Genomic DNA, 72089 nt, shown 5'->3' with positions numbered 1-72089 from the left:
TGTATATTATTCTTTCAAAGACATACGATGGTTACACATCTTTTAATCCAGACATTTTCCAGTTTCTGTGTGACTGAACTAGAGCCCATATCTGTTCGCTATATATTCAACACATCGCTTCATTCTAATATTTATTGAAAGTTGAACTGCTCCCTGGGGCTTGATATCCCTTTCACAATGACAGTGTCTTCGTCATAGTGAAACGCCTGCCATAATCATATTAATTTCACTACATTTGCCATCATGCCACGTTCCCTTCTTTGTCTCAACACCCGCTAATATCCGTCACTGAAATGGCTCTTCACTGAGGGAGATGCCCTGGGGGGTCTAATAACTGGTCTCCAGCCTCTCTCTGCCATGCTAGAGCAGGCCCATGGCTATACCAGTATTGCTGTTGTCAGCGTTCATTAATATCCTCCGCTAGTATGTGCCTAGCAAAGCGCAAAGGGACACCCGTCTCCTGTCTCTCGCTGATGCTGCATGAAAGGGTGTGAAGGAAACATGTCCTGGTTGCAGACCGTTTGACAGTCATATCGAGATATATAAAGGACATGTGATACTTGACCAGGGTGTCACTTCCAAAGACAAAGGCGATCTGGGCGCTTCGGGACTGGAGATGGGGATTCTTCCAGACTCAGAGGGCTAACTGGAGTTGGTTTACGTTTGATGTGTTCTAAATAACTGAATATGTTAATGAGTTGCATTAGTATGCTCCGGCAGAATTGCAGGGAGAGTTCAAAGATGAAATAACCTCAAACCATCAGAAGGCATTATCTACTGTTTCCAATTCCAACACAGTTGGCTGGCAGAAACAACATCTAGTTCAGTTGGGGATTCAGCATGAATGTTTCATTGCTCCATAATACCATGAATATAATCTGGAGGGACTTTAACCGCATGATCAAATCAAATCAAATGTATTTATATAGCCYTTCTTACATCAGCTGATATCTCAAAGTGCTGTACAGAAACCCAGCCTAAAACCCCAAACAGCAAGCAATGCAGGTGTAGAAGCACGGTGGCTAGGAAAAACTCCCTAGAAAGGCCAAAACCTAGGAAGAAACCTAGAGAGGAACCAGGCTATGAGGGGTGGCCAGTCCTCTTCTGGCTGTGCCGGGTGGAGATTATAACAGAACATGGCCAAGACGTTCAAATGTTCATAAATGACCAGCATGGTCAAATAATAATAAGCACAGTAGTTGTCGAGGGTGCAACAAGTCAGAACCTCAGGAGTAAATGTCAGTTGGCTTTTCATAGCCGATCAGAACAAAGGCTCAGCTGTGTCAATATGAACACTGAAGGTCAATTAGTATTTAGCACCAATTTATAATTAAGTAGTTCTTACTTAGAAATGCACGTTCTGATTTGTTTGTCCCTGACCATCCCTGATGAAGTGTCTAAGGGAAATGGATTGAGGTTGATTGTTTCAATAGTTTGACAAAGTTGTTTGCATATGAAGGTAGACTTGATAACATATCAGGATTATTAAAGTTAAAGACCTGACATTTAGTCCACTTATATGAACTCGTGTAGAAACCCTGGTGATGCAACCCTGACATATATTGCGTCTCCCTCATAAATTAATGTAATCCAATTTGGGTGCCTTAATCTAAATCCCAATAGAAATGTATTGGCTGACTTTCCCAGGACTTATTTCTCTCTCTCGTGTGAATGGCCCATTTCCCCCTATACTTTGCCAAATGGGGGAATAGGATACCCTCACTGCACTTTTTATCCAGTTTATCCAGTAGCTTGTTGAGAAATAGAGATATAATCACGCTGCCGCTATTGGCTGTGATTGCTTCCCTGTAATTCCATATCTTCCTGGTGGTGCTGTACATATTCAGGTGATAGTGTTGCATTTGTTTATGATGCTTCTCCAGCCTCATAAACAAAGTCTTCCTTCGGTGGAGGGCTCCACATTGCCTTGTGGATTGGACCAGTGCCATGTGATAATGGACAAGAAGAGTCAAAGACTACATTGGCCGTCTGCAAGGTCTTTATGCCTGCCTTTGTCATCAAATGACGGGGGCCGACCTAGGTAGTAAGGGTGTGACATTGTGACAATCCATTGAATGATGATGGGTTTTTCCTATCAGAGCATTGTCAAAAGGAACATCACCTGGTGACATAGGCCTAGCATAGCCTACTAATTTTATTTTCAGTTCATATTCATTTTGTATGATGCATTGCAGGGTTAGGCTAAGAGAATGTTGGTTTTTAGAGAGGGAATTTTGTACGTAATAACAAGAACTCTGAATACACTACAGACTTGACATCTGTAATACCTCTATTTACATATGAAGACGGGTCAAGTAACATTCCTTCAGAACCACTTATTGGAGAGACACATCACTTCTTTCATCTCTAGCCTTCTGTTTGGTTCACGGAAACACAGAGACTTTCTCCTCAACCTCCCTCCCTTTGTTGTCACACACATTACCATGTCAACCGCCGCAGCCACATGACAGCTCCCTGCCACAATGGAATTCAATTATTCATTTATTCCGACTGTCTTACATCCAATTACATGGCAGCTGCCTGTCCCCAGGAGCATAGCATCCAGGCAGAGCACCACGTTTAAAGCTTCAGCAGCAGTAGCCTCGCCCACTATGCCCCCTTGCCAGGAGGAACATACACCGTGAAGCACCCCCCCCCCCCCNNCCCCCCCCCCTTACAGATTCCGGTCAGAGGCCTTATCCACAGCTCCGCACTGTCTGGAATGGAATGCTTTTCATGGAGATTTACGCATGCCGAACTTCCTCTTAGCTGTATGTCTGTGAGTGTGGGTGTCTTTGTGCCTCGTTAACTAGAATCAGTCTAGCCAGAGAATGTCAGTATGGTTATTTTATGCAGAATTCCCCCGCAACAACACAAACAAAACCGCTTTAAATGTACAGTATGTATGACCAGCTATTGCTGCTGACCCAATAAGCATAATGAAATAAAATGGATGTTGAATGGTCTCATTTAGGTTATCTGTGTTCTATTGTCTGGATACAGGCCTTATTGGTGGCATTAGTGCCAGTTTCAGACAAAAAGAGAAGAACATTCTTAGCATAATTGCAAACTTCCCCAAGTTTATTAGGTTTTCCCTTGTGCAGACGCAAACACTGTGAAGCAATCTGTGATGTTTATAAACCAACCAAGGAAATGTTTTCACCAAACTATTGCCTTAGGTCAAGCGAGAACTACAGATCAATTTGTTTTAACAACTTTCAATGCTATCATAAGCAATATTGGCGTATTCAAAACCATCTACACTGGTTTTATTTAATACTGTCTATTCAATGAACAGCATGCTTGGGCTTTGCTCACCGTAGTGTTCAAACAATGAGCAAGGGAAAAACCAAAGACACTACTAGGTCATGCAAACTTATGGACCAATATCTTGAGACAAATATTTTAATAGAAGACAATAGAGCTTTGGAAAACATCATGAGTGCAATTGAGATATGAAGATTTAAACCTCCGAGCTGTAACGGAATTAGTGTGAAATGTCTGTCCAAGCAGTGCCGGGCAACAGAGGAAAAGAGAAGGGAAAATTAACTGCAAAATAATGTCACCCTGAGTTTAAATCGGAGCGCATGGCATTTTCTGAAATGAAACAGGGAAAAGGAAATGCAATTACATATATGGATAAATGTGTCAATGGGGTTGAGAGTGCTCTTGCCATGCCGATTCATTCCTTGGTAATGAATAGTTCCTGTTGCCAGCGGCGCCGGGGGCTCGAATCACAAAAGGTGTGAAACGAGGTGGAGGGATTTGAGTGCTCGGAGTTATATGGGTAGCGCCTTTATTGTACTCTTCTGTAGGAGCATTTGCCATCTGTAGGTACAAAGACAACATCAGTAAAGAAAAATGAATCAACCTCATCAAGCTGAAGTCCTTATGCTAATAAGAGTTAAATGAATGTAAACATATCATTAGGCCRGTGATGAGATATTAATAGGCCAGTCAAAGGGATTTAGATCATAGATGGCCTTAGCCGTCTACAAATTGCATTTCAATAGCCCTTTGTAGGCATTGGATAATTGTCTTTTATCGTCAAATGGCATGTAGCATGCTGGGCTAATGGCTGCTGTCACTCAGAACAGCTTGAACACAGACATCAGCTTGATGAATGAACAGATTCAACAATGACACTGGTACTATTAGTGTCTACCTTGCAGCAATGGACTAACGTTATTTGTCCTCTCTAGAGCTACAATGTAAACACAATGTAGCACAATGATGAATGTCAGTTAGTTCAGTTGAAGTGGGTTCGCAGTGACGCCATTCCATTTATGCAGATGGTAGCTCAAGTGAGACGTAAATCAAAGTCCTCGATTGATCACATGACATAGTCTTTACCTGAACTATAGCATGGCAATCAGTCAACACATGGCCTTGTCAGTTGGCACTAAGCTGCTACAGAACCTGTTTATCTTACATTCTCCCAAATGAGCTGGATTCTGTGTCAAGGCCTGTGGGTGATTCACAGTTTGTAATATAGATTGTAATCGCTGCTCAGCGGAATTTACAGGTTTCCCCAGGGCCACGTCTCTAGAGTTACCCCTCCGAACGCCCCACTCTCTCCCCCCCGCTCCCAGCAGTGGGGCTGAAGGGGAACCTCTGGAATTGCCATCCTCCACCGGTCCAGTGCTAGCCAAGGCATAGGAACTGGCTGCCATTTTACAAACGTTACTTGAGAAAAACCTGAGTCGCCTGGTTCTGTCTGGGCCACCTTGTAGTGCTTTCATCACAGGTCTGACGCTACAGCCTCGGACGGTTCAAGCCAGGATGGTTAAAATGACCCGGAGGAGTTACAGTATATGTGAATATAGCCCAGGAGAAGACGGGCTACACATATGCCTCCATATGCTTGGTTTTCTGACATTTATTTGAGCTCAAATACAGTACACCTACAGAAAGTAGCATACAGTGCATTTGGAAAGTATTCAGACCCCTTGACTTCTTCAACATTGTGTTACGTTACAGCCTTATTCTAAAAATTGATTAAATAAAAACTATTAAAAACATCAATCTACACACACATTACTTCATAATGACAAGGCAAAAACACGTTTTTTTTTAAATGTTTGCAAATTTATTACAAATAAAAAACTGAAAAAGCTTATTTACATAAGTATTCAGACCCTTTGCAATGAGACTTGAAATTGAGCTCAGGTGCATGCTGTTTCCATTGATCATCCTTGAGATGTTTAATGAACTTGACTGGAGTCCACGTATGGTACATTCAATTGATTGGACATGATTTGGAAAGGCACACACCTGTCTATATAAAATGTCCCACAGTTGACAATGTATGTCAGAGAAAAAACAAAGCCATGAGGTCGAAGGAATTGTCTGTAGAGCTCCGAGACAGGATTGTGTCGAGGCACAGATCTGGGGAAGGGTACCAAACATTTATGCAGCATTGATGGTCCCCAGAACACAGTGGCCTCCATCATTCTTAAATGAAAGAAGTTTGGAACCAACAAGACTCTTCCTAGAGCTGGCCGCCGGGCCAAAATGAGCAATCGAAGGAGAAGGGCCTTGGTCAGGGAGGTGACCAAGAACCCAGTGGTCACTCTGACAGAGCTCTAGAGTTCCTCTGTGGAGATGGGAGAACCTTCCAGAAGGACAACCATCTCTGCAGCACTCCACCAATCAGGCCTTTGTGGTAGAGTGGCCAGATGGAAGCCACTCCTCAGTAAAAGGCACATGACAGCCTGCTTGGAGTTTGCCAAAAGGCACCTAAAGACTCTCAGACCATGAGAAAGAAGATTCTGTGGTCTGATGAAACCAATATTGAACTCTTTGGCCTGAATGCCAAGCGTCACGTCTGGAGGAAACCTGGCACCATCATGCTGTGGGGATGTTTTTCAGCGGCAGGGACTGGGAGACTAGTCAGGATCGAGGCAAAGGTGAACGGAGCAACGTACAGAGAGATCCTTGATAAAAACCTGCTCCAGGGTGCTCAGGACCTCAGACTGGGGTGAAGATTCACCTTCCAATAGGACAAAGACCCTTAGCACACAGCCAAGACAACACAGGAGTGGCTTCGGGACAAGTCTCTGAATGTCCTTGAGGGGCTCAGCCAGAGCCCGGACTTGAACCCGATCGAACATCTCTGGAGAGACCTGAAAATAACTGTGCAGCGATGCTCCCCATCCAACTTGACAGAGCTTGAGAGGATCTGCAGAGAAGAATGGGAGAAACTCCCCAAATACAGGTGTGCCAAGCTTGTAGCTTCATACCCAAGAAGATTTTGTAATCGTTGCCAAAGGTGCTTCTACAAAGTACTCAGTAATGTTTTTTCTCACATTTTTTATTTATTTCACCTTTATTTAACTAGGCAAGTGTTAAGAACAAATTCTTATTTTCAATGACGGCCTAGGAACAGTGGGTTAAATGCCTTGTTCAAGGGCAGAACAACAGATTTTTACCTTGTCAGCTTGGGGATTCGATCTAGCAACCTTTCGGTTACTGGCCCAACGCGCTAACCCTGATATTTGCAAAAGTCTGAAACCTGTTTTTGCTTTGTCTTTATGAGGTATTGTGTGTAGATTGATGAGGGAAATGAACTATTTTATCAATTTTAGAATAAGGCTGTAACGTAACAAATTGTGGATTTTTAAAAACATTTGTATACTTTCTGAATGCACTGTATTTTTACTTTCTGGATGCACTGTATTTCTACTCCTACATCATTATGGAGACTGTATTCATGTGAAACTATATACTGTATGAACTTCTACCTGTTCCTTTTCAGAAAACTATTAAAGAGCTATATTCTTGTTGGCCACCTGCGTTATTTGAACCTGTATCCTAAAGAGACTAGATGTTCCCCTTGCTTAGCTGTTTTTTTGCCACTTCATTTTAAAGTTAGCGGTGAGTAAGCTGTGTCGACAGCAATATTGGTTTTACTGGTATTGAATTTGTCCTCCGTAACATAATGACGTGGTCTTTTATTGGTTATTTGGTCTTTGGAGGACTGTTCCCAACATATTACAAGTGTAGCTCTGTTCTGACTACTTACTGTCAGTTGAATGGCACACAGGGAATCAAGCACAACAACAGAATGAGTCATCCTTGTGTTGCGGTCTCCAGTGTGGTGTATATTGTGTATTACCAATTATGTCTCCAGTTTCTGGTTACGTTTTGTTCAGAAAACATATAATTTTGTTTACACATGTGACAAGGCAGAATTCAAAGGCTGCAGATAGACGATTCAAGCTAGAGAGACTCGGGTATAATGCGAAACAGGTTATCAATATATTATTAACATTGATACATTTCTACTTGAGTAACAATCATCATAAAAAATATATCAAATATGAACAACCAGTATCCAGTATCCATTTCCATGAAGAGTTATCTCAATGATGCTAAGTTAAGCTGATTAGTATTCTTCTGACTGGCACATCATTTTGCTTCCACATTGCACTGTGGCCTCAAGAAATAAAAGTGTAACACAAGTCATCAATTCCAGAGGAGGKGTCCCCAGTCGCTCAAGTGGTAACGGGTCACTCCTTTGTCCTACACAGTATTGATGGTTTGACAGTGTGCAGAGTCTGTCTAATCTACTGCTGGGCCTGAGCCTGTGACTGGGTCAGTAAATCATTCTCCTCAGGGGACACTGTGATCGCCTGCAAGGGCTGTGGAGCCCTGATCCTCTGCTCCAGCAGTGCAGTGCTACTGCTCGTTCTCCTTTTTTCCCCTCTGAGTCTCTTTCTTTCTATCTTTGTAACTACTTCAAACTCTGCCTCTATCTCTGTCTACCTCTCTATCTTTCACTCTCTCTCCCTCTCTGTTCTGTGTCTTTCTCTCTCTCTTTCTTTGTCTCTCTCTCTCATTTTCTCTGGCCCTAACTCTGGTCTCAACAAGCAGCTTTTCTTCCCCACGATAAAGCTGCATTAAAGAGACGCCCGCAGCAAATTCACTCTCAGTCCCGGCGTTAGCGGCACTGTAGGGAAATTTCACTGCAACACAACTAAGTGACTAAGTAAGACTTTCAGGAGATTAGAACTTTCAGTCGGTTCCCTGAGGCACATTGCCTGACAGATAATGATATACTAAAGTGGCCAAAAGACCAACGAAGTTCACCTCTGTTGCCTAATGGAAATGGACAGAAGCCACCATGCCCATTTTTGTACCTTTTATAACCTGGAGCACTTCCATCATCAGATGTGCTGGTGCTGGATCATTTACATAATCAGATGTACTGGTGCTGGATCATTTACATCATCAGATGTACTGGTGCTGGATCATTTACATCATCAGATGTGCTGGTGCTGGATCATTTATATCATCAGATGTGCTGGTGCTGGATCATTTACATCATCCCCGATGTGCGGTTGATATTTATATCATCAGATGTGCTGGTGCTGATCTTTATAATCAATGTCTGTGACTGAACCATTTACATCATCAGATGTGCTGGTGCTGGATCATTTACCATCATCAGATGTACTGTGCTGGATATTTACATCAAGATGTGCTGGTGCTGGATCATTTACATCATCAGATGTACTGGTGTGGATCATTACATCATCAGATGTGCTGTGCTGGTCATTTACATCATCAGTGTGCTGGTGCTGGATCATTAACATCATCAGATGTACTGGTGCTGGATCATTTATCATCAGTGTACTTGGTGCTGTCATTTACATCATCAGATGTGCTGGTGTGGATCTTTTACTATCATCAGATGTGCTGGTGCATTTACATCATCAGATGTGCTGGTGCTGATCATTTATCATCAGATGTGCTGGTGCTGGATCATTTACATCATCAGATGTGCTGGTGCATTTACATCATCAGATGTGCTGGTGCTGGATCATTTACATCATCAGATTGTACTGGTGCTGGTATCTAATCATCAGATGGCTGGCTGGATCATTTACATCATAAGATGTGCTGGTGCTATTTACTCATCAGATGTGCTGGTGCTGAATCATTTACATCATAGATGACTGTGCTGGATCATTTACATCATCAGATGTTCGGTGCTGGATCATTTACATCATCAGATGTACTGGATGTGGACTCATTACATCATCAGATGTACTGGTGATGATTCATATTCCATAATCAGATGTACTGGTGCTGAACCATTTACATCATCAGATGTGCTGGTGCTGAACCATTTACATCATCAGATGTGCTCGTGCTCGACTATTAATCTCAGATTTAATTACATCACAGATGTATGTGCTGGATCATTAATCATTCGATTGCTGGTGCTGGATCATTTATCATTCTGGCGTGTGTCATTTACATCATCAGAGTACTGGTGCTGGAATATTCACATCATCCGATGTGCTGGTGTGGATCATTTACATCATCAGATGTGCTGGTGCTGAACCATTTACATCATCAAATGTGTGTGCTGGTTCATTACATCATCAGATGTTGCTGGTCTGGACCATTACATCATCAATGTACTGGTGCTGGCATCAATTTACATCATCAGATGTGCTGTGCTGAAGATTTAATCATCAGATTGGCTGGGCTGACATTTACATCATCAGATGTGCTTCTTGCTGACCATTTACATCATCAGATGTGTGGTCTGAACATTACATCAGATGTGCTGGTGACCATTTAACATCATCAGTGTACTGGTGCTGGATCATTTCATCATCAGATGTGCTGGTGCTGGATCTTTAACATAATCAGATGTATGGTGCTGAATCATTCCATCATCAGATGTGCTGGTGCTGGATCATTTCATCATAATTGCTGGTGCTGATCATTATACATCATCAGATGTACTGGTGCTGGATAATTCACATCATCGATGTGCTGGTGTGGATCATTTATCATCATCAGATTGCTGGTCTAGGACCATTTACATTCATGCAGATTACTGGTGCTGGACATTTACATCATCAGAATGGCGGTCTGACATTAAAACGATAAATTGCTGGTGCTGGATCATTTACATCATCAGATGTGCTGGTGCTGGATAATTTACATCATCAGATGTGCTGGTGCTGGATCATTCACATCATCAGATGTACTGGTGCTGGATCATTTACATCATCAGATGTGCTGGTGCTGGATAATTTACATCATCAGATGTGCTGGTGCTGGATCATTTACATCATCAGATGTGCTGGTGCTGGAATCTAACAAAATGTGAAACGGCCGGAGGTCCCTGAGGATTGGTTTGGGAAACACTGCTCTACAGTATTCCTAGCGGGACTGTTCCTTTGAGTATAACAGCAGTATAACAGCAGTACAGTGAGCTAATGCCACGTGTGAAAGGATTTTGGGTTAATCTTACTGTAATGCAGCTCCTCTTGTAAATCGGATTTAAGAATTGTTATTGTTTTGGATTAGCTCTTTAACCGTATTCGGATAAGGAGAAGGCGTAGGTGGCCAATGGTTGTGGAWAAACAATTGCTGCTAGTGATTGGGTATACAAGCCCACAATCCTACAGAGCATACGTACAATTTATTTTCAAAATTCAAAATCTCCTTTTCCCTAACCCTTAAACTTAACCCTAACTCCTGAAACACTCACTAACTCACTCCCTCACAGCTAGATGTGTGGAGGCCAGTCAGTGGAGGATGCCCAGTGTGCCAGCTGTTAGTGAGTTTACATGTTCTGTTAAAACTAGATCAACACAGTCATTTTCCCATCAACTGTTTCAGGCATTTTCTGCATTCCTTACCACAGCAGTGGCTAATCAACACTTTTTTTTTTATAAAGCATATTTCTAAAACTGATTCACACACAGTAGATTATTCCTGAGGGAAACAACCAAGTGAATAAACCCTGAATTCCACTGGTAACGAGGAAGATACAGCTGTATTGCTTGAACAGTATTATGACAATGTCCTTCTGAGAAATTACTTTTAAATATAGCACTTATCAAGGATCCTTGAACACATCAGGCTTCCTCATTACCTCACGTGAAAGCTATCCCAAAACCTCCCTCTCTTGATTAGATGAAGACTTCCTCTCATTGCCTAAACCAAGCTGGCTGTCGTCTTCAACAAAGGATGTGTCTCAAAGGCCACCCTATTCCCTATATAGTGTACTTCTTTTGCTCTATGGGCCTGTCATAAAGGGAATAGGGTGTCATTTAGGTAAAGAATGTCATAGATTTTGTCTGAAATATACAGTATTAGATCCCTCTATTTATTTTTCCAAGCTAATGATCAAGTCCTGTAGCAAGCATTAGCAGCCATTAATGACTCATACTGTAGCTTGATAACGTGGTAACTTAATGGTGTTATATACTGTACTGTACATCGCTATCTACTGTTTCTAAGATAAGAACTTCTGACACCTGTAGTAACTTTTTTTCACTGAACCTTTGGTCAACTATCAATGGTAATATATAATCATCAACACCATCATCCCAGAAACCCCAGACGCACTCCAATTTGCATACCGCCCCAACAGATCCACAGATGATGCAGTCTCTATTGCACTCCACACTGCCCTTTCCCACCTGGACAAAAGGAACACCTATGTGAGAATGCTATTCATTGACTACAGCTCAGCTTTCAACACCATAGTGCCCTCAAAGCTCATCAATAGACTAAGGACCCTGGGACTAAACACCTCCCTCTGCAACTGGATCCTGGACTTCCAGGTAGTAAGGGTAGGTAACAACACATCCGCCACGCTGATCCTGAACAAAGGGGTCCCTCAGGGGTGCGTGCTCAGTCCCCTCCTGTACTCCCTGCTCACTCATGACTGCACGGCCAGGCATGATTCCAACACCATCATCAAATTTCCCGATGACACAATAGTGGTAGGCCTGATCAGCGACAACAACGAGACAGCCTATAGGGAGGAGGTCAGAGACCTGGCTGTGTGGTGCAAGAACAACAACCTCTCCCTCAATGTGATCAAGACGAAGGAGATGATTATGAACTACAGGAAAAAGAAGACCAAGCACTCCCCCATTCTCATCGACGAGGCTGCAGTGGAGCAGGTTGAGAGCTTCAAGTTCCTTGGTGTCCACATCACCAACAAACTAACATGGTCCAAGCACACCATGACAGTCGTGAAGCGGGCACAACAAAACCTATTCCCCCTCAGGAGACTGAAAAGATTTGGCATGGGTCCTCAGATCCTCAAAAGGTTCTACAGCTGCACCATCAAGACCATCCTGACTGGTTGCATCACTGTCTGGTATGGCAACTGCTCGGCCTCTGACCGCAAGGCACGACAGAGGGTAGTGCGAACGGCCCAGTACATCACTGGGGCCAAGCTTCCTGCCATCCAGGACCTCTATACCAGGCGTTGTCAGAGGAAGGCCCTAAAAATGGTCGAAGACTCCAGCCACCCTAGTCATAGACTTTTTTGGGGGGGGTTTTACCTTTATTTAACTAGGCAAGTCAGTTAAGAACGAATTCTTATTTTCAATGACGGCCTAGGAACARTGGGTTAACTGCCTTGTTCAGGGGCAGAACGATAAATTCTTACCTTTTCTGCTCGAGGATTCAATCTTGCAACCTATCGGTTACTAATCCAACGCACTAACCACTAGGCTACCTGCCGCCCTGTTCTCTCTGCTACCACACAGCAAGCGGTACCGGAGCGCAAATCTAGGTCCAAGAGGCTTCTAAACATCTTCTACCCCCAAGCCATAAGACTCCTGAACATCTAGTCAAATGGCTACCCATACTATTTGCATTGCCCCCCCCCCCCCGTCGTCGTCGTCGTAAGTTAGCATTTCACTGTATGGTCTACACCTGTTGAATTCGGCGCATGTAACTAATAAAAATTGATTTTGTGTTTCAAAACACAGCGAATAGTATGTAGCTGCTAGAGTGAACTTTTTACCAGTGTAAGACGCTAATAGTGTTGAAGTGTCATCCTAAATATCAGGACCTAGCACCACAGTCAGTGTCTATGGGAGGGTAGAAACGATGAAGAACACTCTGTTAGCTGTAGCGTGTGAAAAGTAGCCCAAGTGTTACATCTGACGAATGAGTGTAGAATGTTCGGTCAGCATTCATAAGTTAATTGAGTCTTCGTAGTTCTCCAGTCCTGGACACCCCTTGTGTTGTTGTTGGCTTGGTCTCAGTATAAATCAGTTGATGATTACATCTTTGGAAGCCTATTGTATACTTTATATTCATCCCTCTTTCGGCATAACATTACAGTAATATACTATATGCGAAATAAAACACTAGCAATATTTACTACATGACCAAAAGTATGTGGACACGTGCTCATTGGACATCTCATTCCAAAAATCATGGGCATTAATATGGAGTTGGTTCCTCCTTTGCTGCTTTAATAGCCTCCACTCTTCTGGGAAGGATTTCCACTAGATGTTGAAACATTGCTGCGGGGACTTGATTCCATTCAGCCACAAGAGCATTAGTGAGGTTGGGCATTGATGTTGGGCAATTAGGCCTGGCTCGCAGTTGGCGTTCCAATTCATCCCAAAGGTCTTCGATGGGGTTGAGGTCAGGGCTCTGTGCAGGCCAGTCAAGTTCTTCCACACCGATCTTGACAATCCATTTCTGTAAGATCCTCACTTTGTTAACTGGGGTATTGTCATGCTGAAACAGGAAAGGGCGTTCCCCAAACTGTTGCCACAAAGTTGGAAGCACAGAATTGTCTAGAATCTCATTGTATGCTGTAGCGTTAAGATTTCTCTTCACTGGAACTAAGTGGCCTAGCCCAAACCATGAAAAACAGCCCCAGACCATTATTACTCCTCCACCAAACGTTATAGTTGGCACTATGCATTGGGGTAGGTATCGTTCTCCTGGCATCCGCCAAACCCAGATTTGTCCGTCGGACTGCCAGATGGTGAAGCGTAATTCGGCACTCCAGAGAACGCGTTTCAACTGTTCCAGTGTCCAAGCTTTACACCACTCCAGCCGACGCTTGGCATTGAGCATGGTGAGCTTAGAATTGTGTGCGGCTGCTCAGTCATGGAAACYCATTTCATGAAGCTCCCGACGAACAGTCTCGGTAGTGAGTGTTGCAACCAAGGACAGATGATTTTTACGCTCTACTCAGCAGTCACGTTCTGAGAGCTTTTGTGGCCTACCACTTCGCGGCTGAGCCGTTGTTGCTCCTAGACGTTTCCACTTCACAATAACAGCACTTAACAGTTCACCGGGGCAGCTCTAGCAGGGCAGAAATTTAAAGAACTGACTTGTTGGAAAGGTGGCATCCTGTGACTGTGCCACGTTGAAAGTCTGAGCTCTTCAGTAAAGCCATTCTACTGCCAATGTTTGTTTATGGAGAACTGTGTGCTCAATTTTATACACCTGTCGGCAACGGGTGTGGCTGAAATAGCGGAATCCACAAATTTGAWGGGGTGTCCACATACTTTTGTATAGAGTGCATTTGGAATGGATTAATTAGTATTTTTTACTCACCAATTTACACACAATACTCCATTATGACAAAGCAAAAACAGGTTTTTAGAAATTTTAGCAAACGTATAAAAAAAAAATATAAAACTGATATCACATTTACTCAGTACTTTGTTGAAGCACCTTTGGCAGCGATTACAGCCTCGAGTCGTCTTGGATATAACGCTATAAGCTTAGCACACCTGTATTTGGGGAGTTTCGCCCATTCTTCTCTGCAGATCTTCTCAAGCGCTATCAGGTTGGATGGGGAGTGTCGTTGCACAGTTATTTTCAGGTCTCTCCAGAGATGTTCGATCGGGTTCAAGTCTGAGCTCTGGCTGGGCCACTCAAGGACATTCAGAGACTTGTCCCGAAGCCACTCCTGCGTTGTCTTGACTGTGTGGTAAGGGTCATTGTCCGGTTGGAAGGTGAACCTTCGACCCAGTCTGAGGTCCTGAACGCTCCGGAGCAGGTTTTCATCAAGGATCTCTCTGTACTTTTCTCTGTTTATCATTCCCCCGATCCTGACTAGTCTCCCAGTCCCTGCTGCTAAAAAACACCCCCGCAGCACAATGCTGCCACCACTATGCTTCATTGTAGGCATGGTGCCAGGTTTCCTCCAGACGTGACACTTTGCATTCATTCCAAAGAGTTCAATCTTGGTTTCATCAGACCAGAGAATCTTCTTTCTCCTGGTCTGAGAGTCTTTAGGTGCCTTTTCGCAAACTCCAAGCGGGCTGTCATGTGCCTTTTACTGAGGAGTGGCTTCCATCTGGCCACTCTACCATGAAGGCCTGATTGGTGGAGTGCTGCAGAGATGGTTGTTCTTCTGGAAGGTTCTCCCATCTCCACAGAGGAACTCTACAGCTCTGTCAGAGTGACCATCGGGTTCTTGCTCACCTCCCCGACCAAGGCCCTCCTTCCCCAATTGCTCAGTTTGGCCAGGCGGCCAGCTCTAGGAAGAGTCTTGGTGGTTCCAAACGTCTTCCATTTAAGAATGATGGAGGCCAATGTGTTCTTGGAAACCTTCAATTCTGCAGACATTTTTTGGTACCCTTCTCCAGAACTATGCCTCGACACAAAGCTCTACAGACAATTCCTTCAACCTCATGGCTTGGTTTTTGCTCTGATATGCACTGACAACTGTGAGACCTTATATAGACAGGTGTTTGCCTTTCCAAATCATGTCCAATCAATTGAATTTACCACAGGTAGACTCTGATGAAGTTGTAGAAACATCAAGGATGATCAATGGAAACAGGATGTACCTGAGCTCAATTTCGAGTCTCATAGCATGTAAATAAGTAATTTCAGTTTTTTATTTTAATACATTTGCAAAAAATGTCTAAACCTTTTTTTTGTTTTGTCATTATGGGGTATTGTGTGTAGTAGATTGATGAGGATTTTTATTTCATTTAATCCATTTTAGAATAAGGCTGTAACGTAATAAAATGTGGAAAMGGTCAAGGGGTCTGAATACTTTCCGAATGCACTGTATATAGTGTATGTTGGAGAACAAAGGAGGATACAGATGTGGGATCTTCATTTGAGCCAGTTTGCTACCGCAGGAACATAATTCTGCAGCATCAGGTAATGTGGATTATAACTAATGGACAATTTTTGTAGGGGTTGATACATTTTTCGTTAAGGCAAATCAAGTCTGATATTTTAAAGTGGAATTAAACATTTTAGAAGCCTTTTTAAACCTTAAATATACTACAAGTTTGACAATTCTCAGCAACAAAAGTGATCCAATTAAGATCATATGACTGTAGGCCTATATTATGACCTTTACATTCTGTTCAGGAGGTTGACATTTACAGATTTCATGCACCAGACTCTCTTATGAACAGATGGATCTCTTGCATGTCATTCACACTGATCTGACATTTTTAAAGAGACTGTGTACAACTTTCAATGTAATGCATCTCAATAGGAAAATAGTGCTTTTACACAATGTTAGAAACCTAATATTCCACAAATTACTTTGTAATTTCAATAACAGGTATTCGTATCAACATTTTAGGTTTTTTAATTAACGAATGTCTTTACAGTGTTACATATTTGTTTCTAGGGCACAACATGTGCTTCAAAAGTAGATAGGTTTCGTATTGGGGTTGTTCCGTCTCAAAAAGCAGAAGATTTCAACACCAACCATCTCAAATTGTTCTGAAATTGTTTCTGTAGTTCGAAACAGATATGGTGACCATTCCGGAAACATTATTTTGTTGAATTATAATTTGATCTCTGAGAAATTAAGCTAATTGATTGCCCCCAAATTGGCCTTTTAAATTCATAGGGTTCATATAATAATCAATAATTATAGTACCTAACATCCAATTTGGACCAAACCTTTTTCTAACAATGAGTAAAGAATCCAAAGAACTGGTCAGAAGCCATCCACGGACCCCCCCACACACTACACCAATCCCACCCCAACAACGAGTTTAAGGTATCAGTTCCCTATGTTTGACAAGTAGTATGGAGCTGCGGCTTGGAGTATTGTTTCTTCATCCTATGTAATACATTTTTTTTCTCTCCTGTTCAGAGAAATTAGTCATAGAAGTTGTTGGGTTTATGTCCCATCGTATATCCTGATATAACCAGGTTCTGACCACTACATGGTGCTTTTCCTGCTATTAGATTATTGTTTTTTAAAGAATCCCCCTCCCATAGTTAAAGGGATAGTTCACCCAAATTACAAATTACTTATTTGTTTTCTTATCCTGTAAGCAGTCTATGGACCAGGAATGACAGCAACCCATGGTTTGGTTTTGTTTACCTGGCCACTGTTTCAAATGCTTAGCATTTGTGGCACAAATCCAATGTAAGTCAATGGTACACATATTAGCATTTTCGCGCTTCATATCCAAATGGCTTGCTGAAATGACATGGAACGACCCATCGGCCCAATATAGGCTGGATCTCAATCCAAAAAAAAAATCATGACATTTTCTGGTGCTCCTACATTTCATGTGGTGCTCCTAACTTTTAAAAAAGTTTGTAGCTCCAGTGCTATCAATGAAATGTTTTAATTTAGAGCCCTGCAGGGGGGCCTTTTTTGAATCCACCAGTTTTGTCTTTTTCAAGTTACAGATGTAGAATAGAGTTAAGCTGCCATGACATTACACTTTAAGAGTCATGACATATCCACATGTTGACTTTCTTGAAATCATTTTTGCTCTGTGTGTCTCAGCAAACCATTTGCTATCACTGTTCTGTATCTAACCCCAGAAATAGACGTCTGGCATCCCTTCAAAAAAAAGAGAGAGACTGGGCGGAGCCAGAATATCACCACAGAGCATTTTCAAATAGGCTTCCATCCAAGTGCCTCCAGCACACACCACACCCCCATTCCCCCCACCACAACCATAATTGCAGTGTCAATGCACCCCTTGAACCAAAAAGGCTTCTGCAGTGAATCAGACATAATTCCCATGAGGCAGAAGAAGAAAAAAAGGCTTATGTTTGTTCAATGGAGGATGCTCTGTTTCCAGGCTCAAAATGGAAATAGACTGACCTCCACCATGGAAACTTGGACCAATCACAACAGAGCGATTGGAGCGTTCATTGAGTTAATTGTTCCCTGCCACTGAGGTACAGTATGTGATTTAGGGACAAAGAAAGTGGGCCGTGTGCTACTCAATGCATGGAATTGTGTGCGTCTATTCTCCAACATTCACTTTGACATGGAGAGAAAATAAATCTTTTTTTTTTTAATCATTCTTTGGATATTGTAACATTGATATGTTAATATGAAAGGAGTATAGCATAGCTGCCAATCATTGTATTCATAGATACGGATTGTATACGTTCACAATGATCATCTGATTTATCATAATCCTATTCAAAGTGGGAAAACAAGTACTTCCTTTAGTTGCGAAAAACATCAAAAATAAATTTGTACATCCATCTTAACCATACAATATTAGTGCAGCTTGTTAGACCTCCCATTGATCGATATGTTAGCACAGGCCCATAGCATATTAATGCACATTCACTCAACATATACACACCCTACACCGTACACACACAGACGCACAAAGACAAGACCAAGAATATAGCTAGCAAGAGAACCCCCATAGCCTGGGGAAGAACTAGCTAGCACCAGCTAGCACCTTGCTGTGGTAACTCCCTCCATAATGGTAGCTAATTGACGCACAGCGCCAACAAGTCAAGCCTCCCTTTCATCTGTCCATGAAAGAAAAGGCTTGGGCTGGGTTGGGGGGAGGGACAGGAGAGGGTAGGCTGCCTAGTGCCGACACCCATTGACGGTCATGAAATATGTATGGTTGCCGAGCAGCAGCCAGCCGTAATTGATCAGAGGGCACCATTATGACGGCACACCCCTATTTGGCTGCACCTGTGGACCCTTCCACTCCATTAGTCCTCCATGATGATCAGAGAGAGGAAGGAGACACCCCCTGATGAGTTACTGCCACTCTCACACTGTGTCTTGGGCCTATGCAAACTAAGGTAGTTTGCATAGGGAGGGCTTTAGTCTTCCACATGCAATACCGATATGAATAGTGTGAAGTCAATGATTGTTTCATCGATTAAATATGTAGAAATAGGTAAAAGAGCTATATCTTGCCTTTATTCTGACTATCGTGCTAAACAATATGGCCTAGAGCCTATCTAGCTTTAGAATCATCTGAATGAACCATCCTATGCATAATATGCATTCATAACAGTGGCAGGTAGCAGCGCTATTCTTCACCATAGCAATGACCAGTATCTGGTGTCATTGTTTGCACACAGGAAAAGGCCCACATGTAATCCCCTGGCAGATGTCAGGCGCCACATTCTAATTCAGTTCATGAATTGTTAGCTGCCCCTCAATAAGAGGTCTGCTAAATGACTTAATAATCATCATCAGGAGAATTGTAATTGCACAAACGTTCCAGAAGACAGGACGAGGACGGCCTGTGATGTGTGTACCACTGGTGAACCCAATTCCCAGTTGTTATGTGACGATAATCCACATGGACAGGTGAATTAGGGAGAATTCCCTTGCAGATTGCGTGGACTTAGACAATCAATGGGTTGCAGCTGAGAGGTGGAGCGAGTTCTAAGAAAAGGCATATCTTTGTCCTGCACTGTAGCTCTTCTGTTGCTTTCCTTGTTCCTTCTTGAAGTAATCACAGATCTGAGGAGACTGGTGAGAAGACCAATATGGTGAACAGGGCTGTGGATTTTGAGAGTTTGAGACCCATTCCCCCGCACTCAATAATTCCTTATCTATACAGTGTCATATGTCAAGGCCTGTCACTCCAGAGCAGTAATCACCTTGAAGGGAAGGATTGTGGTAGGTTGGAAAGCCTTTTTAGAGAAGGTTTAAAGCCACTGAGAGAGTTTGATTACCTTCACATTGATAGGGGTAAAATCATCTGTTTATAGCCCCAGGATTACCATCAGTATCAATCTAAACATATGAGTCTTCATAGACTTTATGGCTGTTATGATAATACCAGTGCTGAGCGATTAGTGATTTTTGAGGTCGGTTCGGTTTTAGTTAGATTGTTAGAAAATAATCACAGATTTCAGTTTCAAATCATTTTTTAAAGGATTAAATGCACTATGCATTATGTGGGCTGAATGCTGGAACACAATAAAACAATTAATACAAGTCCCATGACGGCAGTGACTGCACATTACTCCTTATCACTTATTAACCATCATTTATTCACATTACTTTACTTAAATAAAATATTTCAGTTGTTGTGTATATTACATTTGTTTTATTTGATGACTTTATTTTTTCATTCCAAGTCACCATCTCATCTCTATAGAGCTGCTGCCTATGCTGTCTGACAAAATCACTATTTTAGTAGTTCAAAGTAAGGCATACTTTTATAACTGCTGAATACCAACTATCAATCATTTGGATCATGTATTTTCAGGTAGAGATAACTCGTGCAGCAACTGCTCTCTATGCCTCTCATCGAGCATTGTCGAGCATGTCACTTTAAATAAAAAAGTGTTTCTTAAAAGAAACACAGATCAGACAAGTAGGCAAGCAATGGATTATGGTCATTGTAGTTCATTAACACGTTTTCTGCTTAAAACTATGTTGAATATTGGCCTGTTGGAAACAACAGGCCTACATTGCATAGTCCGGGCTTGATCTGATTTATCTCTAGAGAAACTGCYCAATGTGCACATTGAGCTCACAGAAAAAACCCAGAACGAAGTGGAATTCAAATAATTGAACCTAAGTTGGTTAAAATCGTTCAGCACTAGATAATGCGTACCGGTATACTACAGTGTGATGGTTATGATCCTCATCAACACGTAGCAGTCATATTATTTTTGCCAGTTACACTGTGTAATTGTGATCACATTTATTGGACAGTTTCTGACAATATGGGACAATGGTTACCCTCCTGACAATGAGTGTCCATCTGCTGCGTAGGTCAAATTGGTCCTGCATGCTCTAGAACTCTTTTGGATTACAAATTGATTGCAGGCCTTGAATCACTCCGTTTATTGGTGTTACTCCAATTAAAGGCTGTCGCCAACCGCGTCCGCGCCGTTCATTTTGATCTCCCTGCTGAAAGAAAAAAAAGCTTATTGAATGTTTGATGTCTGTATACAAATGAAGAATGCTCTCTTGAGAAATATTACAAATCAATGACTCAGGAGTTTAAAAGAATCGGAGATTTCCTCTTGGTTTCCCACGTCGGTTAATTGGAAAAGTGTGAATGCGTAGGCTAAGTGTACACACTTCACCTTAACAGTACAACTTCTTAATAATCTTCTACTCTTAACTTTAAAGAACTCCGCCAAGCTTATATAACCGGATGACGATTCAAATAGATGACAAAAGTTCATAGAATATTTGACATTCGATGGTGTGTCTGTATAAAAGATGTGCCAGTCTGAAAAGGTTCCAAGGCAGCCATCTTAGAATAGCTTCCTGAGCAGAACAAGGCCATGACACGCTGAATTGAATTTCATTGTGGACACCAAGGCTGTGGGATGTTTGGCGCATTGTTAGAGTCATCTCGTTTCCTCCTGCCGTTGGCGGTTTCCACTTCCTGTTGTGTCAGGTCAGGCAGGTGAAATGTGTCATGACAAACGTAGGACAAAAGTTGCATTACATTTCATTTAATGGAGCTTGTTTTTTCATGTCAAGTGCATGTAAAACATTAGTATGATTACAGGAAGCCGAGTAGCATGTTTCTATAAAAAAAATATTGAATCAAATTTACTGGAGCTGACGTCATTCTAAGTGTCATTGACAGCTTGTAAAGCAGACCCTGAGATACACAGTACAACTCATTCATCTGTACATGTGTATTTATGAAGAGGATGTTGGGTGACATTCAGGTCCAAAGTTACATAACAGGGTATATCTATTTATTTCCTACAACAGAAAATATCAAGGTTAGTGAGCACAATTTACTGTCGATCACATGCATATGTCTACTTAACACCCTGAGTGCGTCGATCCAGTCTCTACACGTTTTGAAATTGGTCATCAAAAATGATACTATATGATACTCAATTCTTGGTTTCATGAAGAAAGACCATTACCACCTGTTTAATATATACACAATACGCCCATCTTAACGCGGTTGCTGTTCAGTAAATCGATAAAAAGGTTAAGAAAACAGCTCTGCACACCTTGGGTCATCCAAACTGTGTTTGGAAGAAACTGTCCAAATATGTATATTACCACCAAAAGGCCAAAGGCTTAGATTTAATGAGCAACATCTTGAAAAACAGAAGACATCTTTGGAGGCCAAAGTCGAAATGATGAGCCAAAGAAGAACAAAACCAAGGTACACAAGTAGATTGAGAATTGACCCGTGCCTCATTAAAAATTCCCTTTCTTTCACCGTTCAGTCACTTTCTGTGTGCCTGAGCAGTAATTTGTTGCAGGGGCGTTGATGAGTGAGAACTGCATATCACCCTAATGGGCATGTGAGGGGGTGGTCTGCACTCTGAGGGTGGTAGCATCTACCAATGACTCAGGCATTCAGCGCTGGCCTGCATACAGGTTTCTCTCTCTTCCTGTTCTGTTCCCTGTTTCAAGGCAATAAAGCGTGCTGTTAACACATGCTTTCATAAAAGCCCACTTTTGTTATGTGTTTGTCTCTTATGCAGTACAGCACATATTAAAGGTAGCTATTAACAATGTAGTCAAACCTGTTGGTCACTTCTGTTTAACACATTCTCCAGTTATGACTATCAAATGCCCTTTTCAAATCAACCCTCTCTGAAAACTGGCAATTTTATGAAATCATCCCTCCATCACTCACAAATATCATATTACAAAACAGAAATATTGTGTTATTGTACATATATCATTTCCGTCAAATGCGGTAAACACAGCAAACCCACACACATGCATAAAAACTAGCTGCACCTCTCAAAATAACAAAGCTAGCGTAACATGCAATTACAGTGCTACATGTGTTGGTTTAGTTGAATTTAGTGCATGTTTGAGGGCTGAAATAAACATAGGAGAAAACCCTTAGCAGAGAATGAATGAGGAATGTTCTCAGGTTTGCTAAAACCTGTTTGTGGTGCTCAGAAGCTGTTGTTGAGGCAACACTCCATAATTAGTGTGGCTTTTGAATTATTATTCTCCACTGGAGTGGTGTTATGTAACTATTGCCACTTACGCCATACTTTCTATGTGAAATATCCATTCAACATACCAAACAGAGAGGTCATTAATTGAATGTACTATGTGCCTAGGCCTATTTATTTTGTCACACAAAACGCTTTATGTAGTGGAGAACTTGTGTCAAAGATACCTTGACAAAGTGGATGCATTATGGGATGGAAAAGGGAAGAAAACATTTCCACCCACGTTGTCTCCTCTTGTGTGGTAAATCCATTTCACAAGACACCCATCTCTCATTGAAATCCCACTGACCTCACAGAAAGTCTAAATAAACAGATAGGAAATGAGGGGCAAGAGCTTGCCTGTAGTTCCATTTATATGTTAATCTGTTGCAGCCTTGGTCTTGGGCTTTGAGTGATTCTCGTATAAGGCAAGGTAATGAATTCAGCTGGACATATTCTGCTGTACGTGACATTAAAACTTGAAACTTGGTCATGTAGAGCCTACACATCCTTTTAACTCAGAGGCAATCCATCATTGTGTAGGTCCTGCAATGCATTAGGTTCAAGCCTCCGTAATTGTCCCATTTATTTAGAAGATAACTGGTTTGTAGTGAAATGGCTGGTGTATATAAATCACCTTTGTAACCATAGGTAATTGTAACTCTGGAGGACAAAACATATACATTTGCCTTTTGTCCAGTGCAAAGAATAAATGTAGAAGAAGAAGACGAAGAAGAAGAAGACTTCTTTATGGACTACTAACTAAAATTCACCTCTTGAGTCTCTCCATTTGCATGATGGATTGTACATTTTGTCAAAGTGAAGGAGCATTGGACCTGCACTGTTTCACCCCCTCAAACACCACAGTACATTAATGGAATTTCAACGCTCCTGTGAGTTTTGGCTGTAACGACATGAATTCTTCATCGTGTGTGAGGACAAGATGGCATCAACAGACACGGTCACCGTATTTCTAGCTCCTAGCCAACTTTGTAGTGTTTCATTTTTTTGTGTGTCATTTCTTACATTATTTGCTCAGAAAGTTTCTTATAGTGTTTCACACAGGCAAAAATAACCTTTGGACATTAGAACAGAGGTCACAACCAGAAATTCAACTTCCCTGACCTGGATCCTTTGTTTGAACTTCATGAGGCAACTCTATTCATCCCGGGGGCTGCACCAAAACACTGACGCCCGGAGAAAAGGAAGAAGTGGGGCCATAGTCAGACTCAGGCGGCGTGCATAACATCGACTGCTTCAGAGTATATTACTTGCTAACGTTCAGTCCCTGGACAATAAAGTAGACAAGCTCAGGGCGAGGATCTCCTTCCAGAGAGCCATCAGGGACTGTTTTACAGAATCATGGCTCTCTGGATATATTGTCCCCGTCCATCAGCCAGCGGAGTTCTCTATCCATTGCACGGACAGGAAGAAAGAACTCTCCGGGGAAAAAAGGCATTTTTCATGATTAACAACTCATTGTGTGATCGTGTGAATGTACAGGAAATCAAGTAATTTTTTTCTCCCGGTCTGGAATACCTCAGCATCAAATTCCGACTACATTACCTCAAAGAGACTTTTCAGTCATCATCACAGTCATGTATATCCCCCCCCTCCCAAGCAGACACCGTGACGTCTCTCAGGAAATCTGAGGAAAACGCTACCGAAATTCTCTCAACACATCACCTGAGCTACACACACGTCATGTACCCTGGATCARTACTACTCTCCCTTCCGGTACGGCTACAATGCCATCCCCCGACCTCCCCTTCGGCAAATCGGATCACGAAACTTAAACAGGAAGCACCCATGGTAAGGACTGTTCAACGTTGGTCTGACCAATTTGAATCTATGATTCAAGATTGTTTTGATCACGTGGATTGGGAAATGTTCCGGGTCGCCTCTGAGAATAATATGACGTATACACCGACTCGGTGACTGGGTTCATCAGGAAGTGCATAGAGAATGTTGTTCCCACTGTGATGATTAGAACTTACCCAAACCAAAAGCTGTGGATGGATGACAGCATTCATGCGAAACTTAAAGTGCGAACCACCACATTTAAACATGGCAAGGTTACTGGGAACATAGACATGTACAAACAGACCAGCTATGACCTCAATAAGGCAATCAGAGACAAAACGAGAGTACAGGGACAAAGTGGAGTTGAAATTAAACGGCTCAGACACGAGACGTATGTGGCCAGGACTCCAGACAATCATGGCTTATAAATGGAAATCCAGCCACATAACAGACACGACGCCTCGCTCCCAGATACGATTTAAATGTTCTGCATTGACTGACCTTCATGTCTTAAAGTATAAATGGGCTGTCATTTCTCTTTGCTTATTTGAGGTGTTCTTGCCATAATATGGACTTGGTATTTTAGCAAATAGGGCTATCTTCCCTATACCAACCCTACCTTGTCACAACACAAATGATTGGCTCAAACGCAACTGATTGGCAACTGATTGGCTCAAAAGAAGGAAAGAAAGTCCACAAATTTAATTTTAAGAAGGCACACCTGTTAATTGAAATGTATTCCCAGGTGACTATCTCGTGAAGCTGGTTGAGAGAATGCCAAGAATGTGCAAAGCTGTCATCAAGGCAAAGGGTGGCTACTTTGAAGAATCGCAAACATAAACTATATTTGGATTTGTTTAACACTTTTTTGGTTAGTATATGATTCCATGTGTTATTTCCTAGGTTGGATGTCTTCACTATTATTCTACAATGTAGAAAATAGTAAAAATATATCTATATATACACACACACACACACACACAAAGTGTACAAAACATTAGGAACACCTGCATTTTCCATGACATAGACTTACCATGTGAAAGCTAAACTCCCTTATTGATGTCACCTGTTAAATCCTCTTCAATAAGTGTAGATGAATGGGAGGAGACAGGTTAAAGAAGGATTTTTAAGCCTTGAGACAATTGAGACATGGATCGTGTATGTGTGCCATTCAGAGGGTGAATGGGCAAGACAAAATATTGATGTGCCTTTGAACGGGGTATGATAGTAGGTGCCAGGTGTTGCAGTTCTTGAGTGTCTCAAGAACTGCAACGCTGCTGGGTTTTTCACACTCAACAGTTTCTCGTGTATATCAAGAATGGTCCACCACCCAAAGGACATCCAGACAACTTAACACAACTGTGAGAAGCATTGGAGTCAACATGGACCAGCATCCCTGTGGAACACTTTGGACACCTTGTAGAGTTGATGCCCGACGAATTGAGGCTGTTCTGCAACTCAATATTAGGATTGTGTTCCTAATGTTTTGTACACTTGGTGGGTGGGTGTGTGTTAATTTCTATATTTTTACTTTTTGGATTTGTGTGTATTGTTTTGTATTGCTAGGTATTATTACTGCACTGTTGGAGCTAGAAACACATTTCACTGCACCTGCCATACCATCTGCAAATCTGTGTACGCGACCAATAAACTTCGATTTGATATCCCTTCTCAACTCCATATAGCCCACATTAGCAGATGCTTGACACGTCATACCCAACATATTTGTCTCAGTTACTCATTCCAGTGTGAAATTATATGTTTTTAAAGAAGTTTCAGACACGACCCAAGGGCCGAAAATAAATTGTTTCACATGGCTATCAAGAAAAGTACACAGACCTAGCCAGAGAGGCGCGTTCTAGGTGATAGTAACTACAACCCAAGGCTACATGTTTGGGCTCCCAGGTGGCGCAGTGGTCTAAGGAATGCATCTCAGTGCTAGAGAYGTCACTACAGACACCCTGGTTTGAATTCAGGCTGTATCACAACCAGCCGTGATTGAGAGTCTCATAGGGCTGCGGAAAATTGGCCCAGCGTTGTCCAGGTTTGGCCGGTGTAGGCCGCCATTGTAAATAAGAATTTGTTCATTACTGACTTGCCTAGTTAAAGAAAAAATTTAATAAATGTATTTATGTGCACTGCAAATATTCAAATGGTATTTGTGGCACATGTATGTGTACACATAGTCAGTAGGTCAAATAGATGACAGACCACTTGAGAGCCCTTACCTCTTCCACAGCCCAGCCTCTGTGGTTAATGAGTTTAGACTATATGTGCTGCTTGACTGGCCAGAGCAGCAGAAAGGGGCCCCTTTACGAGGAGTCAAAGGTACTGACCTGGAATAGGGGTTGAGGGGTACGTGAAGGGCCATGGGGCCAGTGAGAATGCGCATTTGGGGAGTGCTGAGTCGGAAGGTCATGCACTGATTGTGCTGAATTGCGGTTAACTTTGAGGGTCACTCGAACACAAAGKGTCGGTCAATGACTTCGATGGTAGTTAACGCATGGCCCGATGGAGCGGCAGGTTTTGACGGAATGATCAGTTAGTAAGGCAACATGTCAGTCTGCACACTTTGGCTGCCCACAAGTTAAGCCTTTCTGCCTCGCCAGTTTGTCTTAGCCCTGGAGTCATGGCCATAGTTGTTCGGTTAAAGTAACTCTTATTGGTGTCCAGCAGCTAACCATCTCGTGTTCCCCCGGTGTCTTCAGACCCTTTCTCCACACTGTATTCAACAATATTCAACAACGCCCTCTGGAGTTCATGCTATCGTCTGGCACTCACATCTAGCCTTGCTTGTCATTTCACTATGTTGATTTCCAGGCTCCTTCCATACTCATTCTCAGTTCCCTCATACACAGTAATCGTTTTTTGTTTCTTCTCCACATTTGTCCCAGGGCCCTTCTACACCTAATATTTTCATTCGCTCGACGCAGTGGAAAGCAGAGCAGAGAAGAGCACTGGTGTCCTGAGCTGAACCAAGCAACAGTCAGCGAGGAGTATTTGCTGAAGAAAGTCGCCACTGCTAAAATTCACCAACTCCCTACTATAATAGCTCAAACACAATAAGCTGTTCATGTAGCTTATCAATATGCATAGATGCGTGCGCTTTCGTATTCCTCAGTTTCACGGTTTGATAGCGAATGGTGTATTTGATAGAGATTCAATCTCATTCCGTTGTGCACAATGTTTATAGCCGAAAGGGGGAAGGCAAATCTGTTGATGATTATTCCCAGCTGTCTCTGCAAGATTCCAGTTCCCTTGTGTCGCACAGACATGAAACATAGAAGGTATCACAAGCTACAGTATCAAATGCTGCAAACAGCAGTTTAATGTAGTCCTCTGTCTTGGCCACTGGGATGGTTAGGCTGTTGAACTGCTGTTTATTTCCCTTGGCTTCATCTGTAATGAGAAATTACGTCTGTGTGGTACAAAGGTATAGTATATGGGCGATTCACATACTAAAGGCCAGCCTTTCAAAGGAAATGTCTCCTCAGTGACAACACATATTCTAAAACTATTGTGAAGAAATGCCAGATATGAATGTTCAGTCATGAGGGGTATTCAGACTACAGTGAAACTAGGACACCTGTGTACATACTGGGCCATCGCTTCGAGCATCAAAGAGAACAGATTTTCTTTGGAGAGTCCTTTAAGGCTTTTTATCCACTTTTCTTGATAGATCACAGGGATTAGGTAACCTTAAGCAACAAAGGCATACGGAATATGCATATACTGTTATTATTTTATGTGAAATATTAGCATTATCTGTCTTGAGGCACCTGCTATCAAAATATAGTCATATAGATAGCTACCTTTATTGAACAAGGAWTTTTTTTATCATTGCATATCAATATTTGGTTTGATTCTGCCTTTGGTCAAAAAGGAGGGCAGCAAGTGAAAAACACATCTAAAAAGACTTTGAAAAGTATCGCTTAGAAACTGTTTATTTTGTACTCATTGTTACTCATGAGGGCCAATTCATTCATTCCTCTGAAGGGTATCATCTCAGAACACAAGTCTACTTTCCACATTGCTTTTATGATTTCAGTCTTAACAAATGGTTGTTTAACGTCTTCTTTTACTATCTGTTCAGTCATGTCCTTTGCCTTAAAACATTGCCTCATATGAAGAGAAACGTTCCCTTTCTCCAACATATAACTCAGGAGAGTGCAGTGCCAGCCCCCAAGGTAATGAGATATGCAGCAGGGCATGTATTTAATGCTGCTCTGAAGTTCATTTTCCGCCTCCATCTGCAACATAATAAATCTCCATCCAGCATACGCAAATCATAACCTTTTCCTCCAGTAAGTTATTATCTCATTGCAGGAACGTTCAGCAGAATTCAAAATATTTATGATTATTAAGAAAACCCTAGCAATGGAAACCTCTGGCGATTTCAATTTGCGAACCAGACGGATAAAGTGTTATGCCTCACGGCACTTTTGTCATAAAATAAATGAATGAGTGGACTTATATTTCCCATTGAGAGATTTCTCCACGGCCCCTACTTTGCTGCTCCTCACCAGCTCCTACAGTGTCTGTGCTGACAGAATGTACAGTCCAGCTCATCCATTAAATGTGCTTGCTTTGAAACACCACAGCAGCATATTGTCCCATCACATGTCTAAAGATCACTCATGAACAGACTGGCATCAAAACGTGCCAGATGTGTCCATTTACCAAGTCATTTGAATGCAATATTACTTGAAATTGGTCTACGGAAAACAATTGTGCTCTGTTCAGAGGTTGTATTGTGAGAATCCAAAAGGAGGAGAAACAGATGTGGACACTGGCAGAGTCCAAGAGAAAGACCCAACCATGGACACTCCTGATGATGTCATCACCAGCTGATTTGCTCATTAACACCCTGGTTGAATCCCCTTAACACATTCTATATGTGAGGACCTACAACAGAACTTCTTTATTATTGGCAGGGTGGAGATATCAAAGACCATGTCGCCCTTATTTGTAGTTGGAAGCTCTGAAGTCCATAGAGCAAGATTAGTCTCTTTGGTTTGATGGGCTCATTTCTGTATTACAGAATAGCCTGAAAATCGCATCGAATGCACAACTCCACCCCCCAACCCACAACAACTAAACCTATAGTAATTAGATTTGTATATTCAAAACCACAAAATAACACAATTTTCCTGTTCCTGGATGAAAAGGGTGCAACGATCGAAGTTACTTACTGTCAAAAGCATGATAACAGAAAAGAGAAATACCCATTATAATCGCCAACCTATAAAAATAAACTGCTAATAACTGTTTAGATTACAAATGTTTGCTTCAATCTGCTTCAAAATCAAGCATAATATCAACACTTTATTTATTTGGAAGTAGATTAAACAGTTAATCGCCCTTGTATCGTACGATACCATCCCTGTGATCAGACCTCTGATGTATCTCTTCCTATGTGGTGAACTGAGTGAAGCAGAGCTGTGATGGAGCTTGGCACAGCCCTCTGTTCCACTTCAGTTTGATCCAAGTGCTGCGATGCATGCAATGTCCTGGTTAGGCCCTCCACCATCAACTGCACGGTGGGGAAAGATTGACAGTGTAGCCTGTGGTTATATAGCTTTAATAACAGGAAAATCAGACCCTATTCTTTATCTACCTTCTGCATTATGACCAAATGTCCACCCCACTGGGGGCTACTGAATCAGGCTTTTATTTGACTTCATCTATGCTCTGATAAGATGGCTATAAATAATTATGGTTGCAATGCAATCTTTAATTTGAGTCAGATATCCACTATGGAGACTCGTTGAAAAATGGGAGTTGGATAAATTTCAGTGTCAATTTGTCAGTAAAAGACATTATCCAATGAATCAACAGATGACCTTTGTATGTTGCATCATATAGCTGACCTACGTGTCATTGCTGAAGTAAACAGTAGAAAGCCATGTATTATTATTAGATAACACAATTGACACAAGGTTCATTGGGAAACGACTATCCCAGAACGTGACATACTTCTCGAGAGGATACAGTGGTCAAGTCAATCTGTGTGTATATGTAGGCCTCATGAGATTCAACGCATTAAGGCAGGCAACAATGCCAAAACAGGCAATTATTTGACAAGAGAAGAAACGGTTGCCCAATGCTTAGGGATGCATGTAATGGCCTTCGACACGTAAGGTTATCATATAGGGAACAGACATAGCGTAGTATGCATCTCTGTTAAGTGTCTGGTACAGTGGTTAAAAGGATTAATTGAGAATATGGTGATAATTAAATTACAATAATGTAACAATAGAGAGTCTAACTTCCAGCAGTAAAGCAAATATGTTTATTAAGCACTTTAATATACATCAAAAAATTCGGCTTAATAGAGTACAGGAAATACATTTTTAAATGAAAAGTTCAATGTACATGGTAAGCTATTTACAATCAAATTGTTTAGGGTCAATTCAAAACGATATTACAGACGACACAGGCAAGACAAATAATGACAGTTTGATAGATGGCGAAACAAGTTTGAATACTTGTCCAGAATTGATCCTAAAATGAGACCTTCCTTTATACCTTCATACTGTAGCACACCTTCAAGCTGTACCGGAGAGCGGAGGGCTTTGACTTGGGCTTATACCGTATGTGTGTGTGCATGCGACAGCTTTACGTTTTTTTTCTCTTGGCACAAAATTGCTCACTGTTAACATTGTGAAAAGCCTGCAAAAATATGACACGCAAATGCTCACACAGCTCCACATAGTCCATTAGAAACACATGTTTCCAATCCCAAAGCACCATCTCCAGGACCCTCCCTTGCCAGCGGAGCTAGAGCTGGGGTAACTGATCTGCAGCCGCTCGGGCGAAGAAGAAAAAAGCTGTTTCAACTTTGGCATGATAAGCATACATTTCAAACAATGGCTTAAAAACATCATATTATTGAAGTCTACTACTAGGTGAAGTCGTGACAAGTAAACCTTGAGCCTTTTTTGTGTCTTGCCACAAAATATACTGCAATTATCAGAACATAGCCACACTACAATAGGGGAAACAAAGCTTGAATTTAGTTTCTTGCATTGCAGGTTATATATAGAATTCTGTCAACGAATGCATTCACCCCGGTTTAAGCTTGAGACCTTTGCATTCAGCACCAAACTCTGTAGTTGACAGTATACTAACGGTTATTTTAATCCATTTAAATGCACACAGAAACAAATGAAAAGTCCCACAGGGACAAAATGAAATCACATTGGTTTAACGTTTTCAACGAACTCTCCCCCTTAGCTACTGTATCTGCAGTACTACAATACACACAGCAAAGAAAATAGTATTAAGACGACCAAAATGGAGTCCAAAATAACTGCAGGAATTTTTTGAACACAGCACCATGATAGAGCTTACAATACAAATGAAAGTGGCTTTTTCCTAAATAAATATGCTTGATTATATAGCAAATTGCCTTAACTATTATCATATTACACACAGCATAGTCTACATGACCAGAAGTATGTGGACACCTGCCTGTCAAACATCTCATTCCAAAATCATAGGCATTAATATGGAGTTGGTCCCCCTTTGCTGCTATAATAGCCTCTACTCTTCTGCGTAGGCTTTATACTAGATGTTGAAACATTGTTGTGGGACTTGCTTCCATTCAGCCACAAGAGCATTAGTGAGGTTGGACACTGATGTTGGACGATTAGGCCTGACTCACAGTCGGCATTCCAATTCATCCCAAAGGTGCTGAGGTCAGGCCAGTCAAGTTCTTCCACACCATTTCTGTATGGACCTCACTTTGTGCACAGGGGCATTGACATGCTGAAACAGGTAGGAAGCACAGAATTGTCTAGAATGTCACAGCATTAAGATTTCCCTTAACTGGAACTAAGGAGCCTGAACCATTTTCTATTTAATGAGGCAAGTTAGTTAAGAACAAATTCTTATTTTCAATGACAGCCTGGGTTAACTGCCTTGTTCAGGGGCAGAACAACAGATTTTTACCCTGTCATCTCTGGGATTTGATCTAGCAACCTTTCKGTTACAAGTCCAACGCTCTAACCACTAGGCTACCTAACCACTAGGCTACCAACCCCATGAAAACAGCCCCAGACCATTATTCCTCCTCCACCAAACTTTAGTTGGCACTATGCATTGGGGCAGGTAGCGTTCTCCTGGCATCCACTAAACCCAGATTCTTCCGTCGGACTGCCAGACGGTGAAGTGTGATTCATCACTCCAGAGAACACGTGTCCACTGCTGCAGAGTACAATGGCGGCGAGCTCTATACCACCCCAACCCACTCCGACACTTGGCATTGCGCATGGTGATCTTAGGCTTGTGTGCGGCTGCTCAGCCATGGAAACCCATTTCATGAAACTCCCGAGGAGCACKTATTGTGCTGACGTTGCTTCCAGAGGCAGTTTGGAACTCGGTAGTGAGTGTTGCAACCGAGGACAGACGATTTTTACACGCTTCAGCACTCGGTGGTCCTATTCTGAGCTTGTGTGGCCTACCACTTCCAAGGCATGCCGTTGTTGCTCCTAGACATTTCCACTTCACAATAATAGCACTTACAGTTGACCGGGGCAGCTCTAGCAGGGCTGAAATTTGACGAACTGACTTGTTGGAAAGGTGGCATCATATGACTGTGCCATGTTGAAAGTCACTGTGCTCTTCAGGCCATTCTACTGACAATGTTTGTCTATGGAGATTGCATTTCTGTGTGCTTGATTTTATACCCCTCAGCAACAGGTGTGGCTGAAATAGCAGAATCCACTCATTTGAAGGGGTGTCCACATACTTTTTTATATATAGTATATGCTTAGCACACTGAACAAAGTTAACACCAATTATTTGGGGTTTTCAGAAAGACAGAGTATCAACGCGTGCAACATTATCCCATGTCATCGATTATCTTGATGTCCCTCTGATCAGATGTGACAATGTACTCAGCGGTAAATTGCTGTTGGTGTGTATGATTGCAGGACAAAACAACACAAAAAAATATATATATGATCCTTTTGAACAATTAGTTTGAAACACATGAGCATAAACGGGAGACTGAACAAATGCATGTTTGTCATTCTCTTTTTAAAAAGTGCATACACTGCATAAATATCAATACATTAAATTAAATGATAGTGTGCATGATTACACTGAGAAGACTGTAACAGATGTAGGCACATTGAAGTATCAGTTCATGTAAGCCTTGTGCAGCGATCAACATTCTTCCCTTAGGTTTTCTGAGGTGTTCCACTTGAGAGTGGAAAACAATTCAATCGGTTCTTATGCGGATGAAAATAGTTGCTTTGGCACATTCCCTCCGATGTCTGCATGACGAATGGCATTCAAGACATCTGAAACGGTAATGAAAATGATTTGGGTTAGTGCTGAGTTGGAAAACATCGTAGTCTTCTTGGCCAGAGAAGGACATTCTTTGAAATGCATCAGTCATGTTCAAGTTTGTTTAAGTTCTACTAATGATAATAAAATATTGACAGGATATTTCCATACAGTGTTTCCAGTAGTGGTGAGTGAGTCATTAGATTGTATTTTAATAACAACATACTGTATCAACAACGTGGCAATCAATCATACAAGTAATATACAGACATGTATACTAGTATACAGGGATTCTGATCTTCAGCCTACATCCCATCCCTGCATGTTGTTAACTTGTACTTATATCTTCAAGATGTAATGAGACCATTTGAAACCATTCTGAAAATAAAGCACGTCTGAATTGATCATCTACTTATTATGTCATTAATAAAACAACTGTTGAACGCCAGAAGAACTCTAGAGTCGGTGGTTAATGCTTAGAAAAAAGCATGACATCAGATTAGTTTAAACACTTACCAGCTATAATGGAGTCTCCTTTTTGTAGTTAAACCCAGGGTCAGATCCTTCTATCTGCAGTTTCAAGACTTGTTTAAGGCTTAATTCAGTCTCCCCTATAGGGTAGTTCTCCAGAACGTCCTGGTGTCCTCTATTCTGTACAGTCCTATGGACAGAAACCCTCCCGAGGAAAACCTGATTGCCCTGAAGATGGTAGTTGGGGTTGGTCATAATGCCATTTCGCTTCTTCTCTGCAATGCTCTGCTGTTGGATGAACAACTGCTCTTGGGTCAGTCCCACTTCTGGCTGGGTGGAGCCACCAACCATGATCTTGCAATGAGGATCTTTCACCGCAATGCTCGCTACAGACTTGTTGAGCGCAATCCTCTTATCAAACTGGGTCATCTCATATTCTAACACCTGACCCTGGGTTGAGCCAATGCTCTTGAGCCTTTTCTTGTCTCCAGACCCCCCTTTGCTGTTGGATGTGGTATTTTCGGTCTTACTCCCTTTGGTCGACTTGAGACTTGGCTTAACCTGAGCCCAGTCAAATTCACTTGGAGACCCCGGCTGATGTCCAATGGACTTGGTGGTGGAGGAAGGTGAGACGATGGATTGTCGGCTCCGACTGCGAGGCAGAGAGTGTTGCTGGATTTGCTCTGTGAAGGTCATTCCGTGGAAACTATCTATCGGCACAGTCTGCGCAGTCGCTGTGGACGAGGTGGTTCTCAGTGAGGAGTTCTTAGAACTTTTGAGGGAATTATTTGAGAGAGACAACTTCTGTCTGTCCACGGTAGAGTCAGGAGATTCCGAAGGGGAGCTGAAGGCGTGGACAGGACCGTTCTGTAAACCACGTCCAGATGACTGCATATCTCCAGCTCCTGTGCTGCCAGAGCTGTTGGATTTGATTGTGAGGGAGTGCATTTTCCCAGATACAGAGAGTGGGATTTTCTGTTCCATAGTGTGTACTGGCGAAGGACTACAGCCATTAAGACTCGAGGCCCCATACTTCTCAAGAAGTTTGATGATCATTGAATGCCCCCCTTTTGCAGCCACACGCATGGCTGTGCGTCCAAACTGGTCTGCGTGGTTGGGGTCAGCGCCATGCTCCAGAAGGATCTGCACTACATCTCTGTGCCCCTCTTGGGCAGCAATGCCAAGCGCTGTTGCCCCCTGATTACATGTATTATCCACGTGAGTGCCATTGTCAATCAAGAACTGCACAACGTTTGCGTGGCCTTGCCAAGCTGCTGACTGGAGGGCGGATCGCTTCTCGTTGTCACAAGAGTTCACGTCGGCATGATAGTTGATCAGCATCCTGACCATTTCTACATGCCCTTGCCAGCAGGACACGTGGAGGGCTGTCCTTCCCTCTGTGTCGCTGACTTCCACATTTGCCCCATTTTCCAGGAAGTACTCCGCCATTGCTAGCTGATTCTCAAGTGCCAATATGTATAATGTTGGGCGTCCGTCTGCGTCTTTATARTCTATATCAGCRCCATGACTCAGCAACAGTTCAACAATATCCCTGTGRCCTTCCAGTGCAGCCGCCCTGAGAGAATTCCTCCCATCGTAACCTCTCTGGTCGATGCAAGACTTGTTTTCCAGAAGAATGTGGACACAGTCATAGTGGCCCTCTTGCGCAGACAATATCAGGGGTATTCGACCATCGTTATCCACCTCTGTGCATCGGGCACCTTGCTCAATGAGGGCATCGCATACTTGCCGGTGACCCTCGAATGAGGCCATGTGCAGTGGGGTCCAGCCTGAGTCATCTCTGTGATTTTCATCCAGCCCTCTGTCCAGCAGAGTTCGGACCACCTCTACATTCCCTTGAGCAGACGCTATGCTCAGAACAGTTCTTCCTTCACTGTCGATGCTGTCTACAGCTGCACCCCAGAAAAGCAGGGTATTGACAACAGAGGCATGGCCCATGGATGCTGCTGCAAGAAGAGGAGTTCGGCCATTGTTGTCAGTGTGATCCACATCAGCTCCACCTTCCAGCAGCAGATCAACTACGTCCACATGTCCTTCATAGGCAGCCACAAGGAGGGGTGTCATGCAGTCTTTGTCGCAGTGGTCGACCTCTGCACCCCTGTCAATGAGGAGGCTTACGACAGAGGCATGACCTTTACTGGCAGGCACACAGAGAGCAGCAACTGAGAGTGCTGTCCTTCCGTCCGCATCTTCATGGTTCACCTCTGCCCCATGTTCCAAGAGGTGCTCTACGATTTCTCTGTGCCCCATGTATGCCGCTGCAATGAGAGCCGTCCTTCCTTCATTGTCTGCTTTGTTGACTTCTGCCCCGTGTTGGAGGAGGTTCAGCACGATGTCTTCATGGCCTCCCCAAGCTGCGGCTCTCAAGGCGGTTCTGCTGTCGGCATCAGCACAGTCAACTTTGGCACCGGCGTAGAGGAGAGCAGACACCACCTCTGAATGCCCACCCCAGGCCGCAGACCTAAGGGCGGTCCACCCATCATGGTCTGTGTGATTGATGTTTGCCTCACAGCCAATGAGGCAGTTGACCACCTTAGTGTGCCCTTGTCTTGCAGCAAGAGTAAGTGCCGTTTGTCCATGGCTGTCCTCCAGCTCCATGTTGGCTCTTCTGGATATGAGAAAGTTCACCACATCCAGGTTTCCACTGTACGCAGCATTGGCCAGCAAAGTTCTGCCACTGGAGTCACATTGGTTCACAGAGGCCCCATTGTCTAGCAATGTCCGAATGGAATCCTCTCTCTCCAGTGCCTGCTGCACTATGCAGGAGGCATGGTCGTCCTCRTTGTTGACATGAGCCCCAGCTTTGACCAGAAGCTGCAGCACCTCCTGTTCTTTAGGTATGGAGGTGGAAAGAGAGTCTTTAGTGGGTGTGCCATTCCACACCATCCAAAGAGCCAGGTTGAAAGAGYCTATCTTCAGGTTGGATTTGATCAGATGCAGGGCAAACTCCTGCACCTCCAGCGGTTTGAGCTGCTTGGCCCTGCAAGTGTAACTCATTGCCATCATTCTATGTCCCTCCGCTTCATTACACAAGTACTTTTGGGTACAATGCTTAACATCCAGGAGCCACTCGGCAAAACTGTAGTGAAAGAGGATCTTAGTACTTCTGAGGCCATCGATCAACAACTTGGAGAGGATGTCCATCTTCTTCTGAAAGTCCTCCATGGTGAGGGCCATGTTTTTGGTCCAGACAGCATAGTAAAGCTCCTTRACAGTAAGCGGCCTGCAGGTGGCGAGGATCACGTTGAGGATGGGCTGGACTTTGGCAAACTGCTTCCGTACAAACAGCCTTTGGCAGAGCCACAAGTAGAGGCCGTTGAGCGTRCCGGGGATGTCGCGGATCTCTCGCAGCATGATGAAGTTCTCCACCACCCCATCCAGCACTCGCTCCAGGTACAGGAAGCAGCCGCTGCTTTTGATGTGCAGCTGGTTTAGCATCTCGGCCGTCTCCTTGGTAAGATGCTGGCGAAGGGCCTCCTCCTGGTCGAGTCTGTGGAGGATGTACTGCTGCACGTCCTTGACGATGTAGGCTTTACGAAGGTCATCCAGGCTGATTTTACGGAATCCTAGAAAATAGAAGAAAAAAAACGATTAGTTTACCACCAACTTTCATTTCCACCAACTTCTTCCCACACATTTCCAATATTAATTTGGCAGTGTTACAGTGTATCAGAGTAATACAGAGCGGGTATAATTAGTCTTTCCACTGAATTTCAGCACTCATACAAAGATAAGTAATACATTTTCCCATGGTGACCCTAAATTCTCAGAAAGACGTCTGACCTTCAGAATATAGTCACTCCATTTTCCCCATTGATCTTTTACCTTTGAAAAATTATATCACATCAAGCTTTCATTTCCTAAAGCAGAGACTAATTAGTGGTAAAGCCATGTTGTTAAAATRAAACCTTTCAAAGGAATTGAGAGCATGACCCTGGTCTCTGGCAGAGWAATCAGTCCWGCATCAGTATGGCAGATATTTTGTGAAGGACTACGGAAAACAAAGCCGCTGTAATTGATGCTCTAAAGGGGTATTTGATGCATAAGGCATTTGATTATCCTAAGAAAACACAATATATTATCATTCCAATACATTTAACCAAAGACATATCAATAAGATTGTAAAATATACTGCACAATAATATAAAACGCAACATGCAACAATTTCAAAGATTTTACTGACTTGCAATTCATAAGGAAATCAGTAAAAAGTTAATTAGCCCCTAATCTATGGATTTCACATGACTGGGAATACAGATAKATATTTTTTAAAAGGTATTTGTGTTGGCCACAGATACCTTAMAAATAAGTAGGGGCTTGGACAAGAAAACCAGTCAGTTTCTGGTGTGACCACGATTTGCCTCATGCAGCGCGACACATCTCCTTCRCATAGAGTGATCAGGCTGTTGATTGTGGCCTGTGGAATGCTGTCCCRGTCCTCTTCAATGGCTGTGAAAAGTTGCTGGATATTGGCAGAAATCATACTGAAACATGAGGTGATGGCGGTGGAAGAATGGCACAACGATGGGCCTCAGGATCTCGTCACGGTAGCTCTGTGAATTCAAATTGCCATCGTGTTCGTAGCTTATGTCTGTCCATACCAAAACCCCATCGCCACCATGGGGCACTCTGTTCACAATGTTGACATCAGCAAACGGCTCTCGGCTCTCCCACACAACGCCATTCATGTGGTGTGCAGTTGTGAGGCCGGTTGGACGCATTGTCAAATTCTCTAAAACAATGTTAGAGGCGGCTTATGGTAKAGAAAGTAACATTCAATTCTCTGGCAACATCTCTGGTGGACATTCCTGCAGTCAGCATGCCAATTGCACRSTCCCTCAAAACTTGAGACATCTGTGGCATTGTACATTTTGCACATCTGCACMTTTTAGAGTGGCCTTTTATTGTCCCCAGCACAAGGTACCTGTGTAATGATCATGCTTTTTAACTAGCTTCTTGATATGCCACACCTGTCCGGTCGATGGATTATCTTGGCAAAGGAGAAATGCTCACTAACAGGGATGTAAATGAATTTGTGCACATATTTTGAGAGAAATACGATTACTGTGCGTATGGAACATTTCTGGGATCTTCTATTTCAGCTCATGAAACATGGTACCAACACTTTATATGTTGCGTTTCTATTTTTGTTCAGTCTAAGTAGTTTTGGAAAATAAAGTATGCAAGAAAGACTTTCTTATACAATACACATCAAAATCCTTAAAGCTCAGGGCCCAACTAATTAATTAAAACCTCAGCCCACTAAATTCATTAAAGCTCAGGCCCAACTAATTCATTAAAAGCTCAGGCCCAACTAATTCATTAACTCAGGGCCAACTATTCATTAAAGCTCAGGGCCCAACTAATTCATTAACATCAGGGCCCAACTAATTCATTAAGCTCAGGCCCAACTTATTCATTAAAGCTCAGGCCCAACTAATTCATTGAACCTCAAGGCCCAAAACAATATCATTTAAAGCTCAGGGCCCAACTAATTCATTGAACCTCAGGGCCCAACTAATTCATTAAACCTCAGGGCCCAACTAATTCATTAAACCTCAGGGCCCAACTAATTCATTAAAGCTCAGGGCCCAACTAATTCATTAAAGCTCAGGGCCCAACTAATTCATTAAAGCTCAGGGCCCAACTAATTCATTAAAATGACCTCTCCTCACATACCTCAGAAACATGCATTGAGACCTGTACTGTAATATATTTGAGAGAAAAGCCACAAAGTAGGTAACACCTGGGAGCCATTTCCATTTTATAGTACACCGATGGCCATAAGACAACTCTACTGCTTCACTCATTAACAGACTACATGCACAGACCAGACCTTCAGAAAGAAATCTCCATGGGTCTTAATGAATGACCCCACTAATGTGCAGTAGCAATCCTTTCCCAGATAGGGGAAAACAGCTCCATGCCAGACTGCTAACAGACATGTAGGGGGAAACTTCCTTCATGTTGAAGCAGTTAGCTCAGGCTACACACCCAAGGGCAGGGGAAGCATTTCCGCATAGATTTATTTACTGTTCCCATGGTCTCAGGCCTTCTGGGGMAGACGGGAAACAAGAGACTCGTTCAATGTTGACATATTTCTCAATTCTAAACTAGCCTCCTGCTGTGGGAAACGGGTGTTAAATTCCTTTCTTTTATCTAATTGCCTACATCATCAAAAACAACCGCTTCTAAATGTTTCCTGAAGAAATGAGCTCATTTCCTGCTGCCTGGGTTAGGGTAACCGGGTTAATTAAATGAAGGTACCTTAAACACACCCACATGATAAATAAAACAAACATTACAAAGTAAGGATCTGAGAGGATTCTAGACAGAGACTAATGACAACATTTAGACACAATTAACATGCTCAGAATCAATCAGTGCCATTAATACTACAACCTGGGTTGGTTTGATTGTCTGTGCACAAGTATCACAAAGCCTGTGGCATTGTTCCCTCCATTAATAAGACTATGCAGAAAGAAGACTATGAAACCTTATCCCACACAGGGGCAATGGAGCCACACCTGTAGGTACATGAGGCACACCCCTCTAATCATTGTCATTGTAGCTTTCGATACATGCACCTGGCAGTACTCATACATGTGCGAATAACCAATCCTTGAGGAATATAAAATGTTCCATGCAAGTTACGGCTAATTATGTTCTACATTATAAAATGCCATTCCTAATAATTACAAACGGCTATCTGTGGTATATTACCATTCCATGCTATAACGGAAACGACAAAAAACTATGCAGCTAATCTGTCCTACATAATGTAGTCACTAATAACAGAGTACAGTAGGATCACCATAATATTACTTACAACCCAATGACCCAAAGCCTCTGTGTGTCAGTCAATGTTTTTAGCAACAGAGTATTTTCCACTGCCTCTCCCAGGCCCTGTGGCCTCCTGCTCCACCTCAGTCTCATTCTTCGCTAAGCATTCGGGATCCCTCCAGCAGAGACAGGAAACCCACTGCCCGAGAGGAGGAAGAGGCCATTAAGAGGGGGGACTGAACGATATCTATGACAGATGACCTAAAAGTCCATTTTAGCCAGCCGGAAGCTTTGCCTCAGCATGTTGTCTTTTAAAAGGTTGTCTCAATGTTTGATTTAGACATGTGTAACCCGCCATCAGAGTATCAGTGAATCASACTGCACTGTAGCAGTTATTTATTTCTCTAGACAACGATTAACAACAAATGCACTCCTTCTCTCCTACAGTTTTGAGACTACTGTCCTCCCCCAGTTCCTACATAGTTGTTCATATGTACATTATGAACACTGGTGATGTGGAAAAGTCAAGAGGARGAAAAAAGAGAAAGCAAGTTAACCACAGCCATCTTGAAATAGAGCATTATCCCTGAAAACATTTCCAGAGGCCCAGAGAAAGGAAAAGAAAGAAATGAACAAGCATGGGCCCCCTATCTGAACACACCAGAGGTCTTTTCATTAAATGACTATAAATGGAGGAATCTGACCTACAATTCCCACTTGAGTCATCACAGACATCACTTCATATGGCCTGAAACTCTGCTGTGCAGTCATGGCAATATCATTGTTCTCCTCGTGTGGCACAGATGAACACAAGAGAAAGTTGAGGCAACAACTTCGGCTCATCGCAGTAGCAGATGTAGTCACTAGCAACACAATGAACTGCTATCAGAGGTCTGCATGACTCATGTTGCACAGGCCTTTCAAGAAGCGTGTTTTCTTTTAACTGCAGGCAAGGACATGATGCCAAGGCCTTGAAACTTTTCCAGGTCAACTGGACCACAGTCAATTGTAACTGGGGGGCTGCAACAGTACGAGCATAGATGGCAGTGGTCTGAACAGAGAGGGACAGCTAACCAACCAACAACTGACGCATTCATCAGGTAGGGGATGCAGCGCCGAGTACAGGCCTCTGAGCCAGCTGCTGCTCGTTACGGAACTGGATAGTAGCCACGAGAGACACAGTCCAATACAAAATGAGGAACCGTTGTCAGATGACAAATGAGGTAGGGTGTGTGTGTATGGAGTGGGGGGTGGTTCCAGGTTCTGACCCATGGACCTGGTTCTGACCGACAGCGTCTGTAATTTGTCACGTTCTTCGCGAGCCACCATATTAAGTCATAAGATCCAAAAGGTAAACAGAAACCCTAGCTCCTCTCCTCTAGCCTGCCGTAACCCCCCCCCCCTCGACAAACGCCTGTCCAACAGCTGCAGAGGTCTTGGCTCCAACACCGAGAACGGCAGCCTCCCAAACACAAGTATGTGGGACGAGACTCTGCTCAAACCGTCTGTAGAAAAATAAGTCTTAAAAGCTGCAGTTGTCTTTTCATTTTGAAAAATGTTTGCTGCACGCTCGAACACTGATTACATTAGATAAATGTTAGTGAACTGCTGAAAAGATGCCATAGTCTATTTGTTATTGAGAAATGAAATATAGATGGAAGTTGGTATTTATGAAAGTCTCATTTAAAAGAAGTAAGAAATGAAAACTGTAACTGTACTCAAGTTCAGTTGTTGGGAGAAACATAACCATGTCAATTATTTCTGTGCCATTTTTGTCCTTACACGGCATCCTGACACGAGAAGCAGAATTAAACGTGCCACTGGAAACAACTACATAAACATTCAAACAATTAATTTGCAGAGAGTAATCCTGGCGGCGCAAGCATGAAYGGGTCTTGTCCGAACGTGTCCTCTCCTGAATTTCAAAACGGGAGAGGACACCTTCCAGTTAGACCTGTTGTGGTAACTGAGTGGACTGGGGCACACTGAAAGGTATACACGTCGGTCCGTTTAGTACAGCCTAGTATGACAGTCTACAATCTAATGGTCCCATCAAGCCACCTGCATGAAAACGCATCACACGCTGCAGGAATACATCTATCAAAKATGATATATGTGAAACACTGCAGAACCTGCAGACTGATTAGGGGAARTATCCAGCCAATGAAACGCTGTGTTGTATTCCAGAGATACTACAGGATAGTGGTATGAGATGAATTCATAAGGCAGCACACCTGGCTGGCTATGCTCAGTCTTTGACCCACAACGGGTCACTATATCTTCAGCTGGATTGACATGAAGCCTCCTTTTTGCATGCAGCTGCACCAATGACTAGCCTTTTTCTCCAGATGACATTTTGAAAGCTTGCATTAAACTGATGGTGATACTATGTTTCACAACAAGGGCCAGCCATTTATCCAGACCGCATGACCTAAAAAGTAAAAAATAGTTAGTTAAAAGAACAGTATTGTTTTGGTTGCATCTTGCCATGGTTCAACTCTTAATGACCTAATTAATATATATGTTTTAAATTCATTGTCATTAGCAGACTCTCTTATCCAGAGTGACTTACAGGAGCAATTTAGGGTTAAGTGCCTTGCTCATGGGCACATCAACAGATTTTTCACCCAGTCGGCTCGGGGATTCGCACCAGCGACCTTTCRGTTACTGGCCCAATTCTCTTGACCGCTAGGTTATCTTCCGCCCTTTGACCCACTCTTTATGATTTTCCAGTCTTTTCCAGTCTTGGATGCCAATCATGTTTTATTTGCCGTCACTTCAAATAAACCTCTATCTGCTATCGGTGTGCAGCAGGGAGTCTGGAACCATTTTGTTCAGCATGTCCACGCACCAGATTTAAAGCTCAGCCCATGGAATGTTCACAGAGCTCGCTGTAAAATCAGGTACTTGCAAAGTTTTTCTTGGCATGATAGTCGGAGTCAGTCTGGCATATCACCCTGTCTTTAGCACACTTTACCCTGCGTTGCAAGGCGAACCATTGGCTTGCCAGAAATTATAGGGCATTTATTTTCCTCAAATCAAATTAAGACCTAATTAAAGATCCCTGTATCGAAACGAGAACCGACATGCCTATACAGAAACCTAAAGAGAATACTAATCTTGTTATATGAAACCGGGATTGTTGGCAGGGCCATGCTGCATTCCAGAAGGCCATCACCTAGAAGGCAAAGAGACAGAGTTCTTCAACCATGTCTTGAGTCATGTTTCTGCGGTGCAGCACCAAAGGTCTCATAGATACACAGACACAGAAGACCTGTAATTTGCTTGGCTGTCAGACTGCTCGTGGTAAATACAGCATTCAGGGGGATTATAGTTGTCTTCAGCACAGCCAAGTAGCGCTCAACACGCAGACCCAGACACTAACCAGCATACAGGAATACAAACCTGATGCACAATCTGTAAACACCAACTCAGCAACTATGAAGTTAACGGCAACTATGATGTTAGTAGATAAATATAACCTATATCTAATGATGGTTAACAATTTGATTGCCTCAAAGGTATTAGACTGTGCAACCAAAACAAACATATCAAAATAACCATAGAACAACCAAATACTATCATTTTAAGGATATTTTAGTCCGTTGAGGCTATGCATTCTGTAAGCAATACCTTCCTGACAAAGAAGTGGTCCACATATCTAGCACAAAGTTATTTGAATGGTCACTTSCACTGACATCCCTCCCATTTCTAATGATTTTACATCACCCGTACTAGGTCCACGCTTCCTACATCTATGACAATATGTCATGACAGTGGAGCCTGCTGGTTAATGATAGGCCATCCAAACACCATCTTCATCCCTCTTTGGGGAGCATTCCACTCCTGGTGTAGAATAAATAAACAGTCCTCGATGCTTTACAGCCATATTTGTGTTGTCAGCAGGCCAGAATATAGTGAGGCCTCTCCATTTGCACGAAAAAGAAGAAAACAACTCCCAGGATGGAGACCTTTGAGTGCTTTGACTTTCTTTCGGAGGGGCCCTATGCTCTGCGGCCCCTCGTAACCAAGCGTGGGTCTGCAGACAAGGGCTGGTCTGAGAGCTATGGTGGGGGGGCAGGAAAGGCCTGCTTTTTTCATTTCTGGTCAGTGGTTTTAAATCAGGCCTGTCACCTGGCTTTGGTGCAAAGAATGGTCCATTCACAGCCGGAGCAGAGGAGGCACAGCTCCTCACTAGGGTGGACTACAGCTCCTCACTAGGGTGGACTACAGCTCCTCACTAGGGTGGACTACAGCTCCTCACTAGGGTGGACTACAGCTCCTCACTAGGGTGGACTACAGTCTCTCTCTGAAGAGACGTGAGAAGGAAACAAAAGCTGCTGATAAAACCACCGTTTCAAGGGACGGGGGCAGCATAAATGGTGACACACAAGCATGGGGGGAGTAACAGGTATGTACAGTATGTGGTAGACATTAGTTATGGGAAAGATTTATGCTCAATAGCCCAATGGATAAATGTTGTCTCGATAAAGAAATGAACAAGTGAACCCTTATTTCCCTATGGAGGGCAGAAGAATGTCCCCTGGAAGGGTTTAGGCTTCCAGACACCATTCCTGGGYGAAAAACTGAAATATGCCCGTCTTAAAATCCTGTTGCTATACATGGCCAAAAAGAGAACACCATACTGTGTGTCAGCCAATACTCCACCTAAAACTTTATTGGGCAGATGGTATCCATCACTACAGTTCTACTGTACTCTGACAGGGAGACAAGACAGGGCTTCATCATGCATTCCGAATGAGTTTTCACATGAGTAGTCAGTCATTTTCAGTCAAGACTACAATGTTTCACTGCCGCTCTCTGCTGTTTACAAAGAGTGCAGGGCAAACATAGTAAGGCAATCAGACAGTCCGGGAAGAAGCTCTTTCAGCTTAAATCCTGATCATGTTAACCTTCAAGACAAATCAGAGAGAGAGAGAGAGACAGAGAGACAGAGAGAGAGAGACAGAGAGACAGAGAGAGAGACAGAGAGACAGAGAGAGAGACATAGAGACATAGAGACAGAGAGAGAGAGACAGAGAGACAGAGAGAGAGAGAGAAAGAGAGAGAGAGAGAGAGACAGAGAGAGAGACACACACACACACACTAATTTTTTGATAAAATTCGTCAATTTCCATGGGAACATTTTTAGGGATACCATCCAAAATATTCTCCAGGACCATTTGAGCTGAATGGTGGCCTACCCAATGACCTTTTGGTCAGAAGTCGTTCTCCAAACTCAATCTTCACTATATTCATGCGACCGCAAAGTTCCCACAACCACAAAACAGCGTGTTCTGGGCTACAAACACCTCCTCCGCTCAGGACAAACGTGTTATTTTCAATAGGCGTATGCGGTCGCTTTGCAGAGAGCGTGACACTGCACCCTGCCAACACAAACTGGCCTCGTAAACAATACAGAGGACTATTTTTAGTGTACGCTTGGACTCAATTTGATACCCTAAGTCTTRTGGTCTATTTTCATCAAGCTCTACGGGAATTGTGAGTATTCGCACAGCGGTTAAAATAAGTGGGTGTGTCTAATGGACGATCAAGTAAGCGTGCATGTGTGGGAGGCTGCAGAGCTGAACGGTTGCTGATGGTGTGGAAAACACAGGACACTGAACACAGACTAAACCAAAATGAATGGCTTGACTCCATCAAGAAACTCTTGAGTTTTGCTTTCTGTGAATGCTAAACCTATTACTCAGAAGCACAAGCCACTTTATCGGGTGTGTAGACTTTTGATTCTGTGACTGATACAACAGCTAGCAGCATTTCAAAAAACATGTTGACATGTTCATTTTCCATCTGCAACAGACAGGTAAAACGTATCTCGCTGTTTTTATTATTCTGTCTGGCGTTTAAAGTGACAGTAAGCTATGACATGGGCTTGGCCCTTATCAAAGTGACAACTAAAGGGATTGAGAGGAAGGGAGTCAAACAGAAAACACAAGAGATAACTGTTATTTATCCAATTGCTCCATGGTGAATCTTCCTCTCAATAAAACCATATCAAAACAACCAAAAGACAGGGCTGTCTGTTTAAGCACAGAGAAGCCTGTAAGTAAAAATACCAGTAATCATTAATATCACTATTAATTATCAGGAAGCAACTTGCTGATAATGCTTTCTGATAAGGATTATCATGAAGGATTTACATTGGTGGCATATACCAGCAGTAATTCCATCCCCAACAATTGATGTCTCATGAAATCCACAAATACGGATCTACGGATGGGGGCAATCACACATTTCTGATACCTTTCCGCTCATGATGAACGGAATAGCCGAAACGTTTAAAATCGTATGCAAATCAGACAAAGCCTTCCGCTCATGTCAATGTGTGCAATGCAGCTGTGTGTTCTGTGGRCTAAGGACAGTACGGAAAGGAGACATGACAGAGCTACGATTCATCGGCCGCTATGTTCTGTTAGATCAATACTGTTAGGCAGGGGGTCCAGGTCACTGGTGTAATGGGAACTGAATGCCTCTGCAGACCTTCCAGCAACTGTTACCTTCGATTGTCTCGATGCAACGCTTACATTTCAATTTCATATCTATCTTATGTCCATCGGAATTGGCATGGCTGGTCCACACAAGGGTCAAAATATTGATTTAAGAATCCTCTCTCAAATTCCTGCTCATGTAATCGACGTACAAAACAAAACACTGCCATAGAAGAGCTTCAGGCAGGCTTCCAGAACCCTGTCCTTTCACGATTCCAAAAGTCCTTGACTGTGCTCAAAGAAATGTGTGTTTTCACACAGCGCATGTAAATATGGTTGAATCTCTCTAGACATTTCTTGAGTTGTTTGCCCATCTTACTAACATTTGTAGTTATGTGGCAGAATAGGAATCAGTATATCGTCTTGTTCAGAACTGCCAGCTTCCCTGCGTTAACCATGCCCACAGGCAGTAATACCTAAACTAGCATAGCATAGGAATTCTATTCAGCAGAAACCCTAATTGCAATTGGCAACCACTTTCTGAATAGAGCACAGAATAAACGGGGCTGTTTTAAATAGGGTTTTACATGATGTTTCAAGCAGCAACAGGAGGGCATCCGAATCCCCCACATAGTGTTTCAAGAGCTAAAGGGGACACAACAGTGCAGGCTCTGCAGCGGGTATTACACCCACGCTCTCTTACTGGTTCGATTAATGTTACGCCAGCCTCTCTGCTCATCACCCAATAGTGGGCTGGTATTCTGACAGCTCGATAATGGCCGCTAGTTCGGCTTGTCATGGCACATAGAGCAGTAGTCGTTTTCGCAAGACACCGTGATATTTAGGCGTTCTGTGGCAGGACCTAATCTTTTTAGCATTTCATGATGTTAAAATCTATATGGAATTAGCATTCGCTGAGCCGACGTGGCTGGAAGCACAGCATGACATGTGCTTTGTTTAATAGCTGCCGAAAAGGCTGACATTTATCACGACACGGAATAGAATCATCTGTACTCCAGAAGAAAATGGCATAACCTGCTCAGTAAGAGTTTAAATATAACTGAAAAGGCTTTTACTATGATTGCTTTACAGAAAACCCAAAGGAAATCCATATATCTCTTGAGAAACATATGCTTAATGTATGCAAACAAAAGCAGTTAAGAGGAAGTTGTATTCTTCAAGGAGCCACAAGTGGCAGACTAGTGTCAGTACACGATGCGACATTCCCATTAATTGTTTGTTTGTGTGGCAATGTGTGTTGTCTAAAGAGAAGTAAAATGTGTTCTGCGATACATCTTTCCATTTAGTGAAAAACGACTCATTACGTGGATATACTAAACAACATATACCAACTGCTGTATATAAGCCTCACCATATGGATCCCAAAAGAAATGAAAACCCTATCACCCGACCCGAAAGGTACCCAAACAAATGTACTCAGACCTGTGAACAGTTTGGTGATGGCCTTGTTCTGTCGGCGTGCTGAGCAGATGAGGAGGAGCCAGGGTGGGAAGAACTCATGGTGGCTGGCCAGAAGCTCAGCGATGGTTCTGGGGGTGCCTGAACCGGAAGACCTCTGTTCCCCCTCACCCAGCTGACAGCCTTCGTCAATAGAGTCTACCAGGAGGAAGAGGGCCTGCTGAGGCGGCTTGGCGCTCAAGAGTGGGAGGAGAACACACCTGTAGGGCAACATAGAAGAGGAACGATTTAGAAATCTCTCTGTGCACCTAACGCTTCCCACGGCAAGTTGATACTGTTGAGGAGAGGTGAGGATGAAAGTCCACCTACAACAAAAATAGATTTAATGTCAGTCTGTAGCAAACGTTTGATTGTATCTTAGAAACTTTCTCTCCATCCACAGTTTAGCTTTCAGGCTCTTGACAGGCCTTCGCAGTGCAAACGCAATCTCTAAAACTGAAACCTCTTTAGGGAATTGAAATCTGCAGTACAGATATCACTGCATATAGACTGTATAACACTGCATATAGACTGTATAACACTGCATATAGACTGTATAACACTGCATATAGACTGTATAACACTGCATATAGACTGTATAACACTGCATATAGACTGTATAACACTGCATATAAACTCAAACCTCTCGATTGTTTATTAGCCGTCTGCTGAGAGAAAATGTGAGAGAAAATAACTGAATTTCAATTGAAAACAGACCCGAGCAGGTCCACATGAATCAAATGAAGACAAGCCATGCTTACATGGACGACAACTGTCTGAAATAGTCAGGGAAATAATTTGAGAGTCGTTACAAATCCATGTCAGTATTTGAGCCTACACACACCCATTAAAACAGCCTGGATGCACTGTGAATAATGTACAGCATTAAACAACCAACACTCAGCTATACTCACAAACCCAAAGGGTTTAAATGCTGTATTGACATAACATAAGCGTGCAAGCCAAAGGGAAAAGTGAAGATCCCATTTGCTGGAATGATAATGCCTAGTATGACTACGTGCATAAATGCCATGCCAGCCCTGTATTTGTTCCCGTTATTTTCCAACCACATGTTTGTGCTGGCAAGACTTTAGTGCCTGTGTACAGAGCTGCTACCCCAACCTGATTCCTGTGTTGAAACTGTTATTTTGCTGTTGTAATTCCCCACCACCGCTAAAACAGCCCTTAGTTATGCATGCCCTCGCTGATCCCCAAATTAGGGCGTTTTAAATGTTACTTTAAGTCAGAATGCAATTCCAACAGCTCAGCAAACACTTTTTCAGCCAAACCTGCCCTCCAATCCTCTATGTTCCAGCAGCTCATTTTCTCAAGTGCAAGAAAGGGAGGGTAATGCGCAGTCATCAACCTGCAAGCTCAATCATTACATCGCACCATCTCAGAGAAAAATGGCTGATTGCTCTTTCTGACGACTGCAGCCCCACATCGAATCTGCAGTACAGGCAGGGAAACCAGCCAAGAGGAATGTCCATCTGCAGAGTTTGTGTGCTCCAAACTACTGCAGAGACAAACAAATTCACAGTGACAGCAATGCAGGCCTTGTTACGAGACAAAGAGCCATTCTTTCCCTAAAAATCAACTGCTTTCAGAACTGTTGACAACTGACTTTCCTGCAGGAAGGGGACAGGGGCTTGAAATGAACACAACAATGGGATGGGTGCCATACTACCTTCCTAAGTACCTCAGCGAATGATGAGTGTATTTGTGACGCATCCTGTCCCTCAGACCATAACACCAACTATTTGGGGCTTTTGTATTCCATCCTCAAAATATGCCAATAGCTGAGCCCCATTATCATTTTGAGAAAGAAAGAGAACGTGAAACGAGCCTAATGCTCCAGCCATCTGTTATGCTGCGGTCCCCATCGTCCACGGCCCGGCCACATTGTGCAAAGTGGGTTTCACTGTAATGTTTAGTGAATATGTCTGGGCCGACAGGCAGCACTGGGCACCGTGCCCGTGTCTTACAAATTTACTGAGTCGCTTTTATGGAGTGGGCGCTGAGCCTGAAATTTCCCCCGTCATGCAATGGCGCAGGAGACTGGCTCAAGTCCAATATACATGTCCGGCCATGACACCATTCTATTAATGGAGTAGAGCTGCAGGTGAGTCTACGACTCACTGCAGAGTCCCCATTGAAAAGCAATAGCTACTATCATTCCACAGTGCCACAGTAGAAACCGGTTCTCAATCAGAGGCAGTCTATCGTTGTCTCTGATTGAGAACCATACTTAGGTATCTTTTTCCCACATGGTTTTTGTGGGTAGTTGTTTTCTGTTTTTGTGTCTTCACCAGACAGAACTGTTTCGTGTTGTTACATTTTGTTATTTTGTCTCAGTGTTCAGTTTTTTAAATAAATATCATGAACACTTCCCACGCTGCGCTTTGGTCCACACCTTCTTCATACRACGACCGTTACACACCTTTATTTCTTCCTTTAGAGAGTTCATTCAGCCTGCTCAGCTTCTTTGCAGAGTCAGGAGAGCTTAGCAGAAAAAGATTGCATGACAACAGTTGACTCACGCCCCATCAGGGGGGTAGACAGAGAAAAAGCAACTAGCCCCCAATTTGGAAAATGCATATTATTAATGTATACCTTAAAGTGGAACTGACAGCATTTTAAAACTACTTTGTAGATATGAAACAAACAGACAATCATATCAGCCCAAAATATACAATTCCCAGTTTATGCTACAAAACCAACTTTATAACGGTTTTAAAATGAGGTTCTATTTGACACAGCATTCCATGGCTTGGAGTTAGGCATTGTTTGCAGAATAGATGGATGCAGTACAATGCATGACTCATAATTCACCAATAAATGTTTTGGTAGTTCAACAAATATTGCTATCAGGTTGTAAATCACAGCTGGCCTGGTACATTGTATGCTGCCTCCAGCCATTCGGGATTCAGTTTCAATGACTCAATATTTTGGAAAGAAAACAAACTAATGTCCATACAATTCAACTAGCAAGGGCAATGATCACAAGTCAGTCATAAACTAGCCTATTAGCCACGTTATCTACTGATGTAACTATTTATTTCTAATGATCTAATATATATATATATATATRTACACACACAGTGCTGCTTGAAAGTATATGAACCCCTTGTGCAATTACATATTTGTTTTGTCTTAACCATGAAATCTTAATTTAATCATAACCAGTCTTTTTGATCTGACATAAGAGGTTTATATTTACCAATACCATACGTTGGTGTAGAGCAGCGTTTCCCAAACTCGATCCTCAGGACCCCAAGTGGTTCACGTTTTGGTTTTTGCGCTAACACTACACCACTGATTCAAATGATCAAAGCTTGATGATTAGTGAATCAGCTGTGTAGTTCTAGGTCAAAAACAAAAACGTGCACCCCTTGGGGTCCTGAGGACCAAGTTAGGGAAACTCTGGTGGAGAGGAAATCATGCATGCAGTAGAAATACTCAATTAAAAAATCATTAGTGTAGGTGCAAAAATATGTGAACCCCAAGATGCATTGGTTAAATCAAGTAGGTAAATAGAATCAGGTGGGTAAATAATGAACCAATCAAAGGAGAGATCATTAGGAAAGAGTTTGGGCGGGACTCTGATAAATAGAGATAAGAAACCTGGTCAGTTTGGCGCTACCCATCCAGGTGAATGCAAAGCACACCATGCCGAGAGGAAAGCAGATCTCAGAGGACATCAGGACGAGGGTAGTGAGGTCACATCAGTCTGGGGAAGGCTATAAAATCACCTCAAAAAGATTTGAGCTCCATCAGTCCACTTTTTACAAATGGAAAATAGAGAGCATTTACAATGACAGCAACTCAGCCTAGAAGTGGACACCCTTCCAAAATATCCCCAAGAGCCTCAAGAACAATAGTAAATCAGGTAAAAGCCAACCCAAACATAACATCTAGAGATTTGCAGACCTCCCTTGCTGCATCTCCGGTAACTGTGCTTCAACAATAAGAACAGTGAATCTAAATGCTATTCATGGGAGGGTTGCTAGGAAAAAGCCTCTGCTGTCAAAAAAGAACCTAACTGCCCATTTTAACTTTGCCAGAGACTACCTGGAGAAACCTGAAGGTTTCTGGAAGTCCATTCTCTGGACCGATGAATCCAAAACTGACCTTTTTGGTCACAATCAACATCGCTATGTTTGGCGAAAACCCAACACTGCCTACCACCAAAATAACCTTACCCCAACAGTCAAGCATGGTGGTGGGAATGTCAAGATCTCAGCTGCTTTTCCTCCTCTGGACCTGGATGACTCCACATCATTAAGGGAACCATGAATTCTGAGGTATACCAGGATATTCTTGAACAGAACGTCATGCCATCAGTCAAGGAGCTAAAGCTTGGCTGAAAATAAGGTTTTCCAACAAGACAACGACCCAAAGCTGTCAAGCAAATCTACCAAAGAACGTCTCTGGAGAAAGACGTTTTGGATTGGCCAAGTCAAAGTCCTGACCTAAATCCAATCAAGATGCTGTGGCTGGACCTGAAGAGGGCAGTTCATGTGAGACACCCCTCAAACCTCAATTGGCTGAGTTCTATAAGGAGGAGTGGGCAAAAATCCCTCAAAACATTTGTCAGAGACCGAATGCTGGCTATAGGAGACATTTACTCTAAATTATCGCTGCTAAATGGAGGTGCCACAAGCTATTGACTGAAGGGGTTCACATTTTTTGAACATATCAAATCTGAGTTTCTGTTAAATAAACCTATTTTGTTAAATAAACAATGAAAATGTATTTTAAAAAATTGTTTCTGTCATTTACTTGGAATGTATTACGAATTGGGGTTTGGATAAGGATTTAATGTTTATTTTAATATTTTATAGCAAAATAATGACCAGCCCTGTAGGATTCACATACTTTTAAGCAGCACTATATATATATACACACACAGTGCATTCAGAAAGAATTCAGACCACTTTACTTTTCCACATTTTATTACGCTACAGCCTTATTCTAAAATTGATTAAATAGTATTTTCCCCTCATCAATCTGCACACTACCCCATTATGACAAAGCAAAAACAGTTTTTTTTTTTAAATGTTCCAAATGTATTAAAAATAAAAAATGGAATATCAAATTTTTCATAATTATTCAGACCCTTTCCTCAGTACTTTGTTCAAGCACCTTTGGCAGTGATTACAGCCTCAAGTCTTCTTGGGTATGAAGTTACAAGTTCGGCACACCTGTATTTGGTGAGTTTCTCACATTTTTCTCTGCAGATCCTCKCAACCTTTGTCAGGTTGGATGGGCAGTGTTGCTGCAAAGCTATTTTCAGGTCTCTCCTGAGATGTTCGATCGGGTTCAAGTCCGGGCTTTGGCTGGGCCACACAAGGACTTGTCCCGAAGCCACTCCTGCGTTGTCTTGGCTGTGTGCTTAGGGTCGATGTCCTGTTGGAAGGTGAATTTATGCCCCAGTCTGAGTTCCTGAGTGCTAGGGAGCAAGTTTTCATCAAGGATCTCTCTGTACTTTGCTCTGTTCATCTTTCCCTCGATCCTGACTGGACTGTGTGGGTAGCCTAGCGGGTAAGAGCATTGGGCCAGTAACCCGAAAGGTCTCTGGTTTGAATCCCTGAGCCGACTAGGTGAAAAATCTGCCGATGTGCCTTTGTGCAAGGCACTTAACCCTAATTGCTCATGTAAGTTGCTCTGGATAAAAGTGTCTGCTAAATGACTAAAACGAAGAAGAAAAAAATATGTAAATGTAGTCTCCCAGATCCTTCCACTGAAGACATCCCCACAGCATGATGCTGCCACCACCATGCTTCACCGTAGGGATGGTGCCAGGTTTCCTCCAGATGTTACGCAGTAGTGTAAAGCACGTAAGTAAAAAAATAAATAAGTACAACTGAAGTAGTTTTTGGGGGTATCTTTACTTTACTATTTATATTTTTGACAACTTGTACTCCTACTTCACTACATTCCAAAAGAAAATGATGTACTTTTTACTCCATACATTTTCCCTGACAACCAAAAGTACTCATTACATGTTGAATGCTTAGCAGGACAGGAAAATGATCCAATTCATGCACTTATTAAGAGAACACATGGTCATCCCTACTGCCTCTGATCTGGCAGACTCACTAAACACAAATGCATCTTTTGTAAATGATCTCTGAGTGTTGGAGTGTTCCCCTGGCTATCCAGAAATTTTTAAAACAAGAAAATGGTGCTGTCTGCTTTGCTTAATATAAGGAATTTGAAATGATTTATACTTTTACTTTTGATACTTTAGTATATTTACAACCCAATACTTTTAGACTTTTACTCAAGTAGTATTTTACTGGGTGACTTTCACTTTTACTTGAGTAACTTTCTATTAAGGTATGTATACTTTTATTCAAACATGACATTTGGGTACTTTTTCCACCACTTACGTTACGCTTGGGATTCAGACCAAAGAATCTTGTTTCTCATGGTCTGCGAGTCTTTAGGTGCCTTTTGGCAAACTCCAAGCGAGCTGTCATGTGCCTTTTACTGAGGAGTGGCTTCGGTCTGGCCACTCTACCATGAAGGCCTGATTGGTGGAGTGCTGCATAGATGGTTGTCCTTCTGGTAGGTTCTCCCATCTCCACAGAGGAACTCTGGAGCTCTTTCAGCATGACCATTGGGTTCTTGGCYACCTCCCTGACCAAGGCCCTTCTCCCCCAATTGCTCAGTTTGGCCAGCTCTAGGAAGAGTCTTGGTGGTTGCAAAGTTCTTCCATTTAAAAATGATGGAGGCCACTGTGTTCTTGGGGACATTCAATGCTGCGGAATTTTTTTGGTACCCATCCCAAGATCTGTGCATCGACACAATCCTGTCTCTGAGCTCTACGGACAATTCCTTCGACCTCATGGCTTGGTWTTTGCTCTGACATGCACTGTCAACTGTGGGACCTTATATAGACAGCTGTGTGCCTTTCCAAATCATGCCCAATCAATTGAATTTACCACAGGTGGACTCCAATCAAGTTGTAGAAACATCTCAAAGATGATCAATGGAAACAGGATGCACCTGAGCTCAATTTCGAGTCTCATAGCAAACGGTCTGAATACTTATGTAAATAAGGTATTTCAGTTTTTTTTWAATTATACAATTGCAAAAATGTCTAAAAACCTGCTTTCGCTTTGTCATTATGGGGTAGTGTGTGTAGATTGATGAGAAATGTTTTATTTAATCAAAATATATATATATGGCACACGAGACACCTGTCATATTCGTGCCCATCTCTGTGAACTAATCCATTGCCGTGGCCGCAGGGATGGCACAGTACAAGAAGAAAGGGCGTGTGTCTAAGATGCACAATGCACGTCTCTCTCCAGACTGCGCTCTCTCCCGCCAATTTGTGCACATTCATTGTTTCATAACTTCATTGTGTGAATTGTTTGCATTTGATTGTTAGTGTCAATCAATTCCCCATTAAATACACTATATATACAAAAGTATGTGGACACCCCTTCAAATTTGTGTATTCAACTATTTCAGCCACACCTGTTGCTGACAGATGTATAAAATCAAGCAAACAGCCATGCAATCTCCATAGACAAACATTGGCAGTAGAATGGCCCGTACTGAAGAGCTCAGTGACTTTCAATGTGACACCGTCATAGGATGCCACCTTTCCAACAAGTCAGTTTATCCAATTTCTGCCCTGCTAGAGCTGCCCCGGTCAACTGTAAGTGCTATTATTTTGAAGTGGAAACGTCTAGGAGCAACAACGATTCAGGCGCGAAGTGGTAGGCCACACAAGCTCACAGAACGGGACTGCCGAGTGCTGAAGCGCGTAAAAATCGTCTGTCCTCGGTTGCAACACTAACTGCTGAGTTCCAAACCGCCTCTGGAAACAACATCAGCACAAGAACTGTTCGTCGGGAGCTTAATGAAATGGGTTTCCATGACCGAGCAGCCGCACACAAGCCTAAGATCACCATGCGCAATGCCAAGCATGGGCGTGAGTGATGTAAAGCCATTTGACTCTGGAGCAGTGGAAACGCGTTCTCTGGAGTGATGAATCACACTTCACCATCTGGCAGTCTGGCAGACGAAACTGGGTTTGTCGGGTGTAAAGTTTGGTGTAGGAGGAATAATGGCCCGGGGCTGTTTTCATGGTTCGGGCCCCTTAATTCCAGTGAGAGGAAATCTTAAAGCTGCAGCATACAATGACATTCTAGACGATTCTGTGCTTCCAAATTTGGGGAAGGCCCTGTCCTGTTTCAGCATGATAATGCCCTGTGCACAAAATGAGGTCCATACAGAAATGGTTTGTCGAGATTGGTGTGGAAGAACTTGACTGGCCTGCACAGCCCTGATCTCAACCCCATCGAACACTTTTGKGATGAATTTGAAGGCCGACTGCGAGCCAGGCCTAATCGCCCATCATCAGTGCCCGACATAAAGGCCCTGCAGCAATGTTCCAACATCTAGTGGAAAGCCTTACCAGAGGAGTGGAGACTATTATAGCAGCAAAGGGGGACCAACTCCATATTAATGTGCGCCTGTCGATGTTGAGTAAGGACGCGCACCTGATTATGCATAGAAGTAGGTTCATAGGCTACCTGGCCTGCGCGCAAATGTAGGAATATAAATGTGCCCATTTTGGAATCTAATAGTATTTCTGATTTGGCTTAACGCACCACTACTAATGAGCTGTGGAGCTTCTCAAAGTAATGTTTTCTTCACCTCAAACAGCAAGCAAACAAAGTCTGTTTTAACATCCATTGAGATTTCCAATAGTTCTTCAATGTATTTGAAGAATCTTTCCATATTTCGATAACCACTCAGCGTCAAAGGAAAAAATGTCATGCTCTGATCCAGTGGGAACAACATAAAATAGGGATACCTAATTACTACTTATCCCTTGAGCAAATTAGCCTACAGCTGTGTTTGTCCTGAGCTCATTGGAGCGGGAAACTCTGAGGGCCCAGAATATTTTATACAATGTTGCAAGTTTGCTAGTGCAAGCTTTGGGCCAGACCCAAGTTAATAGTTGATACGTTTCAAGTTAGTTGCAGACAGGCCATGATAGGAAATGTGATTTATAGGATATTCATTTTTATCAGGATATTTTCTATCTGCAGGCTGCAATGTCTTTTTTTGGGGGGCTTTATAGGGTATTTCTACATAGTTGGCAATGGCAATAAAAGTTACTATTTAGGTTTACCATTTTCATTTAGATTTGGATATCATTTTTATTAACCACATGACAATAATTTTGAGATACGAAGACGTTATATGAATGAAATGAAACTGTTCACCCAATGTGGTATGGATCTGCAATTTTTTTATACTTTAGAACCAGAACCCCCATCAGAAGCTAGCCAGCTAACTAGCTACTAGTCAGTTAGCCACTGCTAGCGGTATTTACCTTTAACGCGGACATCAGCCAGCCTCAGCCAGGTCAATTCCTGCCAGTCTGCACAGCGCGATATCAACCCAGAGCATATCGGACTGCTTTTTCTCTACCACATCTCCGGATTCCTACCGCAAGCTCTGATCACTCGGCTACACATGCCTCTCCCTAATGTCAATATGCCTTGTCTATTGCTGTTTTGGTTAGTGATTTTTGTCTTATTTCACTGAAGAGCCTCCAGCCATGCTCAATATCCGTTAGCTAGCCCTTTTGCTCCACCCCCCACATATGCGGTGACGTCACCTGGCTTAAATTGTGTCTCTAGAGACAAAACCTCTCTCATCGTCACTCAATGCCTAGATTTACCYCCACTGTACTCACATCCTACCATACCCTTGTCTGTACATCACGCCTTGAATCTATTCTTCCGCACCCAGAAATCTGCTCTTTTTACTCTCTGTTCCGAAAGCACTAGGCGACCACTTCTTATAGCCTTTAGCCGTACTCTTATCCTACTCCTCATCTGGCCTCTGGTGATGTAGAGGTTAACCCAGGCCCGGCAGCCCCCAGCATCACTCCCATTCCCCAGGCGATCTCATTTGTTTACTTCTGTAACTGTAAAATCCTTGGTTTCATGCATGTTAACATTAGAAGCCTCCTCCCTAATTTTGTTTTATTCACTGCTTTAGCATACTCCGCCAACGCGGATGTCCTAGCAGTGTCTGAATCCTGGCTTAGGAAGGCCACCAAAAATCCTGAAATTTCCATCCCTAACTATAACATGTTCCAACAAGATATAACTGCCAAAGTGGGCGGAGTTGCAATCTACTGCAGAGATAGCCCCGCTTCTCCTTCACCCAAATCCAGACAGCTGATGTTCTGAAAGAGCTGTAAAATCTGGATCCCTACAAATCAGCTGGAATAGACAATCTGGACTCTCTCTTTCTAAAATTATCAGACGAAATTGTTGCAACCCCTATTACTAGCCTGTTCAACCTCTCTTTCTTATTGTCTGAGATCCCCAAAGATTGGAAAGCTGCCGTGGTCATCCCCCTCTTCAAAGGGGGAGACACTCTAGAAATAAACTGTTACAGACAGAGATCCATCCTGCCCTGCCTTTCTAAAAATCTTCGAAAGCCAAGTTAACAAACAGATCACCGACCATTTCGGTCCCACAGTACCTTCTCCACTTTGCAATCTGGTTTCCGAGCTGGTCATGGGTGAACCTCAGCCACGCTCAAGGTCCTACACAATATCATAACCGCCATCGATAAAAGACAGTACTGTGCAGCCGTCTTTATTGACCTGGCCAAGGCTTTCGACTCTGTCAATCACCRCATTCTTATCGGCAGACTCAATAGCATTGGCTTCTCAAATGACTGCCTTGCCTGGTTCACCAACTACTTCTCAGATAGAGTTTAGTGTGTCAAATCGAAGGGCCTGTTGTCTGGACCTCTGGAAGTCTCTATGGGGGTGCCACAGGGTTCAATTCTCGGGCCAACTCTTTTTTCTGTATATATCAATGACGTCGCTCTTGCTGCTGGTGATTCTCTGATCCACCTCTACGCAGACGACACCATTCTGTATACATCTGGTCCTTCTTTGGACACTGTGCTAACAAACCTCCAAATGAGCTTCAACGCCATATAACACTCAAACTGCTTTTAAATGCTAGTAAAACTAAGTGCATGCTCTTCAACCGATTGCTGCCTGCACCCTCCCGCCCGACTAGCATCACTACCCTGAACGGTTCTGACCTAGAATATGTGGACAGCTACAAATACATAGGTGTCTGGTTAGACTGTAAACTCTCCTTCCAGACTTACATTAAGCATCTCCAATCCAAAATTAAATCTAGAATCGGCTTCCTATTTCGCAACAAAGCCTCCTTCACTCATGCTGCCAAACATACCCTCGTAAAACTGACTATCCTACCGATCCTTGACTTCGGCGATGTCATTTACAAAATAGCCCCCAACACTCTACTCAGCAAACTGGATGTAGTCTATCACAGTGCCATCCATTTTGTCACCAAAGCCCCATATACTACCCACCACTGCGACATGTATTCTCTCATTGGCTGGCCCTCACTACATATTCATCGCCAAACCCACTGGCTCCAGGTCATCTATAAGTCTTTGCTAGGTAAAGCCCCACCTTATCTCAGCTCACTGGTCACCATAGCAACACCCACCCGTAGCACACGCTCCAGCAGGTRTATTTCACTGGTAGTCCCCAAAGCCAACACTTATTTTGGCTGCCTTTCCTTCCAGTTCTCTGCTGCCAATGACTGGAACGAATTGCAAAAATCACGGAAGCTGGAGTCTTATATCTCCCTCTCTAACTTTAAGCATCAGCTGTCAGAGCAGCTTACCGATCACTGTACCTGTACAGTACACAGCCAATCTGTAAATACCACACCCAACTACCTCATCCCCATATTATTACTTACCCTCTTGCTTTTTTGCACCCCAGTATCTCTACTTGCACATCATCATCTGCACATCTATCACTCCAGTGTTAGTGCTAAATTGTAATAATTTCACCTCTATGACCTATGTATTGCCTACCTCCCTATTCTTCTACATTTGCGCACACTGTACATAGATTTTTCCCCAAAAAATGGTATTGTGTTATTGACTGTACATTTGTTTATGTGTAACTCTGTGTTGTGGTTTTTGTCGCACTGCTTTGCTCTATCTTGGCCRGGTCGCAGTTGTAAATGAGAACCTGTTCTCAACTGGCCTACTTGGCTAAATAAAGGTGAAATATATATATATTTTTAAATAACATAGTTTTGATGTCTTCACTGTTATTTTACAATGTAGAAAATATTAAAAAATATAAAGAATAACCCTTGAATGAGTAGGTGTGTCCAAACTTTTGACTGGTACTGTACTTGTTTTCTCAGCTTGTCATTGGTCAAAGACTACAAAACAAAACCAACAAGAATGACGTTAGCTGATGAAGATGATCTCATAGAATAACACCTATAAGATCTCCTAAGCCTGTGTTTACCGCAGACCTTAGATTCTACATTTACTCCCCCCAAAAACGTTATTTCCCCCATAGGCTTTGGCCAACGAGCCATGGCGGAGCCTCCATTGGTGCCTACAAAAAGACACCATTACTATTGCTCCCTAGGAGACTTCAGCTGAATGCTTCATAAGAAAATGAAGGACTTTTCACACTGTATGTATACAGAGGTGAATTGGTAACTATGCTGGAATGAACAAAACTAGCATTTTGTCGAAGAGGAGTAAAGAAAGTACTGCAAAGCATTTATAGTATAAAGCAATGGGGATGTCAGACATGTCAACTGGTGCTGCAGAACAAAGTCCAAACATTTCTAAAGCTCAAACAACTGCATCTCCACAACCCACAAGCCTCTGCAAGTAGAAAACCATTTCTGACATTTTCTGATAAACTGCACAGTTTATCAAGATCTTTTTTGGCATAAAGCTATTCTGCCCACAATTCATATCTCCGTGGGATTCGCCCCTCCTCCCTGCAGTAACAAGGAGTAATGGATTGGTTGACTGGATTTACTGAATGTGGGCTTTAAAACAAAGCGTTTTCCTCAAGAAGGAAGACTAAATGTATGTATAAATGGCTACTACAACTTAGCAGTAACTTGACTCAAGGTGAAAACGGCAAATTAGTTGGCTACAACTTAGCAGTAACTTGATTCAAGGTGAAAATGGCAAATTAGTTGGCTTACAGACAGACAAAAGGGGAATCTGGTAATGAGTTAATGGACATCCTAGAAAAGGGAGAGGTCTAGAGCTGTCATAAACAGTGCTCTATAGACAGTTCATGCAATACAAGGTAAAGACAGGAGTTGTTAGCCTATACAATTCAATAACCTACACAAAAACAACTTATTTTGTGCTTTGGAATTCATATATTTCAAACAAAGCAAAAAAAACTAAACATGAGTCCAATTTGGCATAACCAGAAAATGTATTTAAATGTTGCGCTTTTAAGCTATTTAAGATAGTTGATTGATCACAAACAGGTTTATTCCCTACACTAACCCCTGAAATGATATAACTTTCTAAGTGGTAAGGTGTGCATTCCCGGCCAGGCTGCCAGTGATTCAACAATGTCAATGGCATCTGAAATTTCATCCCGCCAACTCCCAGACCAATTTTTTAAAATTTGATTAAACCTTTATTTTGACAGGGAGTCAATGCTGAGACCCAACGTCTCTTTTCCAGATGATCCTATACAGCACCACGATACACATCAAAATACAATAAACACATGAACCGACACATTCATGTACACATTAAACTAGACGTTATTATACACAACAACACACAAAAAGCTAAACAAAATCATAAAAAAACAGACACATTCTTCAGTAAAAAAGTTCCCTAAGATCCATCTGAAATGCCTTAGAGGCACCAACTCCTTCAATGTTAAAGTGCATTGTAGATCATTATTGTAGATAATTCAACACGTAACGGATCTACCTAACTCCCTAGACGTCAAAGGAGTCTCCGGAGTTAATCAACCCTGTGAACGGGTTTGATCACTTTTCATTTTCAATCTTAACAGTGATGTTAGGTAAGTCGGAAGTTTGTGGAGCAGGCCTTTGTAAATAAAAAGAGTGTAATGATGTGATCTACGTGACTTCAAAGCGGTCCAGACAATCTTTTGGTAAAGAATACAGTGACCAGTGATAAAACGGCATCCAGGGGTTTAATAGTAGAGGCAGATTCACTTTGATAAATAGTATCTAACCAAGAACAGGTGGAAAGGTTGACTGCAAAATCTGCTTCCTGCTGACAAGAGAGAGACCAGATCTGTTTCTGTTAAAAAAAGCCCACTTTAAATCTTAGTTTCTTAACCTCCTACCCCTATGTATATACTCCTGTTAAAATTGGACTCTGGGACACGCTACACAGTACACACACAGCATGGTAAATGTCTGACGAAGCAGCCTGCGGGGACAATGAGAGCGTCTCCTGTATTTCATCCTGATGAGGACACACAAGAAGACATCATGTGCCAGACAAAGCATACGCAACTTCCTTCCCTCCCATTCACTCCAGTCAGCGCGAGACAGAAGAAGGCATATCCCACACGGCATTGCCGAATTGACATCCTCTGAAAGCACAAAAAAAATYTGCCGGGGCTTTCATTTCACATCACTTAGCGACCTCCCCGTTTCCGAATGTGTGCAGCCAATAGCTCAGTTAACATTTAATATGTTCGTCATGCAAACACGCAAAGGGGATCCGATGAACGTGTTTGGGCTGTTTGGCGTCATAACACCCACTCCCATACCCACCGCCCCTGTATGCCAAGTTAAAGCGACGTGGACAGAGGGGCTGGCTCCAGAATGCTGAGTCATAGCTGCAGCCACTGGGACCATCTCTCTGGCTGTCTGGGGCTGAGCCTGACGCGCCACAGCGGCATCCTTTAAAACGTGGCCTAATCTGCAGTGAGTCTTCCGCAGCCGTGCACCACATGAAGGCCGCGCGGCACTTTCATCTTCGATTAGCATCCTCTTCTTTCCCCCCGACTGCCGCTCTGCAGTCCCCAACCTTCTAGCAACAGTACAATAAGTACTGCAAAGTACAACAAGTACTACAAAGTACAATAAGTACTACAAAGTACAAAAACAGAGTACAGGTACTGATCCAACTTTACAAGAACTGTGCCTTTATAATAATATATTTGGATGGTAGGCAGATACATAGTTGCACCTGTTTGTGGCATGCAAATAAGCTCAGAGTTGAGATGCATTTTCAGGATACCAGCGATGTTATAGTGAATTGCATCAGATGATCATGACACAGGATTGTGAAGTTAGGACAATCATATACCATGAACATAAGTGTCAGCAGAGTTTCAATACATCCAGATCACTATCCATCATTTATGGAGTTTATGAATGTTGAYGTTATTAATAACATCCGAAGCTCCAACTACAGTAGACGAAAAGGAGCATATTGCTGTCAATGTGATTTGTAAAGGCTAGCAACAAACTTGTCATCGCCTTCAGTCCTTGCATGTAAAAAGCTTTAGAACATTAGCTTGTTATGCTAGCTGTAGGCCTATGTATTTAACAATGTTTTTTATTTTAATTCATGAGTCAATTCAATTAAGTGGCTAATGTTGATTTGGAGCAAATATAGACCATTTGGAAAAACCTCAATCAACTTTCGAAGCAAAAGGGTCATAAAGGCAAGAACGCAGACAGAATTCTGCCAAGAAACTCAAACCTGGTTTTCAGATTCAAGCCATGAACACTCTACAAGCTCCCTTTGCTACCACGTACAGATTTGCCTGGCAGTTATTCAAACAACTGCACGCTCATTTGAAAATTAGACTTACAAACAAACCCCAAAAGCTCTCACCTAAACAAAAAAGTAATCTGCCCTCTCAGCACATTTCCCAGTGCCTTCAGCTTTTAGAGTGCCCACATGACTGAGTTAATTCCACCTATTTATGTATGCTCTTTTGTCCTGAGGAAAAAAATACATGTTGGGGAGAGAGAGAATGTTGTTGGATAGTTTCAAACAAGGCCAAATTTAATTCCACTGCTAGTGCTCTAGTCAAAACATGGTAGAGGCCATTAATAGAGGGAAAGCATATTGTAGTTAGATCCCCTCCCTCCCAGGTTTTCATGTTGCTGTTGTTCCTATCCAAGATATCCTATTCAAGATAAAGCTTACTCTGGTGACTAGAAAAGCACACAATGGTGAATGGAGAGGAAGGCAGGGCATAGGATGGAGATGTCAACCAACGTCTGAACCAGGTTTAATGTATTGACACACAACCGGGGATTACGGTCAACAGACACGCTTGTTTGGCTTTGACGAGGACAAAGAATTTGGTTAAACTCTCTGGCATTCACATGCCGGTAAGGTTTTAAAACTGAGTGGGGGCCAAAAAATCTGTCGACGTGCCCTTGAGCAAGACACTTAACCCTATTTGCTCCTGTAAGTCACTCTGGATAAGAGCATCAGCTAAATGACAAAAATGGAACAAATGAACACACTCTTTTTCATTTATTGATCGAGAATATAGCCTAGTTATTGGAACACCTGAGATGAGTTTTCCACCCACTGTGAAATGATATCCCTAAAGTCAATTAGGGGAACCATCATTTTGAAWGAATAATACACTTTTTTATATTCCTCCATTACTTGCTTTGCCTATTGTAAATGCCAGTCTGCAAAAATAAAGCGGAGGATCTTGGCTACAGATCTTCCACATTCCAACGTTCTGCAACCTGACAACATCTAGTAGATTGCCAAGGGGCCGTGAAATGATTTGTGTACAACAGCATCCACGACACTTTTACACCTGAGATGGTGATAAGAAATTCTTCAGAGTTCATATTTACTCCACAAACAAAAGGCTGTGATCTCCATTGGATAAGAATTCTGTATGTTGTCCACCGAGTCTAAACCAAACCTCAAGCGGTAAAGAAATACCCTTGTTTAGGCCAGGATTAGTTGGTGATGCAGTCTGTGAGAAGCATTCCATTCCTTTGACACTGACCAGAAATGGACCTCTGTATTTCCACAGGTTGTCCATGTCCCCATGTTAACCTGTCTTCAATCTCAAAGTTCACAGTCAAGTCCCAGGCATCAATAGTGCCTTATTACTATACTAACTGACACAGGGCTACTTCCTCAACTTCCGTTGGGAAAGGTGTATAACCCAAGGGAAATCAATGAGTCTGTTGACCATTTAAAAATGATTTACCTCGCTGAACGTTTGACCTACTTTCCCAGTGTGTGATGTAGAGATGGTGCAATATGCATCACCAGATGGCCAGACATGAGGCATGTGTGTTCAACACTGCATTCCATCCCATGTGTGTAATTGTATAGACTGGCTAACCCATCCCATGTGTGTAATAGTATAGACTGGCTGACCCATCCCATGTGTGTAATAGTATAACTGGCTAACCCATCCCATGTGTGTAATAGTATAGACTGGCTAACCCATCCCATGTGTGTAATATATAGACTGGCTAACCATCCCATGTGTTGATAATATATAGACTGGCTACCCATCCCATGTGTTAATAGTATATAGTATGACTGGCTAACCCATCCCATGTGTGTAATAGTATAGACTGGCTGACCCATCCCATGTGGGTAATAGTATAGACTGGCTAACCCATCCCATGTGTGTAATTATAAGACTGGCAACCCATCCCATGTGTGTAATAGTATAGACTCGCTAACCCATCCCATGTGTGTAATTGTATAGACTGGCTAACCCATCCCATGTGTGTAATAGTATAGACTGGCTGACCCATCCCATGTGTTGAATAGTATAGACTCGCTAACCCATCCCATGTGTGTAATTGTATAAACTGGCTAACCCATCCCATGTGTGTAAAGTATAGACTGGCTGACCCATCCCATGTGTGTAATAGTATAGACTGGCTAACCATCCCATGTGTGTAATATATAGACTGGCTAACCCATCCCATGTGTGTAATAGTATAGACCGCTACCCATCCCATGTGTGTAATTGTATAGACTGGCTGACCCATCCCATGTGTGTAATAGTATAGACTCGCTAACCATCACATGGTGTGTTAAATAGTATAGACTGGCTAACCCATCCCATGTGTGTAATTGTATAGACTGGCTGACCCATCCCATATGTGTAATAGTATAGACTGGCTAACACGTCGTGTAGACAAGTCGTGCAAGTAACATACACACATAGCAGTTCGTTTAAAAATACAGGTTTAAACCCCTTTTAAAGCCCCAGTCTAACAGATTTTTTTTTATCCTGTATGTCCAATTGTACTTGTATAAGATATAGGGCAGTCAGTCAAACACTTCAAAGCTGTATGTTCTTCCCTTTGGCCACCTGAGCTTTGGTGCCACTTAAAATAACTGACCTTTCCTCCACCAAGGGCTAGTGGGGACAGTCCCACAGCATGCCACACAAGGGGAAAAGAACAACACAAACACTTCATCAATGGGTAGGGGGACAGAGGAGGGTGGGGGTAAGGCAAGGAGGGGAGAGGAGGGAAGGGGGTGGGTAGCAGGTTTCACTTACCTCTTGAAAGCCTCAGTGGGGTTTCTCTCACACTCCCCGGGCTGCAGGGCGCTCTGCACCTCTGGTTCATGCACCTTCTCCTTGTAATCCGGCACCAGGCCGCTCTGGCAGATCTGGGCCACCAGGCCTCGGATGAAGCCGCCAAGGCAGAGTGTGTCCGAGTCGTCCGCACGGCAAAAATGGAAGGCCAGACTCTGCTGCTGCAGCCCCCGATGAGCACCCTGGGCTGAGGTGGGCCACAGGAGCTCTGTGCATAGGGCCGTCTTCCCACTCCCAGGCCCCCCCACCAGCAACACCCCCCAGGTGGTGGCCTTCGCAGAGCCTGCTGCGGAACTGCCGCTGGGSTTGGGTGCGCCAGTACCGGAGGCAGAGGACTGCTTGCTGGGAGTGGTGGTCACACCACTCAGGCCATTCGTTTTTTCCCGGATGCAGTGCTGGATCTTGTGGAAGACCCAGTCCCTGCAGTAAAAACGCTTACCCTGCAGCAAACTGGTTTGGGCCATTTTGAGATACTGCTATTCCGACTATTCCTCATAGGGCTTTCCTTGCCCTAACATTTTCAACCCAGAGTGGGCCAGCTGTAAAATCGAATATCCATTTTGTTGGCTCCACATGTGCTTTTCCAAGTTGATTGCWGCTGTCCTTAGTGTTGTCATAAAGCCAAAGTGAAACTGAGGCTCCCTTCTGAGAAAACACAGAATGGTTGTGGACAAGAAAACCAGTTTTTGAGACGTCGCTTAATATATGGGGCAAAAAAGAGTCACAATTGAGGCTTATACTGTACATTTTCCACTAACTTTTTCCATGGCTTTCTCATTGGCTGGACTGAATGCTCAGTGTTATTCCAGTTTTGTTGCTTTAACATGGTGTTGTGCATGACAGGGCACAGTGCTTTGAGTGCATCCACTTTCAAACTCAACCACTGCTTGATTAGCCCTGAGAGTCAGTTATTTGTTTCCCTTGCTACATTTCAAAGAGAAACTGGAGCAGAGATATTGTTTCCATTACATTTGAGATGCGTTGGTCTGTCCATAAACATTGAGCGCCTGGTCACTTTCCTGCAATAAACAGTTTGGTGTAAAAAAAAATCAGATTACAGGTTCAACTTCTATCTAGCAATACAACTACACAGTTCACTCCCATTTCGAAAATGCATAGCATTGGTTCGCTGAATGGGGAGTGTGTTTATAACACAGTAACTAAMAAGACATTGCGGATGGTCCTCACACTTGGATTCTGAGCATGGTTTCCTTCAGTTTCTCTAGCTACTCACTGATCCTTCTTCCTTCCTATGTGGCTGTGTCGCAAATCATTCACATCCGTCCTGAACGGGGGAAAACTCCAAATGAGAGGACCCCCTTTCTCTTCCTAYTACATCGATGTTCCCTATCCCACAATGCAATAATGACTAAAAGCAATAACCTTAAAGTGTCGGTTTCTATTCAGATCTGTAATACAGGTGGGCGCTATACTGCATAACAGTAATAKATATATCACTTTAAAACACATGTATTATGTCCGGTAAATGTTATTATTCACCTTTYTCCAGTTTTCTAGGCACACACTTTATCGCGTAAACATTATAGCCTGCTACAGCGCTCTCATTTTAGAAAGAAATTACAGAGGTAGTTTTTAACTCATTACCGAAATGCAACGGCAAGAAAAAAAACCTACGAATAGGTAGACAACCGCTATTAGGGGTAAACTGTCATCGGTGTCGATGAAACGTGGACCAAAGACTGGTTAGGCTACACCGTCTTTTGTATGACAAAAAACCTCACCCATTTCAAATAGAATACAATCGAACACCTTTAGTCAATCTAAAAACATACACTATGTAAAGATAATGTCATGCCCATAAAGAGCAAATAGGTCAATTAACTGAATGCTGCCCTTAATCTTGTAAAATACAATGCAACTATTTTTTAAACTTTAAGCAAATGTGTATAACGTTTTTCAATGTTAACGTTACAGTTTCAAATGTCTTGTATAGCCTACGGCTTCTCACCTCTTGCTGAATCTCCCTTTTCTTTTGGTTTCTGTGTCCGTGGTAAAACCATCTGTCGTCTAACCAAATGCTATGCTTTAAAAGCAATATTTGATTTGCTTAATCGATTTCCAAGCCCCATCTTCCACTTCGTCCATCCGCGTCTTTGCATTATTCTTTATTTCAGCAGCGGCGGTTCCTGCTATCCAACACAGCACTGTAACCAGTAAACCATTCTCTTCCTCCAAACGCTCTCCAAAATTCCATCCCTCCTTGCATACAGAGCAGACACGCAGGATGGACGCAAAGTCTGATGGGAATTGGGGTTTTGGCTCCCCAAGCCGCCATTATAACGGCCTAATAAACGCACAATTTCTGCATTATAGAGCAACAGTAATTAGTCAAAAGTGTTAGCGTTAAAACTAGCCGTTTTCTTTCTTTACATAGATGTATAACAGTGCTAATGTTATTACGACAATGTTGCATAGAGGAAAAAGTGACAGTAAAAAATGTTCCAGACAATTTATAATCACTGATGACCATTGAGGTACCATTAATCATTCAAGGCACATTGTTTTCCAACTAGTTGATCACGTGGGTGTTTTCAGAACAGAATACAGGAATTACCAGGCTAACTGCCTAAGATCACTTACTATTTGATGAAAGAATGACAAGAATGGTGTTGCAGTTGTAACAGGTTGTAATTAAAAACAGTGTTGCTTGTGCCTGCAGGTCACACAAAGTCAATTAGTGTTTTAATTTCAAAGTAAACACCTTTCCTTCTTGTAAAAGTGTTGTCTGACCCTTACCCTCTGGGGAAGGTATGCTTATAGAGCTGCCCCCAGTGGACACGGCAGAGAGAGATAAGCAAATCTATACATTGAACCCAGCCCTTCTCCTGTAATCACACACACATACACACTCATCTCCCCTCTCTGTCTCCTCCTACATTTACCTCTCACTAATACAGTATGCCATGCAGGGTCTCCACCCACAGAGAAGTATGAATCTATGTTCCATCTGGCTGTTCACATGAAAATAACAAAACACAATCACCTCCAACGTACTAGTCACTTCATACAGTCAACATTTGCATGGCACTCTTGTGAGAAGAGAGTGGTTGTTAATGTGCACTGCACCCGATTCTAATGTCAGCTGGAGTTGATGTGTTACGAGCTCATTCCCTAAAGCTGTGGTAAAGCTGCATGTTGCTGTTTATACCATGCACAAACTGCTCAATAGGTGTATCCAACAATGCATTCAAGCCAATCTGCGGAATTTGGGTAATTGTCCCTCTCTGTGCCAGTTAAATACCAACTGGTTAATTTCAGAACAAGACACAGGTTAGGGGGGTCATTGTGTGCCGTAATAATGATTCTCCTTGGTAAATATGTCCAATATATTACRCCTCAATTTGAAATCAACAGTTTAACACATTTGGTGTATTAAGTTGGCAGCAGGTTATTTATTTGGGGAAAATAGTGTAGAGAGAGTATCCATGGCTTTGCCATTTTGTATTCTTGCTGAAATGTTGGCAGATGCTCTACTGCCCTGTAAAAAGGTTGTTGGTATATAGGTATCTAAAACACATAGCTCTTCAGGGCCTGAGAATGTAGGTTAATGTGTTACTGCTGGCTCTTCATATTGCAACTTCCTGCCTTGCAATTTAAGGATAATGAATGGGACCTTTAAAATGGCAATCAAAACAAAACAATATTGGCCATTTGCTGATGTGTTTTGCAGATCTGGGGTAAAAAATAGTTGTAATATATATCATTTATTTCAACACTACAGACAGCAAACAAAGCCCAGAGGACTGCAATGTGCATCCAACATTTTGAGTGTATCCACTGCAAGCTTATTCCTCACAAATATTACAGCATGCTTTCCAAAACAAACATGTATTGTATAAAAGCATACATGCAAATCAATATATTCCACAGTGAAGACAATGTAACATTGATGAACAATAAGAGGCATCATATTCTTTTTTTTTCTTCACATGCAATAGCACTTAGTGTACTTTACAAATCCCAGCAGCAGGACAGCAGGTGAATAATACTAAGCAATCACTCAATGCGGCTCTTTGATTTGAGTATGCTCCAAGAACAAATACGTATTTTAAGGTGTGTGTGTGTGTGTGTAGGCACAGCATAGTTATTGAAGTAATTTAGGGGCATGACTATTGTGCATAGCAGTAATTGTTTGGCTTGCTGCATCATGGCCTCAAAGCATGAATCACCTTCTGTAAAAAATTAGCAATCATATAGTCTAAATATCAATATCCCATTAAAGTGACATATTTAGAGACTATTGACATTTGGGGTGACACTGACATGACCTTCTCCCTCCCAACATCTTCTCTAATTGTAGATATGGAAAATACTTCGATACGAGCATGTATGTTGACTAATATTTTATCTTCTTAAGGCTTGATATGTTGCTGTTAGACACAATACTCCCTTGCTGTTGGACCATTATTGGAGCTCAACATGTTTCATATGTCACGCTTTCC

The 72089-nt window shown here is 42.6% G+C and overlaps 1 protein-coding gene across 3 annotated transcripts; it reads right to left on the bottom strand.

The window, feature by feature from the left end:
• Positions 1-30992: 30992 nt before the first annotated feature.
• LOC111965794 (ankyrin repeat domain-containing protein 50) lies at positions 30993-69841 on the bottom strand. 3 transcript variants are annotated; one of them, XM_023990094.2, is made up of 5 exons: positions 69596-69841; positions 67588-68645; positions 49176-49411; positions 34525-38066; positions 30993-34022 (listed from the first exon to the last, which is right to left on the bottom strand). In XM_023990094.2, exons 2-4 carry the CDS (start codon positions 68088-68090, stop codon positions 34528-34530), a joined length of 4278 nt encoding a protein of 1425 aa, XP_023845862.1. In that variant the 5' UTR covers positions 68091-68645; positions 69596-69841; the 3' UTR covers positions 30993-34022; positions 34525-34527. The 3 variants fall into 3 exon arrangements, with proteins under 3 accessions (XP_023845862.1, XP_023845864.1, XP_023845865.1); XM_023990096.2 differs by having other exon boundaries at positions 67588-68271; XM_023990097.2 differs by lacking the exons at positions 49176-49411; positions 69596-69841 and having other exon boundaries at positions 67588-67748.
• Positions 69842-72089: the final 2248 nt, after the last annotated feature.

This window comes from Salvelinus sp. IW2-2015, linkage group LG6.2, assembly GCF_002910315.2.
Source record: "Salvelinus sp. IW2-2015 linkage group LG6.2, ASM291031v2, whole genome shotgun sequence".
In the NCBI taxonomy this organism is placed as follows: domain Eukaryota; kingdom Metazoa; phylum Chordata; class Actinopteri; order Salmoniformes; family Salmonidae; genus Salvelinus; species Salvelinus sp. IW2-2015.
Note: the sequence above shows the minus strand (reverse complement) of the source record. Positions and strands in the feature narration are given on the sequence as shown.